The sequence below is a fragment of the Strix aluco genome, chromosome 2 (genome assembly GCF_031877795.1).
Source record: "Strix aluco isolate bStrAlu1 chromosome 2, bStrAlu1.hap1, whole genome shotgun sequence".
Classification (NCBI taxonomy): domain Eukaryota; kingdom Metazoa; phylum Chordata; class Aves; order Strigiformes; family Strigidae; genus Strix; species Strix aluco.
The window spans coordinates 61043366-61115454 of NC_133932.1; the positions used below are offsets into that span (position 1 = coordinate 61043366).

The window sequence follows — 72089 nt, forward strand, 5'->3', positions numbered from 1 at the left end:
AAGGTCAAAGTCTCAATGGGTAGTGAGGCAAATAGCAATGTAGTAATACCCTGATAACTGAAAATTAAGTGTACTGCTACATTTTATCCACAGATAAGTACCAGAACCCCATAAATTGGCAGTTTCTTGCTCACTACACAAGAACAGCCTGAAATATCAAGCCTTTGCTTTAATCTTTTCTTCCTAGGTGGCAGCAGCCAGTCTTTCCTCCTTCTCTCACACCACCAGCTCGTGAAGCCATAAATGGACAAATCCAGAGGAGATGGGAGCTGCTGAAATCAGTATTACAACAGCCATTCCCTCCAAACATCATCTTTAGGTTTGCCTGCTTTGTGGTGTATAGCTGTGCTCAAATTTCATGCAGCAATCTATGCCTGTTTAGACTGAAAAAAATCAGTAAGTTTGCTACTGGTCGCTTGGCAACCCTTGCACTGCCATCTCATTTAGTTATGGTCCTCTCATATCAGAAGGTGAGACAATGACACATGGCCCTGCAAAAGCGTCTAGTCCTAAAGGCTGTGATGACGGATGAGGAACACTTAACGCAAACACCCTTAAGTTTGCCAATACTAAGCCTTCTATTGCTGTGCATATTTTCAGTAGATTCTGTGTTACCAAATCTAGGTGTTGTTCTTCAAAAGCCATGCCTGTCCTTCACACAGATCGAGGTCTTCTCTGCACTTCGCATTGGTAAGCACCCTGTGAAAACAGCTCACAGATTTGTTGCTACTGGCCAAATTTCTCCTAAAATGATTAAAACATCTGTAAGAAGTAAACCTGAATTGCTGATGGAGCAGGAAGACAAAGTTTCCCTTTGAAGGCTGCTTCTCTGCTAGAGCACCAAAATTTTTGTATTTCTAGAGCTACTAAGAAGGAAAATACATAAACATTTTTATTTTTTTTAATTTATTTTTAGAAAAAAAATCACAATGTTGATAGGAGGTTTTAATAAGTAATTTTTAGGCTTGCAAAAGCTGAAGGATTCAAAAGTCTGGTTAGCTAAAATCTAGTTTGAGCTTCCCCCACGATTTTATCCCTCTAACAATCCATAACAATGGCTTATTTCTGTTTTCTCTACACTTGGCATTGATATGAGATACCTGTTTATTCATGCAGGTAAGCAGTACATTTCATTTCTTTGTATTTACATATATCAAATGTTTATATAAAAATCACTTTTCCACCCTGAAACACACTCAGAGGTTTTAGCATTTTTATACTAAGAACAGAAGTGGGACAAAAAGAGGTTTACAAATTAATTCCATAACAAAATACTAAAATCTGTGAAAAGCTTTGTTGCAAGCTAAGAAACATGTACAAGAAATTCTTAAATGAATTATCCTTGGTATACATTCATATCTGAATGCACAGTATATTTACATGTTTATCCAAATTCATAATGACTTCTAAGATGTTCCATGAAATGTCATCTTCCTGTAGAATTTTGTCAGGTGGCTGAAGCACATTACTAAGACACATACTGTAAAATTGCATGAAAATTGGAAACAATTAGAATGAAAGCCAACAGAACTGGTCAGACTATTCCTTCCAGACAGAACTAGTTATTATTCCAGACTTAGTCCTTTAACTGCTAAAGTTAAATGAGTTGCAGTTTTTCATGTTTCCACAGATCCTTGAAACCTTCCTGTGGCTTTCAAGAGCCACAGCAAAGCTCACAAGTGTTTTCAGTTGAGGATGCAATCATAGGTCCTCATCCCGGTGGCAATCCTTCACAAGTCCAAAAGCATTCTTCACACATATGCTATTTATACTGGTTCAATGGATGCTTGTGGTGTGAGGCTGGGTTGTTCCGGTCAATCTTGCTATTATGTACTTTTAAATTGTAGTGCTGTTTCTGTCTTAAGTGCGTATGATAAGCCTTCTGAATTCAACATTGTTTTCTATTAAGTTTTTGGTTATGGAAGCCTGAAGATGTTAATCCCCGCTCCCCAATACTTCATCCACAACCATTTAGATAACTGCCAAAAATCAATCTCACCAGATGTACAAAATCCAATTATGGGTCTGATGTGCAAACCAGGCTTTTCCACATCTGACCAGCTCAGTACTTGCTAAGTAGGAAGAGCCAGAAAAAATGAAGGGTCTGTGTGCATTAATTTGGGTGTTCTGAATCTGTACCAGACAGATCAAACGAAAAAAATGCAAAAAGAAAACTCTGAATTTTTGTCTCTTGGATGCTCAAGAACAAGTATCTCTTCCCTGGTGGCTGACCCAGGCAGCTACACAGATTGTATCGGCAGCGCCCACACCCAGATCCATTATCCACACGCAGTGAGCCATCTGCTTTCAGGTGCCCACAACATATATCAAGTTGTTTGGTTGGTACACTCACTGCGTACAGGATACTAAAAAAATGTTTGCACTGCCTGAAAGCAATGACATAACAAAACATTAATTGCTTATTGGTTTTGGAGAGGTAAGGAAAAGTTAAACATACTGAATGCACTTGAGATACACCCATTTGTCACAGGAGTAAAGGAAAGAATGTAAAGGCACAACATACTTCTACACTCCTGTCATTAAGGCCATATATTGGTGTGCAACAACGCTTCACAGGGCTAACCATACAGAAGTATGTACTCAGGTCTAAGTCACACTCCCAGAGGTGTTTCAAACAAGAATTGTTTTCTCATGCAACTTCAGACTCTGTTGTTTACATTACTTTTTGTTTCCTTTTTTTTTTTCTTCAGGCAGAATGCAGGCTCTCTATCCAGTTTCAATGATCTGTTCTTCATCATGTTTTCTTTAATTTAGTTCTCCAGAAGTGTGCGCTGAACTAAAGAGTGAAAAACTCAAGATTAGTACACTAAGTTAGTATACATTGCAAGTTATATCTTACTATGTAACCGTGTATGTGGACAACAGACTTTTTCAGTAGGCATTTGAAACTGTAGGATAAATTCAGGTAAGCAGAGGCTTGATTCTGCGAAGCCAGTACCGTGCATGCCCAGGGATATTACATCCCATATTTCTCACTCAAATCAATACATCCTACTAGATCCGTGTAGCTATCTACACTTGCAGTATAACCCAACATGCAGTTCCAGACTTGCAGTTTTGCAGATGCAGAAATGAAATGGAGTACAGTCTGCATTAACTGACAGAAAAAGTGGGTTATTGAAACAAAGTGCTAGCCTAGGTTATCTGAATTTTCAGGAAGTCAAAGATAAGTCTATATAAGATTTTAAAAATGCAAACCTGTTCTGCCATGCCACCTGACTTGGCTTAATGCAAGACTGCTTCTAACTAGAAGCTATGTAGGTACATTAACACTATATTACCAAAAGCAGAGCTAATGCCTGCTGACTCCCAGAACTTAGATCAGGAGTAACATCATGCTGACCATGGTTGCCCAGTTTCTTGGCTCAAAACATGCTTATGCTTGCCTGCAAAACTTAACAGAGGTATGAAATTAGGGAAGTAACATAACATCAGTATGTAGACAGGAGTAATCATTTATGATAACATCCCAAGTCTGACTTTATCAGTTAAAATAAAGTATGCATCATCTGACGCATTTCACATCTGAGTTCTGGTGAATCTTGGCTAAAACTTTAGCATATCCTGACTCCAACTGCCTTTGGTAGAGGTCTTTGAACAATACTGCTTGCTTCACTAACGCATAGCTGAATAGAGGACACCTGCCTATCTCCAGTCCTGACTTCAACAGCCAGTCACAAGAAAATGCTTTCTCCTTGAGAGTTTTATATATCTAACAGCTTAAAGGAAAAATGTTTATAAAGGGGATCATGAGCCAGATAAAAGTGTTTAGCAAACTGATGAAATACTTGAGAGAAATACAGTATAATTCTTTTTTTAAGTTATAAAAAACCATAACTAGTTCTGCGGGTTTTACTTAAGCCCACAGAAGAATATATTGCAAATTTATACTGCCTTGAGATTTTAATATTCAGTGTTTCAAAGACACTCAACAAACTTCAGCATGAGGTTGTACTGCTTCTTCCTTTGTTGACCAGTCACAAGGGCTAGAAGGCCAAGTTTTCCCCTATACTGTTTCCTCCAGATCTATCTATGGCTTTCCTACAGTTAATCACCTGTTCCATCCGCAAAGTATCCTAGACAACCACACCTGGAAGGATGAGGTTGTTAAGGTTTTTGTTGCTTTTTAAAGAGATCCTTCCACAGCTGTCATCATTGTAGAAAGATTTATTATTTGATGATTCTTTCATACAAGGATCATTCTCTGTTCACAACAGGGTTAGGGTTCTGTTCACAACAGAGAATGTTTTAGTTACAACAAAGTTCAGTGCTCCTTGTCTCCAGCATAGTTTCATTTCTACCCAAACACTATTAACATGTTTTAATATACACTCCTGCAGAGTTGTATATGGGTTTACAATCAAAAAAAGGTATCAGACTCCAATCAGACACAACATACACTAATAAAACACCTGTCAGCTAACTGCAGTTATGTATCACACTAAAGGAGCAGGCTTGTGTTTTCATAATTGTCTTCAATAATACTTTTGCAGAAAAAATTCAATTCTTTACTTTCTCTAAGCTCCTGTATTTCAAAGACGCCTCAAGGTAATAAACCAATCCATTCAAAGAATAAAACACTAGGGAAGAGTGGCCATATTATCAGAACTGAAACGACTCAGTTTTAAGTTAGTTGTCATGGTAGTTACAAACATTTTTTTTTAGAAACAAAACAACAGAAGTATTTTTCTCCACTATGTTAGATATCAATAAAGTGCATTTAATAGGATCCCCACCAAAAAGTTGATCTTCTATCTAGGTTCTTCTCTTACCAGGTGGCTCAGATTGTGCTCCCCGATGGCTTTCCATATTCACATTCTCTTCATCTGCTGGGAAACAGACAGACATTTAGCACTCAAATTTTCTTATCTTTGAAGCTGTTAATAGAGATAATTTGAGAGAAGAAACAGCACTGAAGAAACTGGGCTACTGAAAGTAGTTGAGTTGCCCCTGTGTTGCCCGCATGTTAATTTTAACATGCATGGTAGATGTTACTCAGTTTCCAAACTTCCCAAATTACAAAACAGCAGTGCCAGGCTGGATGGCTGCTCTATTATGTCTCTCCACCAACCAGTCATAAAGACTAGACAAAACCAAAGCTTCTGCCCCACCTATCACTCACAGTACTCCCAAAGTTCTCTATCTAAATAAGATATAACTCAGATCAGAAAGGAAGCAGATAGCAAGCAACAGATGACTGCAGAAGAAAGAATCATTTGGGGATGAACATCCAGGTAGTTATCAGAAAACTAATACGTAGGCAAGCATCTTGTGAAGGCACAAAGGCAAGATTTACAAAATTAGAAACAACAAAGTATTTTTCAGCATGAAAATAGTCTCTAATCCCCAACCTCCACTCAATTTTCCTTAAAGAAACATTTGCTTGCAGTGTCTCCTGCTTAGTCTTTAGCAGAAAGTGCTTTTATTTTAAGAAGTGCAAAGCCTTAAGTCTGTCTGCTTCTGAAAGTCTAAATTTTGGGCAAGGCATTCTTTGGACATCCTGTCTTAGATGACTAGTAAGAGCAATTGCTCCTTGTGAACACAAATTCACTGTGCTACTAAAACTATCTTATGCATAAGATCAATTTCTAGCCCCCATATAAAACAAGACTAATTTAGAATTCTTACCGCTTTGTTTGAAACAGAGTTTCTTCTTCTGGTAAGCAATAAAACTAGACACTGCTCCAATTACAGTAGCAACCACAGCACTTACAATTCCAGCTACTGCTCCCTGAGAAGCTGGGGGGGAGAAAAATAAAAAAGCTTGTGTACATTTTTCAGAATTAAAACTTGTATTGTCCCAAAGTAAACCCTGTGAACACTTCCAAAAACCAGTAATTTGAATTACATGAAACTGTGGTAATCAACTCTGTCATTGTGAATAATGAAAAGTGAATCCTCTAATTTTATAACCATTGATTTCTTAGCAATGCCTCTTGTTAAGCACACGTGTTTTAAGCTCCACTAATTAAAAAAGCTACTCTTTCATAGCCAAATCTAAGTTGTACGCACGCAATCACTACACCAGCATCTCTAAGACTTTAACACTTTTGAAAGATTTGCAACATAGCAATTGTAAAGAATTATGAAAGGTTTATCTGGGGTTTTTTGGCAGAGACAGAACACATTGCTTTTAAAATGGAAGGTATGCTCTTAAGTTTCAGATACCAGAACCACAGGTATTACACATTAGATCATGTTAACCAGCTTGTGGGCAAGGTTTTATCAAAAGCTCGGGTAGCCATAGGATCAATAGGAAGCACAACCTACTACCTTACCATTGCTGTCACTACCATCACCTCCTCCTTTTGGTAAACTGCCATCGTATAGATCTGAATCATCAAAGCTGCCTATAAAAAATGAAAATAATATTATCTTACATGTTTTAAGTTCAGTAAAAAGACACCTCAAGGCACATAATGACATGGAAGTTTTCTCTAGATTGTTCAGCTGAGTTCACGGTGGTTTTAGGCTCAGCATCATAGTCACAACATATTCACATTTCAAAAGCCACCCCAATCTCAAGTCCCTTTAGCTCAGCACTATACAGTTTGATGGCAGCACTGCTTCCTCTGGACTTCCTGAACAACTGAGAGAAGTCAGTGTCCAAGAGCAGGTAGTACTGCACAAGTCATAGGCTAAGCAAGCAAGAAGCCCTGTAAGCTACTTAACTGGAACAGCCCAAGTCTCACTATCCTGTTAAAGCAGAGAAAGGACATGGACAGGAAAGGTCTATTTCTTTTCAAAGCTGAAGCTGTGAATGTTTCTTCAGAGTTGGGTTTCTAAGTCACAACCAGTCTTTTGAAACTGTACAATACAGTAGTTAAAGGAAAAACAAGAGTTCAGCATGCCACAGTCCAGTAGCTGCAGTACTTGCATGACAATGGGAAGATAAAAATATAATTCCCTCCTCTGATTTATGGCAGGACATTGAACCAGTCCCTCTCCATTTCCATTGGACCCTACCTCATGGCACCTGAGTCCTCCTCCTTCCCTCTGCTGCCAAACGAATCTTTAGTTTATGCAATGCAAGTCTGTTTCAAGCAGCAAAACTAAAAGCATTGCATCAGGGGATGTTTTAGTTGGGAGGCAAAAGCACTGTACTCAGGCACGCAAGACCCGAATTCAAGTATCTGCTGCAAAGCAGGCAGGAAAATGAAAAAGAACCAGGGTTTGCATTCCAGGTAAGGACTCTTTACCACCACATTAATGGATAATGACATCACAGCTGCATCCATCTGAATCTGTTTTGTTCTGAGTCAGGCAAAGACAGAGAAGACCTCTAAAGCACAACAGGCAAGGAAGGACATGTATTTTAAGCCTACCTTTCAAACACAAAAGAGATGTATTTCTTTAAAAAAAAAGCAAAAATAAAAAAACCAACCCAACCTTTTAATTTTGAGCTTTACCTCTAGTTTAGATGCTTTAAGAATACCGATCACAAGTAGTTCCTACTTACTTTTTAGCATGACTAGCAGGGATGCAGTTTGTACGGATGAAAGGACTCAATCTAATACACAGGTGCTCCACCATAGGCAGCCAAGAACAGCATTGCCCCAAGCACACACTCTGTCCCATCCTTCCTCCTCCTCACATCATCCCACTTTTAAATGAAAGTGACTCAGCAGGTTTGATATGGAATTTCAAGACTGCTGCAAAGCTTATTTGTAAGACAATTTTTCCTCAATCCTCAGTGCTTATCCAGTGCAACATTTGACATACACAGCAGTCAGTTAACAAGGAGTAATTATTAGAAGTTTAACTGAGATCATAAAACCATGTCACAACTCAGGAGTTTGTGCTAGCCTTACCAGTGTCTTTAGGATGTGCAGGTGGACCTGGCTTGGGGTTATATACACACAAAAGAGATACAGGAAAAGAAAGGTTAAGATATAAGAAGCAGACTACAATACAGCAACATTGAAAGGGACTAGGAAAGATCAACAAATATTATTCTACTGTTCAGAAATTCCTGTTAGGTCAGTCTTACCAGTGTCTTTAGGATTTGTTGGCGGACCTGGCTTGCGGTCATCTGTAGACAGAGTTAGAATAAAATGAGCAAAGTTACTAGTGTGAAGAGACCAAAAGCAGAGTGACCTTGAAAGACTATCTAACCTAAAAAATGGTATCAAATCTTCCCCATGTCATTTTCCTTTCCTTTCATTAGCTAACACTGTATTTGTTCAGTTATTTTAGGTTAAACACTGTACTTTAATGCAATTAACAGTGTTTCTGCTACATTAGCCTGTATGTCAGACTCTTGCTATAACTGAACATATACAGAAGAACTCACTGTTATGGAACATTTTAGTTTGCACATCTGATTTCAAATGCTGAACTTCTTTAAATTTTCTGCCAGGCACAGATTACTTGGCTGTTTCCTCTTTTAAGACTACCAGATTTTAACCAATAATAAAGGTTGGTAATTCACTTTAGAAAAAAAAAAAATAAAAAGGACAAGATACACACAATAGAACTAGAAATATGGTCCCTACAATGACACTTCATTTAGCTTGCCACAAAACAGGAGAATAAGAGATCTTAGTAATTATCTCTGTACTGTCTGGTCACAGTCTTTGTTGCCCACATCAAATTAACACACCAGCAGTGGTTTTCTAAAACTGTGTTTTCACCAACAGCTGAACCAATCCAGCAGCCCATTTCTTCTGTATGCTACTTCTTGATGTTGCATGGTCTTGCCTCCTCCCAGATCTAGCACAAGTCAGATCAGGTTGTCTCAGGCTCTCTGCATATTCAGAGACAGGCACCTTCAGAGTACAGTTCTAAAATCCCAATTTAGGCTTGTCATCCAATAAAAGATCCTCTCTCTTCACCTACCTGAACCATCCAATTCAGTCAGCTAACTGTTTCTCAACTAGCCAACTGTTCTCAAAATTGTCAGCAGCTGGAAACAGACTGCTTTAAGAGAGACAAAACTTCAAAGGGCTAAATCGAACAGAGCAGCAAACAGTGCTACTGTCCTACAGCTGTATGCCCTGTGTTAAGAAAGCTGTCTGTACTGCAACAGATCTAGTGATGGTACTCGAAAAGCTATGGTGCACTATCTGCCTAAATGGACGCATCTTTTACTGGCTGAGTGAAAACAATACTGCAATTTCTACTGCTGCCCACATTGCACAAGCACGTTAGAAAGAGTACCTTCCTTCATATTATTTCAAACAGATTAATGTTTCCTTGTGCTACTAAAGTTACTTCCTGGATAGAAAGAGATTACTTCAGATTTAAAAACTACTTCCATAAGTAATAGTTTATGGAATTAGTGCCATCTAGTGAAGACACAGCAATGAAACAAGTAGAAATGAGTGAAATACATACAGTTTTTGTGATCCAGACCCTTAAAAATGAAGGTAAATAAACATACCTAGACTGCAATGATTTTTATCTGTAGTCTCTTAATCAACTCAATGCCCTTACTACATTTAGGTAATAAAGGATGGATAGACATTGCATTAAGTACCACTGAGCAGTATCTAGGAAAACATGATACACAAAATGCACCCCATAATGTTTTCACCAAGAATATAATGGCATGGTCACAGAAGAGCACCACAGAGTTACCAGGCATTATCTGCCAAACTACGTGCTGGTTTTGGTAATCATGGTACATGCCAAGGGCCAGATTGAGGTGAGCATGCTCAAAATACACAGACTGAAAGCCAACAGAAGGGTTCTCACAGGGTTTTTAAGCTTGTGAAATCACAAAGTAAATTTGTGAAAGTGCTATCAGAAGACTCCAAAATGCAGAAATCCTTTTGCTATTAGGGAACTGCTTTATTTTATGGAAATATCACAGCTCTTTGAATTGAAAAATTGAAAAATTCAGGCTCTTGAATTACTATGTATAACTATACTTGACTTCACAGTAAAAGACATTACAAGCCAGTTAGATCTCACCAAAATCTGATGGTTGTGGCTTCTTAGATGGAGGAGGCTTCTTTGTAGTTTCTGTCAGGGATGGTTAGAAAAAGAAGTTTAAGTACTATTTAATACACTGTTCAGAAGATACATGAAGGACAAAAGTAAGCCTATGTCTATACAGTGAAAAGCACAAGATCAAGTCTATACAGCAAGACATCTTCCCCTTTAGAGGAATCCCTGAGTGTTCCCAAAGACAAATTTCAGTTCTCTCCAGCCAACATTTAGACATACCCATAAATGAATTGTTCCACTGAGGTTTAAACAAGCTGTATGTGGGGAAGGAATCATACTTGGTCATGCAGTGAATACTCGGAAACAAAAAAGTCAGAAGAGCAGCCACTGTCTTCCCACCTACCTCCCAAAATTTGCAAGAGTGTAATAATTACCTAATGCATCTCCTAAGTCGAAGTCATCAATATTGCCTGTAAAAGATGAAAGCAACAGTAAGAACACTGTTTTTTCTTACTCAAAACCAACACTTATTACAGTCATAAACATCTCTTTGATCTATCCTGAGGTATATTTTTTGCTTCCTGCATCAGAGTAGAAGAGCATTTTGAGTCAGGGCTGAAGGCAGACATTCTTTTCTATTTCTCCAGACCACTGTCCACACATCTCTTTAGAAAAAAAAAGGAACAGCACTAAAAATTGTATCTATAGAAAGGATCCGGAGGGCCAGAACATATATTCCTACAGTCAATATAATGCACTTAACACTTTATTCTTGCCACTGCTATTGCATGCTTTTTTAGTGCCATCCACAGCATATTCTTTCCCAGCCTTCTTTCCACTGAACCACAAAATGAGCAGGGGCACAGCTGCAATTCATAGGAATCTACAAGATTCAAGTGTGAAGAAGAACCTTGGAACACAAAGACCAGTATGAAAGTTATATGACTGGGTAATGGATTTAATACTTTGGCATTAAAAATTAATTTCCATGATTTTTTAAGACTTATCTTTTCCCCCAACAAATATTAACAGTATGAAGGTGGTTAAGTTATTAGCACAGATGATCTTGAGCAGTCTCTTCAACTTCCTAAAAGACAGCTAAACGCAGCTGTCATCACTATGGGCTCTCCACTCCAGGTTTCATTTTCAGCCCTTAGGAAAAGAACATTCTCTCTTGGTGCATTAGGTCAGTTGCTAGAGCTACTACTGCTTACCCAGCCAACTGCAAACACACTAACTCAATATATTCATGATACAAACTAGTTTCACAGCATGAATATAGTAGTGTGATCTCAGCAGCAGAAGTTTGTAAGAGAAATGGACAGCGAAAACAACTGCTTGGGATATTTTTTTATAGTTCAGCATTCCTACTTTCACTGAAGCATGGAAAAAGAAAAAAAAGCATGAAAGTAGATACCAGCTATTCAACAAAAAGACATCCAAATATACTGCTCCAGCCCCAAAGAAGCTGGAAGACTTTTTCTACCTACTGAGTATTAAGCCAGCCAGAGCTACCTTAATTCAGAAGATAAACACATAAAGCATTAATGTGTCTGGCTTTTCCTCTAAGAATGTAGCTACAGAAGAGGAATCAGAATTGGCCAATGCCAAGTCTGAAGAGAGGAATGAAAAACAAACATCAAAAGTCAAACCACAAGCAGAATGTTCCTTCTGCTTACATGACAGGCCAATTTAAGACAAGGACAAGTCACAAGTCTACTACCAGGAATGGCAGATGCTCATACACTTGGTGACATCTTTCCATCTCAACTGAGGTCAAAACTGAAATCTCTTTTGCTTCTCAGATAACTGCACTAATAATGCCTTTTTTTTTTGAGGAAAAAATGCAACTAAGATACATTTTAACTTTTTTAATATGGAAGCAAAGAATGACAAGTGGAATAATAAAAAAAAATAATCAAAGGCATGCTTGCAGTTTCCTGAAACACCCTACAAGCTAGTCTTCAGTCTGGCCAACTGAACTGCTACAGGAGAAACTGAAATCTGAAGTCTAAGCAGTGATACCCATACCCTACATTTGAACTGAGTCCACCTTGCTCACAGCCAAGTCAGGAGGTAGCACTGCCTGGTGTGACAGGCCCTTTCATGGAAAAAGAGGCAATTCATGGCTTTATTGCGGTATGTGAATGACGTGCCTTTAGAATGGCCTGGATACAGTAGTTAGGTATAGATCCTGGATAGAAAGCACGAAGATATTTTACTTGGTGTTCTTCACTCCAGGTGGAGGCCATAATCTCTTTTAGATACTTAGCTCATGAAAAACTGTTTCACAGAATGGAAAATATTTGCAGGTTGTTTATCTGAAGCTTACATCATCTTGCAATACAATCTTAAAAACCTCAGTAAAATGAGCAGTTGCCAAGACCCAAACCTCAGTTACTTCTGAAGTTACCCCTTTGTTTAGACTACACCAAGAAACCTCCATGTTAAACAGGCAAAAAAGGTCAAAACACTCTAAATTTAAACACATATTTGCATAGTTGTTTCACAAACTTGAATTCTGGTTGGTTTGTTTTCTCAAGTACATACATCTCTCAGGCTACAGTCCTCCAGAGAGGAATGCCTGTGACAGGACCTGATCAGGTGTTTGCCAGTCTAACACTTAAGAAGGCAGGCAAAAGGACCTGCTGAAGATGCATGCTCCTCAAAACACCCTACCTACCACAGTAGCAACCAGAGGATGGACCACCACCATCTGTTAACACCATCTGTCTCAAGGTTAAAGATATATCACTAAGTCAACGAATGTTACATTGATGAGTATATTTCAAGAGCACTATTTCTTTTTAGGAGTGGCAGAGGGAAAAACAAGCACATATACTCAATATTATGCTTTGGTACAGCTGAAGTTTTACCTGGAGCAGAAAAGAGGCTATCTGAAGAGTCTCCCACTGCCACCATGAAACTTAAGTCTGAGGACTCTGAATGGTTCCAGCTGCAGGTTTTTTTTCCCTCAAGAGGAGGAAACCAGTGTAAAAGAGTGTGCATTCGGTAACAATGCTATTTTAAGGGATTTTCACACATGATCTTCATGAAGAAATTGTTTAGGATGAGAATGTTGACTGCCAATATCACATAAGACATGCTTTGAGAGACCAATAAACAAATCTGAGGGTTAAAGAAAAAAATCATTCTATACTGACGAATTATTCAATACTCTGCAACCACAATTCTGTTTTCCAAGCATGCAGCAAGATGTCAGGTTCTTCAAACACAGTACTTTACCACAATGAAGTAGGAGAAAATGTCAAAGCCTAGCTTATGAAACTCATTACAATAATCTGCGCTCTGAAGTGCTGGCAGTCTGCTTTCCCAGCAAAGACTGGGTGTTTTTCCACTGTTCATGACAAACCTTCATATGTCTTTAAAGCACTTGCTTTTACTCGCTTGGCTTTTAGTATGGGTGGGTCCAACTAGAGTTCAATTACTTAGCCTGAGAGAGGCTCAGTACCAGGGATTCAGCTGGTTCCAGGGAAGAAACAATCAGACAACAGAGATAAAGCTACAGAACTAGAATAAAGGTAGTAGCAGGATCCAAGAAGGATAAGTCAGCAAGAATATGCTGTACTCCCTACAGGTTGAAGGAGCACCCCGAGTAACTGAGCTTATGAGAATTTTCATAGTGTAAGCAAAGATAACTGCAAATAAAGCAGGTATTATATTATGTATAAAGCACAATACAACAGGTATTTCTAGCTCCTAGGGGCATGAGCAAATTCAAGAACATTTCAGAAGTATCTATACTATTTTCCTTCCATGTTCATAGCTCAAATACCAGGATCTCAAGAGACAGATCTTCAGCAGGCTGTCCCCAGTAACCTGCATAGTTTTGTCAGATGGGGGAAAAACACCAGGTAAAACAAAAAGCAAGCATGAAAAGCTGATGAGCTAGAGGGTATTCAAGAGAGCCAAGTAACTATGCAAATAGGAGTCCTCTGCAAAGACCCATCACCACTCTCAGATACTTACTGCTGCGGTATTAGATTAGTCATATTTACATTCCACTGCAGAAGGCAACACGAGCCTTGGAAAGTTCCCCCATTAGTCACATGTATGGCAACACACCAAGAAAGGAGACTTGCGATGAATCACCACAAACATTCTGACTTGAGCAACAGACTGCTTGAATTTTGTTTTTCTAAAAATGGTGGTGCTCTCCTCCTTCCCTAGTACCCTGCGCACCACAGGGTGCCACAGAGCCTGCATACTGCAGCTGGTCTTCCAGTTGTAAACCTACGGACCAGGTGACAGTGGTCAGCTTGGCCCCGTCCCACTGATGGATGTTACCTGCCGTTCTGTCAGCGGCCAACAAACATGAAGTCATAGAATCATAGAGTATCTTCAGTTGGAGAGGACCTATAAGGATCATCAAGTCCAACTCCCTGCTCCTCACAGGACTACCTAAAACTAAACCCTATGACTAGAAGTGTCATTCAGATTCTCCTTGAACTCTGACAGGCTTGGTGCCGTGACCACTTCCCTGGGGAGCCTGTTCCAGCAACTGACCACCCTCTCAGTAAAGACCCTTTTCCTAATGTTCAGCCTGAACTTCCCCTGACACACCTTCATTCCATCTCCTCGTGTCCTATCACTGGTCACCAGAGAGAGGAGATCAGCACCTCCCCCTCTGCTGCCTGCCTTGAGGAAGCTGTAGACTATGATGAGGTCACCCCTCAGCCTTCTCTTCTCCAAGCTGAACAAACCAAGTGACCTCACCTGCACCTTGTAAGTCTTGCCCTCGAGGCCTTTCACCATCTTGGTCACTCTCCTCTGGATACCCTCTAATAGTTTCATCATAGAATCATTTAGGGTGGAAAAGACCCTTAAGATCATTGAGTCCAACCATCTGATGTCCTTATATTGAGGTGCCCAAAACTGCACACAGTACTCAAGGTGGGGCCTCACCAGTGCAGTGTAGGGTAGGACAATCACCACCCTCAATGGGTTAGCTATGCTGAGCTTGATGCACCCCAGGACACGGTTGGCCTGTTTGGCTGCCAGGGCCCACTGTTGACTCATGCTCAACTTGCCATCAACCCACACCCCCACATCTCTTTCTGCAGGGCTGCTCTCCAGCCTCTTGTCACCCAATTTGTACACACAGCCAGGATTATTCCAACCCCAGTACAGAACCCAGCACCTGCTCTTGTTAAATTTCATACAGTTGGCAATTGCCCAACTTGGGTCTGTCCTGCTGCCTAACCGCTCATTTTCATGAAATCTGCAAAAATCTTGAGCTCAAAGAGGCTTCTCATCTCTGTAGAGTTTACACAAGGTTTGGCAGCCCTCTTGTGGGATGAGGATGCTGGTAGCCACAAGGGCATAAACTCTTGGGCAAGTAGTTGAAAAGCAGCTTCTCCAACTTCCAGCAAGGAAACTGGATTTTATATTCCTGTGCTCTTTCCCTTTGGGGGACTGAAAACACAAGGGGTAGAAATATTCAACACCTAACCGTAACAGAAGCTACAGAAAATGCAGGGAGGCCAACACACTGAAACTTGTTCATGAAACTTCAAGTAATAGCAAAGCCATCACATCCCTTATAACTGCTTTTTGAGCTTACCAGTGCTTGATTTCAATCCAGGTTTTGCCCCACCAGCATTAGTTATCTACAATAGAAGACTTCTACTGCTCAGCTCACATTCTGACAGTTATTTTCCAACACGTCCTAAACAGGCAAAACCAAGAGGAGCAATTTCATCACAAAAAAACTGGGAGAAAGATGACTTGGTTCTCCATACCTTACTGTAAGAACTGCCTTTCTAAGGTTTTAAATGGAAGGCCTGAAACATGAAAACCACTCGCTGCAAGTGGAAGAATGTACTTAAAACTGTACTCCTCCTCTCAGCCAGGGCAGAGGTTTGCAAGCAAGATCCCTCTGCATCAGGCAATGCAGATGGGATGTTTACTCCCACTGCCAAGCAGCAGTTTATAATTAGCGCTGCCTGGAGTCTCATGAAATTAAATCCCACACAGTTGGTTCCTCCTACAAGTACCCACCTATCGATGCTGCTTTTCAAGTTTAGTTTCTCTGCAGAGCAAGAGAAAACAAAAAGCTCTGTGTAACGTTCTGTTTAGAAGAACGAAGCCCCTTCCTACCTAAAATAAATATGGCTCAAACACAAATAACAACTGTAAATAAGCCAAAAAACAAAGATAATTTTTTACATCTGAGGAGTGTCTGCTTTCTGCACATCTGGAGTGTTCACTAATGCATCTGATGGGAATAAAATCAGCTAAGCCTCTGCTGCAACCAATAAAAAGATTTATTTCCACTTCAAAAAGATGCATGACTATCCTAATAACTATCATATTTAATTTTTGTACAGTGAGCCAAATGCTACTTCCCTGAAAAGTTACTTTATTTGCACCAATCTTGCAAATACAGTACAGGAAGTTAGGCAATTATGTGGCCTTATCTTTTTCTGATCTGCTAGAAAACAGTTTTTAGACTAATCTGTGATTTATTTAATATTTGAATTACTAACAACTCCTTCCACATAAAAATGGCAATTTAATATTTTAGAAAAGCCAACAAGGTCACATTTTGACTTAAAACTATTTGCTTAAATAACTGTAGTCATGGGAGGGTTTTTTAACAGAACATGGTAAAATAAGCCATTTACTGGGGAAGAAAAATCCGTATTTTGAAATACAGTTTGGGGGATTTTGCTTGTCGAAGTTTCCCATGCCCTGGGCAACTTTTGTTGCCCCTTTGAACTGTAGAAAGTAGAAAAATACAATGGGGCTCTAAACATTAGCTATAAGCAGAGTTTTCCGGGGAGGATTGGATACAGGAATAAGAGGACAGAATGAATAGCTCTAAATCAGCAGAAAGCATACAGAAGAACCAAGTCAACCACAAAGCTAGAGAATTAACATGATGGCAACAGTCCTGCCAAATGCTGAGCTGCTTATCCAGAAACAAGAAGGAGTAAAAGACAACTACACAATAGTTACAAAAGGTCTAAGAACTCCGGTGAGTCCCTTCAATCAAGTAGTGAAAATAAAAGCAAATATTTGGCATCTTAATCACAACTTGCCCAGTGATGGGTTGTCTGCCACAGTCTGGTTGTTTTCCTACAGTTTGTAATTCCACATGTCCATAACTGATGTGACCACTTTCCCTCCTAGCAACAGTTTGGATGCCTGGTGATTCTCTTCTGGTTACAACCCTCAGCGTCAAACCAACATCAAACATCCAATGGCAAAGCCACAGGTCCCAGACCTCCTCCTTAAGCTTAAAAGAGCTTTCAAAGCACTGTCACTAACAGCAGCTTGGAAGGAGGTAAAGTATTTTCCATGCTTTGTGGAAAGTTGATTCTTGCAGAGAGTACCTTCCCACATACTTAAAATTTTCAAACCTGGCTGACCAGAGTCCTGGGCAACCTGCAGCGGCTGACCCTGGGGTGGGACTGGAAGGTCCCCGAAGGTGCCCTCCAGCCTCAGCACCCTGTGGTTCTGTGACTTGGGCCAACTGTAGTCACTGGACTAAACTCCTTGTGCTACAAAACTCATATAACTACAAATAAAATAAATCCCCCTGTCCCTCTGCAATTGTTTTTACAGATGAGAACTGAAATACATTGCTCTGTCTCATGAAGTTTGTAAGCAGAAACCTAAGCTAGGCTAACAAAAGCTGTTAGAAGAACATTTGGGTGACAGAAGCACGGCACTTGCATCAAGAAATGACAAGATTAAATTTTGGGGGCACTGGGATAGGAAGTGGGAAGACAGGAAAAGGGTTTTGCAAAATATAATAAAGATGCTGAATCCAGATGGCAACAAATAAAGAGATAAAGGACATATTTATTTGATTTTGGCTCATTTCTTCTTACCTGTAACTTCAGGAGGGCCTGACCATGCTTCAAGTCTGCAAATGTCATATGCTATGCTTATTGCTATTTCACCCAAATACTTGGCCTTACTCAGCATAAATCCTTTGTTCAAATTAGTGAGTGTTTTAATAAAGTATTTTCTAGAAAGCAAATACCAAGTTTCTTTTCGTGTAAAGTCAGGGACTATGGCAAAATACGACTGACAGACAGAAGCACAGTCTTGTCTGCATTCAGGTACAGCACACCCTTGAGGAAAGTTGCAGGTGCTTGATTAAATGCTGCCTAGCCTTACGCTGTTTAAAGCCTGCATGTTGGTCCTTGTACCTGCAAGTGCTAGGCACACTGAAATTTTCAACCTTCTAGGTAACTGGTATTGATACTCTTCCTCGTAGCAGCCCTAAACCACAGAGACGTCACTCTGTGCATTAAGCATGAAGTTATTTGATGTCAGCAATGCCATCCCTGGGGCCACTGTTGTCCCTGCCTTCTCTGGCATCAACAGAGCACCTGCAGAAGACAGCCCTCTCCTTCTGCCCCTGGGGAAGGCAAGGAGTACCCCCTTCCCAGGTCTCAGGTGCTGGTGCAATCACCGTTCCCCCAGGGAGGCTCATGGAGCAGGCACAACAGGCCAAGACAGCTCTCTCTCCACCACTGCCTCTTCAGAAACCTGTGCCAGAGTTGGACTAGTAGCTCTGAAGCATTCTTAGGAGACCCTGTTCTCAAACCTCACCAAGACAAGCAGGCACTGTGTACTTACTTTGCATTCAGTCACTTCTGAAATTCTGTCTTGGCATAAGAAATGTCAGTAGTTAATTTTTTATAAGCCTAAGAAAGCAAAATCCTCTAAGTACATGTTGCTCACAGTCTACAGCTTCAAAGTTTAAGCTGCTCGATAGACAGGACTTTAAGCTTTCACAAAGCTGACAAGCCTTGCAGCTACAACTCACATAACCTAAATTTCCATAACCAGGTGCATTCTTATCCCAAAGCTATTTACTCTTGTTATAAAAGTTCCCTTCCCTAACTATTGTATCAATCAGTCTATAGTATGAAAGTGTATTAACTTTGCTAATATATAATAGTTCACATTATACATCGCAATGGAATGAGGTAGTGGACTTGTACTAGACACTTTGGTATTATTCATGCTTAAGTGAAAGAAACCAAAGGACAGCTTGGCCCTGTAAATAAGGCCTTTATTTTTTGGAAGCTTAGAGCTGTTCATGGAGAAAAGATATGCCTGGACAACCAAGATACTGCCAGCATGCTAGTCCCTCTAACACCTCTTTGAAACCCGCCCAGCACCAGCTGGCATCATAGATAAGTAGCTGTAGCGAGACTGACTCCAAGGATGTCTGGATCAATAGACAAGCAGCAAGAACGCTGCAGGGTTTTGAACGCTACAGGTGCTTTGCAAAGTTTTACTATGATTACTAATCAGTAGTGTGGTTGTTAGTGACTAGTCAAACCGTGTTGTACCTGAATGTTAGCTACAAGAAGCCTGTGTAAAAACACATTTGGGGTGCCCCAATTTGGCTAGGACACCTTAGGCACGTGAATAAATATTGTAATTCTCTATTTCGCATCCTAGCCTCTCTCCTCAGTCAGCAAGGGCCAGTTGTAAATTTTTGTAACACTCTCCAAAGGTCAAAGTCAGTATGTCAGCACCTCTCCGTCTCCCAGAGTCAAAGAATCTTGTTACCTCTTGAGGATTTCTGCATTCTACATCTAGTAACAGCTTCAGCAGTTCTTCGCAAGAACCTTTCCGCAGTTGACTGACATCCATGAAGCCTCTTTCTCTGAAGCATGTACTTCAAAACAGTGGGTATATCACAAGCAGTCGAGACTATAATTTTGAAACTGTGGAGCAATATACACACTGATGGCACTAAGATGGACACCAGAGGAGATGGTGGGGCTGGGAAGGGACGCGCATTCAAGGCCCTTTGAACACTCAGTGTTCTTGCCTTCATGAACAGATTCATGAACATTAAGCCTCACTAGGATAACAACCCAAATTGCAGCCAGCACCAAAAATTAACAGTTAAATACACTGGAAAGTCTACAATGCCAGTTAATCAAAAGATTACTCTTGATTAAGAAAACTGTTTTATCCAAGCAGATTGCAAACTCTTCAATATTGTGCAGTTTAATAAAATCATTGGTTCTCCTGAAAGTAACTACAACTTGCATCACATAACCTAATGCTATTTTATTGCCAGAAGTTTATCTGTACTTCTATTCAGATAATAACATTCTCCTCTCTTTGCACTGAAAACCTCTATATGCACCTGTACAGTTCAGTGCTCTGCCCAACCTGGTGTGAAGAAAGGGAGAAGTGTTTTCAGGGCAACTGTGTGATCTCTTGAGTCACGACTTCAAGAGTTGCACACTTCTGCTCATCCCAATTCAGTAAAACACAGCAACAGAGTGTGTAAGATGATAGACTGGAGGTTTCCCTCCCCACCAAATGGTCAGGAAACACCAGCATTTTGTTTGTCTGCATACTTATTTGCTCACACTCTGCACCTCTGGTAGCCTCTTGGATTGGGGCAGTGAGGGATGGAAGAAAGAGCAGTCTCAGAGGGGGCTCAGGAAAAGGATGCGCAGAAGTGAGTCTCAGCTGCAGAAAGGTTAGGGAGGTCTGCGCTGCATGAAAGATGGTAAAATTTTAGCACAAGGAACAAGGAAGTATTAAGAAACCAAGATTTGTGATCTGACAGCCAGAGAAGTAAAAGCCCCAAAACCGTAACAGTTAGAGTGGTAAGTAATCCTCACTCTGATCAAGGAAAAATAATATAAATTATAACTTATGATGAACAAGTAAATGCAACTTGGCCTTCCATTTTGAAATTGCTTCTTTAAAATAAAATATAGTTGAAATATACACTTGCAACACACAGAACTAGGTCAAGAATAGTCTTATTTTTACAGCAGTACACCAAATGATGGCTTGTAGTAAGCAGGACTGTTTTATGTCTGCAGATACTGTAAACTGACAATTCATTTCACAGCCTGTTTCTTTAACCTTCCTCACCAGAAGCCTTACCAGTTCAATGCAGTTTGTATACTAACAGCAAAATCCAAGCAAAATCTGTAATCTAGTCAGAAACATTAACTGAACAGTAAAATTGACTTTGCTTTTCTAGACTCTTCTTCATCGTCGCTTGCTCAGCTATGGCCAAAAAGATTATTCAGGCTTTTCAATCTGCATACTTAAAAATAGCTACCAGGGCTTTTGCTAAAAGAAAGAAGACGATGACTCTGGATTTTGCAATAAGGGTTTCCTGTGGGGAAGGTGGGGGTAGAGGAAACCAGACCCAGTACAGTGGTTTGCAGTGATACAACTCATATTTTAATCAACTGCTCTGAGATTGAATGAGTTCTGGCACTAGTCAACTCATTTTATAACAAAACCTATTGTTCCACTCAAATTTCAAACATTGTCATGTTCCAGTAGCACAGTGACACTTTTTTTCCCCTACAGGATTTACTATTAAGGGATTAATTGAGACAGAGTTGCATTAAGTGACAATTCAGTGATCCAGGATTTCACAGCTTTGTGCTCCATCCACCACAGCAGCATTGGTTTGGAAACATGCAGACTAGCTTCAGCCACAGGATGTGTGATGTGGCAGCAGCCTGCTTCTCCGGGCAATGCGGAACACTGCGGGAGAAGGCTCATTTTTCCTGCTTCAACTAATTTTGTAGCATGTAACCAAAATTAGTACCTAAAATAATATTTCTGAAGGACAGCCATGCACACAGAGATACTGCATGCACCCAGGTCAATGTGACCAGTTTTAGTAGCCCAAACCAGACAGATAAAAACTAAATAATTAGTTACAATGCAACTAAATTGCAGCCACAAATATACGGCAAGCCAGAAAAGTGGCATAGGCTTTGTCAGATGAGGGTTTATATTTTGTTTTTAATTTTTAAAAAGGTGAGGTTTTTTTTTTTTTACTTCCCATCCTTCATTATGGTTACTTGAGGAACAAGATAAATCCTCCCTTCTGTACCAAGGCTGTGTTCTCAGTTCCAGCGTGTTCATGTGCTCAACAAAGTATCTGGAACACGTTCACAGTGAAACCATAAGCATTTCTAGTTCAAGCACATCTTGTGAAAGTACTTCTATTCTGCTTTATTAAGACAAAAATTTTTAAGAAGTATTCTCCACGTCCACCCTGAGAAATAGTTTCACCACTCCACTCTGATTCTGTATCACCTTCTAACACAAACTGGATTTTATATTCCAGTGTTATCACTCGCAGGCAGTCATTACACATGCCAGACTTCAGTCTGCACTATAAATTTACTCATTTTCTAGAACACCACAGGAAAGCAATAGAAGCAGATGTAAAAATTGTCCTCAGGACAGGTAAAAATTGCAAGCTGAAGGGAGCTGTGCCTGGGTATAGGACTGGCAATGGAGACAGTGACAAAGATGCAATGACAACACCCAAGGGAAAGGAGTAGAAGCAGCAGTGGGCAGGGAAGAGGAAGAAAGAGACAAGAGTTGGAGAGTTCTGAATGCAGAGAAGTTGTCAGCTTGCTACCGTCATAAGCTTCAGAATCACAGCTCTTACCTGAAGTTTTGGAAAAAAGATCCACATCTCTGCTTAGTTAGCACAGTAAAGAGCTGGCCTTTACAGAAAGCCAAAATAGCAAAAAGGAAAGCTGAACGTTTTTGTGAGAAGGGGTGTGGGGGGAATGTCGTAAATCAGATTGCAAACTTGCTGGCTAAGTCAAGCAGGGACAGCTCTGATCTGAGGAAGTGATGTCCATATAACTCTTTGCAACATTTGGTAAGGGAGAAGGCAGGGAATAGTTGCTGAAGTAACTACTGCATTTGGGATTCAACTGCAAGATGCCTGGAATCCAGGATGTACTGAGAAACACAGAGGCAGGCATTCAAAGGGAGAATACAGTCAGGCATGGAGAGCTAGAGGTGAGGGAAGAAACAGCAGACTGAAAGATAAAGGTAGAAATACAGAAAAAGACAGCCTTATCCAAAAGCTTCCCACATAGGCTTCCCCAAACCCTTCCCCCAAACCTTATCCTTAAACTTCCTGTTTCTAAATTTAACAAGGAATTGTGTGACTCCAGGGTTGATTTGTCCAACAATAGCCTCTGCTCTAATAAAAACTGTATCCTACCCGACACATTCGCCTCACTTATTTTTAATTCACCACATCATGCTACTATTACTATCACCACTAGTCCATTCCCTCTTCACACAGGTTCAATATTTTCCTCCGAATCACAGGGAACAAACAAGTGGTGGTAAAATACAAGTCTAAACACCGCAACTCCATTTTTCCAGACAGAAAAGGTTTACAGTGTAGTATTTCTGTGACAGTAATAAAAGCAGTAATACTACCAATATTGCAAAGTATAACCAGACTTGCATAATTGGCTGTCCTGGAAATATAAAAGTTTAACGATTTTTTCACTGTATTTTTCCTTCCGAATATTGGACTTCTTCACAAACAGAAAAGATGCAAGCAGTATTTTCTGCAGTTAAGCAAAAAAGCATATAAAGACAGTTTTATAATTAAAATCTGATTTTTACCAATGAAATCAGTGTGTGTTTAATCAAAAAGAACTTCTATTTCATGGAAAGATTAACTTGTATACTGAGTCATAACATTTATCTGATGAAACAACTGCTATCCTAAAAACAAAGTTACCTAAATTAACGAATTTACCTAAATTAAAACTCTTTGCTCAAAGTGAAATGAGTTTTGTGGATACTTTACACACATCAAGAAATGAATTCCATTTCTTGTGAAAAATTTTGAAGAAACAAGAAATCCAACAGGAGTTTTACAGGACTCAAACTATGAGGAAAATAGAGTGGAATTAATGTCTGCAGTTGGCTAATAGTTGCCTGAGTCAAGAGGTCTTCCTTTTACAAGCAGTTAATGATGCCATTTCTTAGATGTTCATAGTATGTGGACTCTTCACAGGTGACTGAAATCTGTATAAAGGAAACCAACTGCATGTGTTATACAGCCAATGATGTTGTGTAATGAGACCTGACTTAAAATGTAAATGTTTTCTTTTAAAACAATTTTTTTCCCTAAACATGTTAGAAAGATTCCTGCATTTGACATATTAATATTTTAAAGGAACTGTTCTATATTTAGACAAACTATCATAAACAGGCCTTATGCTATGAAGAACTAAGTTCTTGGACTGTCACAGGAATTTGCATTATGACTTCCCAGAACACTTTGTAGAAAATCTTCTGGATCCTTTTCTTCTGGCCTCACCAGTCACATCAAATGCAGAGACTAAACCAGTTTAAAAGGAGCTTGTGATGAATATCACTGCAGTAATTTTTATTTTCAACGGGTAAAAAAATGTGCTTTCCTGCACCAAGCAGGGAAATCTTTCCCAGACTAGAATTTGCAAGCATATAAAGCAAAACTTTTTTTTTTTTTAAATGAAAAAGAAAAGTAAAAGTAGTTTTTATGATACCAAGCAATCTTCCAAACACTAGCTTTGCAGTATTGGTCCCAAGTCTGCAGAAAAGCTGAGTCAGCACTGTTGCTGCCACTATGTGCTTTTGCCAGGTGGCGCAGAGACCTCCTGCGGCAGCCAGGAAGATACAGACAGATCGGCAAAGGGCAAGACACACTGTTTCTCCGTATTGGGAATAACTTGCAGGGTTGAGGGGGCAGGGGCTGATAACGTGTGGTGGGACTCCTGTTCACCAAGGAACAACCTACTATGTACCATGCTGGAGGGAGCCTTCCGTAGGATTAAGAGTGAGGCCAGGGGTAATACCAAGATTCCGCCAATATGGTAAAGCTTGGGGAAAAATGCCTGGAAAGAATGGGAATGCTGTGTGCCCCTGTCACAGTTGCTGGGACTTACAAATGCTCCTGAATGGAAAAAGACAGGGTATGACCACATCAAACAGAAGGCCCTTCAGATGCAGCACTGACAGCTGAGGAGTCATAAGCACAGGGCAGAGTCGGGGCTTGGTTCAACCACTGCCTTCTCCAGCCCCAGCCTCCGGACCACATACTGTTCTGACAATCCATCTAAGTTCACTGCACTGCGGGGGACCTGCAGCTGGCCTGCATAATTTTAACCATAAAGTTGGTTATCTGCACAATGGCTCTCTGGGTAAGGTGACCAGACACCACTCGGCCCAGTCTGCATCATGCCCTAACAGAAACTGGTGCCCAATGCACCTTATTGCCCTTGTGAAGCAGTGATGAATGAGTAGTTATTCACACAGTAAGCAGGGAAGACACATGCCTACCTCTAGTAGAAGGGAAGCTCAATTTGAAATGACAAGATTGGTAGCCCCTACCTGTTGCTACCACCCCTACTGACCCTGCCCTCCTTGGGCTTGACTTTCTTGACCACTGTGGATGGACAGATGAGACAGGAAGGCACTGGGGTTTTGGTAGAGGCAGTCTGCTTTGTACAGGAGGGAACCAGCTCCAGGACTCTTACTAACCCCAGCAACGTTGCATGCACTCAGACAGACCCAGTTGTTCTTCCCTTAGCAACGCAAATAATTTGCCGAAAGAGGTACTGAACTGATTAACGGGCCACTGGTGAGATTTAAAAAGTAATTGGTAACTGACTCCCTAGAAAAACAAGGGGAGGGGGGCTCTCAAACACATTTAACTTACAACAGCGCTGTTCAGCCTGTCCAGAAACATACTGCAGAATGACAATTAACAACAGACGTCAGAGCTTTCAACGACATAGCTGCTGCATTAGCATCTGTAGTTCCAGGAGTGCTGCAGCTCTTGCATGAGCCAGAAGCTAAAACATATACCTGGTATGTTACAATTGATGTTGCAAATGCTTTCTTTTCAACCCCTCTGGCTGAAGAAGCAAGACTCCAATTGCCTTCCCCTGGAATGGTGTGCAGTGTGTCTGGAACTGGCCATTTCAAGGGGTGGAAACATAGCCCTACCATCTGCCACAGCATCATCCAAAAAACTCTGAAGCAATGTATCTCTAGAGATTTTTTCCACTGCACTGATGATTAATTGATTAGAGGAAAAACTCTCGAAGCAGTACTAAGTAATGGGCAACAGGTAATCTTTATGATTCCCAACTTGAACTGATTAGTCTGTGGCCAGCAAATCAACAACATGAGGAATACTGAACCCCTCTGGCTATAAAATGCCCCAGCATATGATGAGTTATATGCTGAAAATAACCAATGGAGCTTGTTTACTGATGGATCCTGCAAAACCACAGCAGGAAATGGGGCTCCAAGCAGCTTGGAGCCCCTCACAGGGGAGGCTGCACCTGCAAAGGGACAAGAGGCTGCTATCAGTTTGCAGAAGTAATGGCCTTTGGAATCGCCTTGGAACATGCTCAGGAGCATCAGCGGCCCCAAGTATACATATATGCAGACTTCTGAGCGATCACTGATGCAGTGCAGAAATGGTTCAAAGATTGGAATCGTGATAATCAGCAACAGTGAGGAAAACCACTTTTCAGCAGCAGAAGAATGGAAAGCAATACAACAGCTACTGGGAGAAACATCTACTTGAACACACAGTGTTAATGCGCATATCTGCAATTCAAAGGCAATTTGAGAAACATAATAAAGAGGCAGACCAGTTAGCTCAACTTACCAGCATAGATTTAGGGTATGAGCACAAATGAAAGCTATTTTTAGCCAGGTGGGTCCATGAAACTGTTGTTCATGTACTGGGGCAGGGAATGCAGCTTTGACCTGTCTCAGGAAGCCACAGTGCAAGATCTGTGGAATAATATGATACACATGGAAAGTATGAACGATGAACCAGTATGTGCGATGAGAGAAAGGGAAGTTTGAAGAAACCTGGCAAGTAGATCAGCCCCCTTCTCTCCAGCAACACTGTCAGGTGCTGTGTCCTTATAGTGCCAAAGCTAGAAATGGGTTGCTAGAAGCTTTTCTACTTGGAAACAAAATATAGGCAGCATCCTAGATGGAACAAACAAACGTCTTTGTCGGCATGATGGAATGCAGCCTTGGCTAGACTTAGATAGCAGTAGTCATTTTGAAACCACAGCTGTCCAAGAATGAAGGGAAGACTGTGGAGCAGAGCAGGTGTATCATATTCGCTCTAATCCCCAGGCAGCTGGAAAGGTGGAATGGTACAATGGCTTACTTGAAACTGCACTCTGGGGAAATGGAATCTCACCTCTACGAAGCTGGGGGGAAGCTAGTTGACATAAAAGTAGAAACCTGTCACAGCAGCCCTGCAGAAAACCATATACCCCAAATTCAGCTGGGTAACAAAGTACCAGCCAGCCCTGGGGACACCAGAATTGAGACACACATTTGTGTATATCCTCCTGCAGCAATTGAAATCCCTAAGGAAGGAGTCCTTATCACTTGAGGATCAGGAATTACCTACTAGTGGCCTTTGGAAAAGTGATAATGAAATTAAATATGGCCTGTTACATATAATAAATAATCTTATTTTATTTCATAAACTATGCCGTGTGTTTTGAAGACACAAGATGTATGTGTTTGCCAACAGGATGTATATCCAAGCAGTTCCTAGGTACATGTTGCTCAAGAATGTACGGGGCATGAACTGGTCAGGGTTTCAGCAGCAGAGGGCTGCAGGGTGCCCTGTCTGGGAAGAGGCCGTGAACTGCCCCGTGACACTTCGTCAGGTCCAGTTGGCACTGACAGCAGTGGTGCACACCAAACCTTCAACTGGTCAGAGGAACACAGAGCGTTCCTGCTTGAACACACGTAAGAAAGAGCAGCAGCCAGGAGGGACAGGAGACACATGAGGAGAAGGTCTGAGAGACTCCCAGAGGGAGAGACTCGAGAGGGGACATGTGGCTGGAGGTGTGCTCTGGGCAGGAGAGGTTCCGTGCCAACAGGGTACGTATGTGAGGGGCTGCAGCTGTGAGCCATTCACATCAGGGCAGGGACACCCCTGAGGGACTGCAGCTGTGGGCCACTCACACCAGAGCATCGACAGCCCTGAGGGATCATAAGCGACCCTCCCTGGGGCAGGGACACTGGGAAGCAAAGAGGAGCAGCAAAAAAAATCAGCAGGAGGCAAGAAGGAGCAGCAGAAAGAAACCATTTGGCATACAACCTTCCTGCTCTGCCTGTCACCTCACCGAAGGAGCAGGGGATGGACTGAGCGCAACCTGCACTGAAAACCAAGGAAACCGAGACGGGGTGGGTAGGGGTGTTTGGCTTAAGTTGAGCAAAGAGAAGGGGGAGGACCTTAGGGGTCTGACTGATCATTTTCTTTCTCTCAATTCCCAAATCCATGATTAGAAGTTTGTGTTCACTGACAGTAAGCTAATTTAAGTAAAAGTTCCCCAGGTGGAGACTGTTTTGCTCATAACATTCTCTCAAAATGCTTTTACTATACTCCAAAGAGTAGGTTCCTGTGCCAGAGCATGGAAAAGCAGTTTGGCTAAAAGAAAGATGCTTGCCCCTGGCAAGATGATCTTTACGCATGAAGATTACTATTATTACTGTATTTCATTAACACAGCTCTTACCTGATGAAATACAAGTTGATTGCAGTGAGAGGTTCAAGAGAGCAAGAGTTAAAGCAGAGCCCTTTCTCAAGCACAGACAACCCCACCACATGCACCAGAGTAACATCAAGAAAATACTGAAACTGGTCTTGGCTGGATGGCAGTAGTCTGAGTCATGCTTAACTTTTGCCAAGTTAAATCAGTGTAACTATGGAAAGCTTAAGGATTGTTGTAGTGATGTCATTTTGATGTAGCAGTGCAGTGGCCATTTTATATAAATAACAACATATTAAAAAGTCCTCTTATCTATTTCAAATTAGAGGAAATAGATGGAGAAATGTGCTGCACTTCTCAAAGTTTATGCTAACATGTATGCATACTACCGCTGTTACTAAAATTGTTCAACTGAAAGTTGTGTGGTGTTTGGTTTTGGTTTTTTTAATTAGATTTAAAAGACAAACAACTCCAGATTCCACAAAGCAGAGATCAGTCCAGGAGTCCCCACACCATGTCCCTGCCCCAGCTGAAAGCTCCACCTACTACTACATTACAGACAGGCTCGTTTCACTATCTTTCATCCAACTAGTCATTTTTCTCAGCACTGACTTGCCTCAGCAAGAAGTCAGGCTCACAAGTGTTTCCTTCCCTTTCCTTTCCTCATAGCCCTGTAATTACAGCGGTCTTACGAAGAAGGGATCTCCACCTGTAATTCACCTTAGGCTACTGATCTTACAACACAGATGCCTCAGCTTCCAGCATGTATTATGCTCACCTCCTGGTGTTCACTACCACAACTGTTTCTTGCAGCAACTGCGTTTCAATAGGAAGCTCTACTCAGTTCTTACAAACGATACTTAAAGCATGTATTTCTGAGCCCAAACTAGAAATCCTCAGTAAGCAGACAGTTTTTTATGCCTTGATCTTTCTACAGTAGATAAGGGAAATTTTTGAGCCTTGCGTCTGCATGCAGCAGTTTTCTGCTGCTCATCATGTATGGATTTTTTTTTTGTTTAATTATCCTTCTGCTGTGCTCTTCTTATCAATTGTACAGAAGATCTGCTGCCTAACATGTTTTTTAGTTCTATTTTGAAAACCAGATGCCTAAAATTAGATGCTGGGCTAACCTGGTGCTTTTACAGATGTAAGATGGCTGAGCCAGTCTCACACCTCAGAGTCAGCCAAAGCAAGAAGCCTCCTGTCCTCTCCTCCCCTGCACCCATATCATTTCCATTCTCTACTCCTTGCGTTGGCTCCAACACCCATCAAACAGTCCACAGAGCAAACTCAATGCATCAGATTAGTCATTTGATGACTTATCAAGCTGAATCATCTCAGTACAGGCCCTGATGGGCACCAGACCAAACACAGGAGGACAGAAATGGGAAGATCCCACTCCTCAGCGGGGACAAGCTGTCAGATAGCCTATAGAAACTTATGATACAAAACCTCACATTCAACCTTCCTCAGGATCTAAATTCCAGCTCTGCCTGACTTGCAGCGCTTATACTTGGCAAATGAGACAACACTTTGAATACCAGTTTTGAGGTTGAAACTGCAAGCTCTTTTGCTAAGCGAGCTCAAATAACAAAGTTCTCCCTAGTTTAATAATACATTCAAATTGTCATGGTAAGTTGAATATTGCTTTAACACTAACAGCTTTCACGTGCCTAAAATGGATGATCCCATAAGAAGTTCTCAGGCCAGAGGCACAGACTCGTCCGCCGGAATCGTGAAAGCAAGCAGTCCCAGTGAAGCCACTCACCGCCAAACTGTCGCACAACAGCTGAACTGCTTATAACGTAAGATCCTTAACTTTCTATAGCAGTTCTGCAAATTCAGACTACAGACAGCCTACGAACAGTAAAATGAAAATTTTCAGAGTATGTAATTCAGGTTTTGCCTTTAATTTAAGATCACACCACCACAAATCTTAAATTCCCCTGGAGGGCCCCACCCTCCCCAGGCTGACATTCTCAACAGTTCTCGAATTCTTACGCATTTTGTTTAAAGAAAAAGTGTCCAAACTAATTATGACCTATCTACTACTTGGTTCGCATTATCAGCACTAACCAGTACCCAGACAAATTAAGTAGCTCTTTAAGAGCAATCTGTTAAAAATGTAGCATCATTTTCTCCAGAATTCAAAACAAAACCCCTGAAGGCAGTTTTTGTGCACCTTCCCTCTGGTAAAGCAGAAACCAGGCAGACTCTTTTCACCTCCAAACTTCGGGGCAGAAAGTTTAGAAAGACTATTTTTTAGTGACTCCGAATACTTCCACAACTTAAGAGCACCACACCAAAGATCTTGCTGTTCATGACCATGAAGACTGCTTGCAGATAGAGAAGCAAATTTTCCACATAAGTAGTAAGATGATATCTAAATGTTAGCAGCCTGAATCATCTGTCAGTTTTCAAGTCAGTTACTGTAAAATAACTGTTCTTCCAAGAGCTCAGCTTTGCCATTCTAGCAGTTAAGACCACAATAAGGACACAGCAGAAGAACTGGATTCAAACAGGCCTGACACGAAACTGCTTTTCTGGCATCCTGCATGCAGTATCTACAGCTTCCAGTCAAAGCTAGGAACGTGTATTTTTCCTTTGCTCTTAGTGAGGACACAGGTATTGGGAACTTTGCTACTTTTCTCTCCCGCCCAAACTGTTACCTTATACCAAATACCAACGTGCTATTACATACACACCGTTTTGATCCGGGTTCAAGAAAATTGTCCCTGACACACACTGAAGCTGAGAGAAGCTTATCATAAAATACACTGGTGTGTTTTACCCCACAGTTCTGCCGTGATATGGTTTTTTTAGAAAGGCTATTATGTGACTGCAGACTTTCTGGTGAGCAACTATCTGATGGCCTGGAATTGCCGTAACTCTGCTTTCTTTCCTAAAATGGAAGCCGAGCTCCAGCAGAGTTCCCCGCTGCCCCGAACCCCCCTCCAAGCCTCCTTCAAGGACCCCACTACACCCAAGGGCTCTACTGGGGCGAGTACCAGGTATTCACCGAAATTAAAAACAAGACAGGGTTTCCAGTGCGGGAAGCGGGCAGAAAGCTCGGGAATAGTTTTCCAGTGAGTTAAAAGGAAAAAACCAACCAACCAAACAAACCAAAACACGAAAATAACCCCAAAAAAAGGAGCCGGAGGGAGACCGGGGTGTTTCCCTGCCCCGGACAGACACGGCAGCCAGCGCCCAGGGAGCCGCCCGGGCTCCTCTCGTCCCCGCGGCCGCTCCGCCGACCCCCCCACCCCGCCTCCCTGCAGAGCGCCGGCGCTCGGTCCCCGGCCCCGGGGACGGAGGGCAGGGGAGCGGGGTGTCTCCCCCCCACCAAGCCCGGCGGGGCAGCTGGGGTCCGCGGCAGGACCGCTCCCCGCCACCCGCCCCTCCTCACCTCTGACGGAGACCAGGACGGCGAGGAGCACCGCCAAGGGAAGGAGCCTCCAGCGCCGCATGGCTGCCCGCCCCACACACGCTGCCCGCTCCCTGACAGCTGCTCCCGGCACCCGCCGCAGCCGCTCCCGCCCGGCCGGAGAGCGGCACCGCCCGCCCGCCCGCCCCCCGCGGGCGCTGGGTGCGCCGCGCCGAACACGCCCAGGCCGGCGCGCTGCCAGGCCGGGCACGTCCTCCCGCCGCGGGGGGGAACGGAGGGCGAGGGCGGCCCGGCCAGACCCGGCCCACCTGGGCTGCTCCCGGCGGGGGGGAGCCGCCCCCTTTTGCTCGCCGCGGCGGCGGGACAGCGCCCGCCTGGGTGCGGGGCGCGGGCCTCTCCTCGGGCTGGCGGGGCGGCGGAGCCCCCGCGGCTCTCGCCAGGGCGCGGCGGTTGGGCGGCCGTTACCCGCCATTGCCGCGCCCCCGGGGAGGGTGAGCGGGCGGTGGCGGAGCTGCGTTCCCCGGCGGGCTGGAGGCGATGGGCTGAGGCCGGGAGCCGGGTTTCCCGTGTGGGCCGGGCTGGGGAAGGAGCAGGGCTTCGGGGCGTGCGGGCTGGTGCTGCTCAGCCCTGACCGCCACTGCTGCACTGCCCGCCTGCCAACAGAGGGGTCACCGGACCGAGGGGGGGCCGTTTTCTGGATGAAATGAGCTCTAGGGCTTAAACACCGCCCACAGGTTTTAATATCAGACATGCGTCCTCTTGTACTGCTGCCCTCTCTTCACCCAGGCACTTTCCTGCTTTTCCTCAGGAAGAGTTAGCCCACACTACACATTCCAGGACACTTAATAATCTAGCCCATAACAAGCTTGCTTTGTCTCTGATCAGGCAGAAGGTCAGTAAAATAGCTTAGAGTTTTGTATTTGCAATCGATGCTGCACTGGCCCCATGGCTGACGGGAACAAATGTAAACCCCTGTGCATTACAACACTGAGTTTTCTCTAATTAATTTTGCTGGTGTGGGAAGATGAATGCCCTTTTCTAATGGCCGTTTCCTGTCCTGTATTGGACTCTTTCGGTCGAGGGCCCGTCAGTCCCCCGCGTGCTGTTGTAGCAGCCTGAAGCGCTGCTGCGGGTTGGGTTGGGAACCGTGTTGATGTAGCTGTGCTGAGCTCTGCTCAGCGGCACGTATGACAAAAACACTTCTCCCAAATCCTGGTTTCCCCCTTGCTAAGTATGTGCTGATTATTGGCTGGATAATAAGTAGTTCAGTGACAGACACACAGTATGTACCTTAGAAGGTGTGCGGCTGACTTGGATTCACTGGTCGTAGGCCTATACCTTCCTCAGAGACACCATGCCAGCTGGGAAGGTGGAAACTCACGGAGTTAGTGAATCACTGTCACCAGTTCATAAATTGATGGTAATACTTTTTCCTCTTTGACAGTGCCTAGGCAAGTGATTTTTAGACTTAACCTGAGGCAATAAAGAGTTTAACTGTAGGAATAAACTTAAACATGCTTAATCTTAAAATTATACTGCATTTTAAATTAAGGGTAAGCTTTTCCATTAAAATATCCGAGTTTTGCAGGAGTAGTACTGGGGTCACCATTACATTGCTAGCAGCTTCCATCTCCCTGGACTCCAAGCCTAGAAGGTATGATTTAATACATGCACATACATTGTCTGATCCAGCAGTGTGGATCTAGTCATTAATGCTATGTGCATATGCACAGGAAAATATTAATGTTGCTCAAAGGATGTCCTTTAACAGACTGTTTGTTTATAGTGGTTGTTAAGCATCATATAGTAAGTTTCTCTCTTGACAAAAAGAACAAGAATTGATACTCCTGAGAGTACTGCGCACTTCTCTATTTAATCACATTGTACCAAGGCACCTTTTTTTTTTTTTTTTTTTTTTTTCCCCAGGATTGCAGAACTAACAGAGAAAGCCTAGCTATCTCACTGGAATTACCACATCAGATCAGGGCCCTGTAGCTTCCTGTTTCCAAAATTAGTCTTTGCCAAAGTTACTATCTTCAGTTGAGGTAAAAGCAACCTCCTGTTAGAACAGATGTGAGACAACTGCACTTTGCACTAGAGCTGGTGGTTTCCACTTGGTTTGATCCTTGAGGCAGGGATACAGTTTGCTGGCACTAGCCACTTTATGGCTAATACATTTTCCAGATCTATGAATATCAGGTAATATTTTTTAATCTTACTAATCTTTTGATCTGAAGATTTCACTGACATCTTCCGAAAATGAGTTTCATTGTTTGTGGATAACAGCTCTTCTATGTGTGGAACTTTGATTAGAAAAAAACCCAGGCTTTGTCATTTCACACATAAAGCCAACTCATCTGTAAAAATAAAAATAATTTAGTACTAGGGCTGGTTATCTGATTGTGTGGGTAATATGCATAATCCAAGACCCACTTCTTCCAGTAGCACCTATCTTTGGCCCACTCAACCTGCAATGGTTGTCCTTGCAGGTCTTTCATTCTGTGTCCTGCCTGTAGCCTCTACCAGGAAGCCTCTGCAAACAGCTCGGGCATTTGCCTGATCTGGAGATGCCTTGGAAGGAGAGGAGTTTACCTTAAGATGTATTTCTAAAGAATTTGATCTTTAAAAGAAATGCATGATCTCTGGTTTCACCCAAAGAAAAATATGACACCACAATGAAGGTTGGAAGCTATGAACTCACATGCAACTGTTCAAACTTCAGCAAACTCAATGATGTGAGCAGCTAAAGAGTTGGTTTTATAGCTGTCTGTAAACTGTGAAGATAAATATGCCTCCTTCTCAGTTTCCTCCAGTTCTTCTCCTGAAGTAAGATCCTTGTAGCTCTTTTCCTACCTCAGCATAATATTTTGCCCCTTTTACCTACGAGCTCTCAACCTTGCCAGAAATAGCATAGCTCTCCAGATGTTCAAAGAAGCAAAGGAAAGACAAATAGATTTTTATTTGCTAAAAGCAAAGTCTTCATGGAGTGGTTAAAAACTTACTGCTCTGTCCCCCAAAGATGCATTTTGGAAGAAAAGTGGCCACAGCCACTGCCAGTGGATGGTGAAGCAGGTGGGCAAAGACAGCACTAAGAAAAAAAAAAAAGAGGTGGGCAGTATTGGCAATGGTAAAAAGTTGTTCTTTGAAGCACACACGCATTTGTTTACTGTTACCAAGTTAGTATGAGTACGAAAATAATCCTGGAAATTATGTGGCCTTTTTTGCTTTTACTGTTCAGCAGAATCTGGCAATAACTCTGCTATGACTCTTTTTATTTCGGGTGCAATATTTCTGATTGCCAAGAACACTCATATGTAAGGAGTGTATTTGAGTGTGTTGGTGTTGTGGTTGTGGCTTCATCTAACAACATGTATTGGAAGGTGATTTGCCAGAAGCATCTCTTATTTTTTTTATCAATTTGAAATCAAACTGAAGGACAGGGTTTCAGGGCTGGTTTCTGTCAGGGCATCTGCTGAAGCATGGGTTCTGATCTTCATGTTTCTTCTTGCTGTGAGGACATAAAGGTTCACATTTGTCTTTATTTTTAAATAACAGTCAAAGATGTGAAACCTTATTTTTTCTCAATGTTTTCATACTTGAGCTTTGAGAAGAAGGGGCTAGTTCCACCAGCAAAGTTTCCTGTAAATAAGTGTAATAAGTAAATAAGTGCAGCATGTTGAAGTTTTAGGGCCACAAACAAACTGATCTGGTATAGTCAGTCAATACAATTGTGAAATTTTTTAAAAAGGATGAAATACAATGCATGTATTACAAACATAATTAACCCCCTTTTGATCTTTGGTTAAAGTTTATAAAAACTGCATCAGGTTTGTTTGGTTTGGTTTGTTTTTAAAGAAGCAGCAGTATTATTTCCAATTCTAATAGTATCATCAGAATAAGCCAGAGTCCAAAAAGGCTCCAGAATCTGCTATAGAACTTCTGCTTGCTCCCCTGTTGCGTGCTTTTTTCTGATGCTCTCTGCTTTGCAGGACAGAAGAGACATTAAGACACTGCAGCCTAAGGGTTTCTTCCTAAGAAAACAAATTAGATTACAACCAGCCTGTTCAATAACAAAGATTGTTTCAGAAAGGAGTTTCTGCAGGAGCTGTGTAGATCCTGAACCTCTGCAAAGGCCAATTACCTGGTCTTAGTCATGCTCAGCTTTTCCTGCGGAAAAGGCCCTCTTTCTGTTGGTACCACTTGTTCCCTGCTAGTAGCAGCAATTATTGCAGTATGCCTACATGACTTAAAACACTGGTTTGGATAGTAAGGCACCAAGGTCTATGACAACTGAAAGCCCAACTCCTTTAAAGCCAATCCCATTTCTACTACTGTAGAGATTTCTCCTACTATAAACTATCAGCTGGGTATTGTTTCCTTTTCAGATTCCTTCCACGCAGCTTTATACTTTGTTTTCTTGGTTTTTTATCTTCTAGTAACATCTGTACATACTTTGACTACACTTCCTGTAGACTATCCAAAGATCTTTCTATGTCCAAAGTCTATCATGGTTTTTCATAACACTTCATAAAGAGAAATACAATTTTATAGATCATTTTTTCTGCGTGTTAATCTACATTTGAAGAGACATCAGGCAAAAAGTTGTTTAAAAAGTAGCTGTATGTTATATGACATGGATGCCACTCAAAGTTTAGTTCCATAATAGAACATGCAACTTACTGATTAATGAAAGAACTTATTTCTCTTATATGAATTATTTTTTTTAGCATTACTGTATTTTATCAGAAACAGAGGGATATTTTGTTTCCTGCATAACCCCTTTCAAGCAAATACAGTCTGCAGCAATGACCCTTAACATGTCCTTCCTCGGTTATATGGAGGCTTAGCTATGCTTTTATGCGTACATCAGTAGAGCACAGGAACGCTGTCAACCAGATTTGTGGTAGTGATACACAGGCTATGTAAGTGCATTAATCTTAATATCTATAACTGTAGATATTCACTGCTAATTCTTTTCTGAGTATTGTTTCTTAACCAATACATAGCTCTTGAGGAACTAACTTTCCTACAGTTTTCTAATCAACTACTTCTTTACTACTTTTCTCCCCTTCTCTTAGGAGTTTTCTTATTTAATACGTGCAACTGCAACCCTTTTCCCTTAAAGCCAATTTTGTTTTCTTCTGGAATAACTCACACCAGTAGAACTGGAACAAGTAGCCTTTTGTTAGAATCAGGTGTTAAATAGCTAGCTGCCCATTGCCTAGGGTATTGAATTACTTACACATAAGCAGTGGTTTTCTTAAGATCTTTTAATAGTTCCTCTGAAAGATTTAGTGATGTCAGAGTAAGCAGGATATTAAGAGGTCTTCACTGTTGGAATTAATTCTGTGGTATTTTTAGGCTGAGCATACCAAATGTGGATTTTTAAAATTATTATTTGGTATTTTTATGGTTTCCTCTTCTGTTGGAACAGATGTTTTTACTGTAACTGCAGTGTGTTAAGATTTCTATTATTTATTATTAATTATTTATATTCACCTTCTTCAATTAATGATTTGTTTTGTTTAATTACTGTTTCAGTAGACTATGGTATCTTCACTGAATTCTAGTAAGTTGATTTTTTTTGCTGTCTAGAGAGCCATTTATAACAGTTTGTCTTCATAACAGTATGGGCTAGAAATATCTAGTCTAGTATCAACACTGCAAGCAGTCTGGTTGTAGCAGTATACGGTATAGACCTCTACATAGGCTTATCAATTACAGTGAAAAGCTTTTTTTTAAAGATAAAGCCTTGTAAGGTATGCTATGGTGTAGATGTATCCAATGAAAGTAAACTAGGTCTTCTGCTGATAGGAACTCTTGATTCCTCAAGTAATATTTCAGTTTTATACTAACTGTATAAATCTGTCTTTGTAATTTAACTGCTGAGATTTGGGTTTCATGGTTCACCTCACATCTTCTGAAACCTCTTTCTCCTATATCTGCATTTCACTATGAAACTTGGTTTTGAATATTTTAAGTCACTTCTATTTTAATGTAAATATTTGACTTACTGAAAAGGAAACCTGGAATACCTTTCCTCTGTTTCTGGCAAAGTGACATTTTCAGTATTGAAATATCTGTTGCTTTTGAAAAACCTGTGATGTCTGATTTTTTTTTCTTTTTATTCTAAGAACAAAATAATTCAATTTTGAGATTATAACTTAGTGCTGGTTTTGTATGTTATTTTCCCTGATGTTAAACTCTGTCTCTTCAGAGGAAGGAAGGAGAAAACTGACTGAAGCAGTTCTTAAACATGTAAGTGCTACTTACAGTTTATACTATTTGATTGAGCTGCCTCCTTCCAAGTATAAGAAAATGTGATTTTGGCACTCCTGACATGTATTAGAGGTGGTTTATTCTATAAAACAGGAACATGTGAGTATATGTTTTAGTTGTTCAGGTATTGTTGTCATTTGCCATATTATCTGAACATATCTTACTTAATACTTTTGTTGCTGTTTGTATTTTGTCCTCAAAGGAAAAATAGCTTACTTTCATAAGCTGTTATATTCACAAGGAGTAAATCAAAGTTGGAATGCCTTCATTTTCAGCCACAACATGATGTTTGTGATACTCCCAGTACTGACATTGTCTAGACAGTAAAAAAAGGCAGAAGGTTCTTCTGTTCTTGAAAATCTGCCTTTCAAGCTCAAGTCTGCATGTGTCATTGTTTCAGAATTGTTTCCAAAAAACATTTTCCTGTAAAAATTGGGGGAAGCAGCAGTACATGTCACTGCATGTGTTCCCCTTTCTTTCCTTGCCTTGGGAATGCAGCCCTGGGTAACCAGGGCTTGCTAGGGCTTGCTTTCTGTGTGCCCTCTGATCTATTATTCAGCCAAAGCCTCCTGCAGCGTGGGCCACAAGGCCACCTGCACCAGAGATGTGAGTTGGACTGGTTGCCTGGAAGGGCAGTTAGTTTGACACTGAACTGCATGAACCTTAAGATGACCAGGATTTAGGAATTTCAGTGGTTATTCAATGAGATAACCCCAGGTTATGTGCTGTGCTGAGGGCTCAGGTTAGAAACGATTGATCTAGAGCAGAGAAGAAAGCTAAGATTTAATGAGAGCTAATTATTCTTCCATGGTTTGTTGTCTTGTATATCTCCACCTCTGTTATGTAGCACGGGTTATGTGACTGCTCAGTTTCATAAACACGGTGAGGGTGTAGCTGGATTCTTGAAGGAGGCCAGCAGATCTGACAAATATGGCAAGAATTTATCAGACATTTGTGAAGGCATTTTGTTCATAATGATTTTTGTGTATGCATGCTAGATGCATCACATCAGGGCAAAATCTTTTGAGCTGCACTGATAAAACAAAAGACATCTCTGTATTTCTTGCTTAGATCTCCATATAAGAATCCTTTGGATGCTACAGCAAATGCTGTTGGCAGCTTCAGCCTTCTACAGTCTAAGACAAGCATAAGCTATTTTAGTCACATGTTGCAGAATAAAAGAAGCAGCTGCTCCAGTGTGTTATGAAGTGTACTGTTGTTGCACTTGGAATTAAAGGGGGCTGACAGGAAAGATGGGGAGGGACTCTATCAGGGAGTGCAGGGATAGGACAAAGGATAGTCTAGTGGAACCTAGTCTAGTGGGAGGTGTCCCTGCCCATGGCAGGGGGTGGGAACTAGATGATCTTTAAGGGTCCTTCCAACCCAATCCATTCTGTGATTCTGTGATTAAAGCTTTTAATCATAGGCTCAAGCATAGTTTGAAAGACAGTGGCCTCTGTCTTTGCATAGCCTGGCTATGGACTCAGTGACCCAAAGAAGCTCAAGTCACTAAGTCGTGTGTGTATGGAAAGATGCTCAATTTGGTGCCTGTGCACCAGGACAGGTAGACACTGTCTGTTCTCAAAAAGACAGAGCTATATAAATGAATGCAAAATCATGGCAGCAGAAAATTTGCAATGCTTTAAATATAGGAATAGCCAGAATCAATCTCCTTTCACACACAGGAGAACTAAAAGCACTGCTAGTCATGCATGGTCTTAGGCACAAATGAATCCCAATAGGCAAATACCTCCCTAATGGGTGGGTACTTAAAAAGCCGAGTAGGAAAACTTTAAAATTCTTCTTTAAAGGATAATTTCCAGCATTAGAGTGGATTTCTCGCTTTAGGATCTTTCTTGTGGTTTATCTTGTCATCTGCTTAGGAACAGATGACAGTCTGTGTCTTTGTGCTCAATGATGCCGGTTAGCCAGCTCACGAGGTTCCCTCCTCAGCCCATAGAGCTTTTTTTGGATCATGACACAGGAATGAGTGTCTGTCCTTGTGCACTTTGTTGGTGAACAAAGTTGATTTCCCAAGTTTTGTTCCCAAAAGATGACTGCTAGTATCCTTTCCCTTGCAGCTGTCTGTACAGCGGGGGCGGAGAGAAGGGTGGAGCAGTGGGGAAGCCTAGATTATTTGTCTGGGTGGAAAAAAGCAAAAGGTTGAGGAGCTGCTGATACTGATGTCCTGGTCCAGACAAGAAGAAACCCCAAAAGCAGTTCAAATAATTCCATGGTTCAATTTACACTGAGCGATAATATATTTCACAAATTTAATCAGTTGATTCATACTTGGACTTTCTTTTTTGAAACTAGTGATTTAAAGTCAGTCGAAGGGCAGGAGTAACATTGTAGGGGTTTTTTTACCATACTACAGAGGGAAACAGTTTTTCCTCCAATTCTCTATTAATTATTTGCTTCCTTTCCGCTTCTGCCTTTCTGCCTTCACAGAAAAAAAAGCACATATAACAGAAAGGCACTTAGTAAGCCTAAATAATTCAAGTTCTCTTTTATTATTTCCTTAAAGGACATCTTATGAATAAAAATTTACTTATTTATATGTGATTTTGTTGCTAATGCTGGGATCGGGAGGGGCAGATCTACACAATAAGTCCGAGCAAGAACATTCACAACATTGCATTATTCTAATATTTTTCTCTTATTATCTAAAGGAAAAAATAGAGAAGTGCAGCTTACTAAAGTAAACTTATAATGTTCTTGATTGTCTAATTGTTTTACTGCATTGCATAATTGAGAAAAAAAAAAGAAAATAAATGCAAGGTGAAATGGTATGTATGTGAAATACAAACCACACAGCTGGAACACCCCCTTTTCCTGTCTGTGTAGTTTAGGAAAAGTCGTTAAGTCAAACAATACAGCATTTTCCATTTGAGCACATAAAATTTGAGTTCATAAAACAAGCTAGCATAACTGTACCTGCCTTGGGAATACTAGCTGTGAATAACTTCTCCACAGAATTTAAGAAATGTGGAAAGCAAGCGTCACTTGAGAAAAATAGCTCATGTGTTTGTCATTCCCACATCCATTTTTCTGACTCATTTATTTTTATACTGCTCTTTTCCTAAGTGCCCAGAGTGCTATCAGAAAGCTTAAACAAATGAGAGCAAATCCTCCTGTCTTTTTTTGGTGGGGGTGGAGTGAGGAATTGGAATGAAGTCTCTCTGGTCCTGATAGGGCCATATTTTCACATATGGGGCTTGTTATTACCAGGTTCAAAATCTCAGAGCTATTACTGCTTGCATTTCCTATCATTGCTTCACCTTTTTTTCCCCATATACTGTTCCATTTTGTTGCCTTGTCATCTTCTTCTGTATCTGGGTAATTGGAAAAGTCATTTAAGCTTGCCCTTGCTGTCTGCTGAGAGCTCTAGACAGGAGCTAGCAAAGGAATTCACCATGGCCTTAGTTTCAAGCACCCCCAGCTATGTCTAGTATTGTGGAGTCAGAGAGGAGACCATGGTAAGATAAGACTCGTGTGGAGACAGTTCCCCCACACCCTTGTAATGTAAAATCTGAAGCTTTATGCTTGCCAGCATTTAAAATCAGTTAAACTACATACTGATATCAGATGTGGAGGAGGGATCAAAAGCATGAATGTGTGTATTGATGAGGTCTTGCACTGCTACTGACTACACTGTATCTCATTTCTTGTGCAAAACCAGGCCAAACCCTAATGATTAAGATTTTTTTTATGCTTCAGTCTGTACTGCGTTGAGTGCAGCAACAGACTTCAGTATTTTAAAACCAGCTAAGAAAGTGGAATATATCATGTTGATCATATCATATCTCAGAAGAGAGGTAAGGTTTATGGATCTGTCCAGGACATTTCTACCATAATTATGTACTTTACTATAGATGGCCTGCAGTTCTAGTTGATGTCTACTGATATATATGCCAGGGGAATCTTGTCAAATGTACAAAATACTACAGAAATCTGTAATTTCTTTCTTCCTGCTCATTAGTAAGGAGTAATTGTGTGTACATTTCTGTGCTTTGAGTGACAAATACACATTTGTCACCTCAGTCTCCTCTGTCCAGAGATGCATCCTGCTAGTATCGGTTCCTATAGGAGACTACTGTATAATGGGACAGCTGTGGCCTATGGTTTAGAGGAACTTTAGCCGAAAAGTAGAGAAAGATGCACTTAGCCTCTCTCTGTGAATATTCTGTGAGGGAGTGTGACTACGGGGAATTAACTTGTCCTTTTATAGTTAAAGTAGCCAAGAGCACCACTGCCTTTGTATTAGAGTACAGAATGCACAAAATGATTTTTGGTTTGTGTAAGGGTTCAGAAGAGGACTTTCCACATTTTGAGCAAAGGTAGTGATTGTTTAGTGATGCAACAGGGAGCTTAGTAGTTGAGATTTCTGTTTCTATTCCTGGTTTGTGATCTTGAAAACATCAGACTCTCTTCCACTTGTTTCTTTCCATAGCTCTACAAGTGGGCTGAAACCCTTAAAACTTTCAAAATTTAGCTCTAATTTTTTTAACAAACTAAAATGTTCTGGATGCAATCCTTGGATGCAGCCAGCGCGGATGCAGTGGATGACTTGAGCAGACCACAGTTGGCATAAAAGTAATTTCTGTCTTCCTAGATACAGAACCAGGAAGCCTACGTTTCAGCCTTCACAGCTGAAGTTAGCACAGCTGAAAAACTGACCAAAACTTTATTCCAACATCTTTGCAGAGGTTGTGCAGTTCTCAGGAGCGTGCAGCACGCCGAGCCTCAGCTGTGACTTGTTAAATTCCAGCGCTGGGGGGATTGGGCGGCACAAAACTGGCACCGCCAGAAAAACCAGATGTTTACAATGTGTTGTTTCTCTGACATAGCAACAACAACCCATTGGTTTCTAGAGGTTTAAATTTGTACAAAAGAGACATCAAGTCTCCTCCACCCTCTACCAGCAACTCTCTACAATAGCTTCGTAACCCACTTCCTCTTCTGCGCTGCTGCAGAGAGCACCGAGATAAAGCAGGTAGAAGAAACCCTTACTGTCTTAAGCACAGCTGAAAATGTTTTGAAACACCTTCAGATCCACAGTATTTTTCTCTGCTGCATGAACTCTACTCACCAGCCTCAGTGTTCACGTCCTAAAGCTGGCTAATGAGAAGGAAAATCGAACTTTGCTTATCTATTTGTCTTACGGTAATTAATTTTCTGCCTCAGAAGTAATGCTGGGCAGGAGAGGATGCATGAGGAGGGTGAAGCACCGGACAAACATGCATCAGACCTGACAAGTTCTGTTCTGGCCCAGTGATTTTGCAGTGAACTTTTTAAACTCGACACAATGGGATTTAAAGAAAACATCAGCTCAGCACACCAGTTCTACTGTTTTATTGTCCTCACTTGGCAACAGCTGAATGTCATGTTTGTGCTGTTCTTGCACATGCCTCTTTATTTACAAATAATAATTTATATAACTTCTTTTAACTTTTTATACAACTCTTGAAGATCATCACATGACTTGCAGCATTTATTTGTTTAGAAAATTAATGGCATTGTAACCTTTTGCCTCTTCATTTAGCATATTCCTAGTTCCTGTGAGTGTCCAGGTATGTTTAATTACCAGCATAATTCACAGTATACCATAAATTGTCGTCTTCCCTGCTATCAGCATTTCTTCATTGAGGCATTTGTATAATGATATAAAGGATTTTACAAGTATAAAAGGTGACACTGACACACACAACTAATGTGATATATATATAAAGTCAGTTATTTAGCTAATACCACTTAAGACCAGAAGACTAAAAGTTTAAGTTTATGTCCTTGTTCAAGTGTTCTAGTTTATCATACTGGAAGGTAAAAATCAACACTTGATCATTTGCTCAAATTCTCAGGCATCTGGCTTGCAGACCCTTCGTTTACTCAGCAGCATTAATTTTGGGTGGACCTATTTAAGAAGTCAGAAACTTTTCTTAGTAGAGAATGGAAGAGTGGAAGAAAATAATTATACATCCTCACAAGTATGTTCTTTCAGAAGCTGAAGTAGGACTTTTTTTTTTTTTGCAGGGAGAGGCAGATGCATTTTTGTGTGTCTATATGTGCATTACTGATTGTGTCTTCGAGTCTGTTTTCAATAAAAAAAAATAATTCATTTGTGTTGCCATCCTCATACACTATTAGGGGAATGTCTCAGAAAAGCCTGCTCTTGCTGGAGAATTCAAGAGGAGTAGCAGTGAACTGATATCTGATCCCCTCCAAACAGCATAGAAGAGGTTGCCATTACTCTTCAGTAGGAAGGTGCTTTCTGCTAACAAAAACCCAGCATAACTTATTTTCCAACTGCAATCACTGTACTGGTGCTCCAACAAGCAAACATTAGATGCTAGATTTAGTTACTTTCTTTGTTAAAATGGAAGTGTCTAGCCTGTATGTTAAAAACCAGGCAACCAAAGGCCTGCTCAGTTATTTCCATTTCTTTGCAAAGACTGAGAAAAGAGGAACAGGATCTGCAGCGGACACAGTATGTGAGCAATAGGATCTCTGGGAAGATGTAATCTAGACTGTCTATAGAGACTACCCAAGCACAACACTGTTGTTCACGTTAAGGGATTTCCTGCTTGAGATTTTCAGCTGATTTCAGCCGTAGCAATATGTGGTAAGGGAAAACAGTCTCTTGGGTAGGGCACATGCGCTGTGCCAGAGAGAACTTACACACAAGTTGAAACTTTATACAAAGCACATTCTCCACCCTCAGAAAAGAAACCGTCAGCAAAGCGTACAGAACAAAGATGCCTATGACTCATGAAACAGATTAATGGGGTTTTACTAGCATGCCTAGTTTGAGTTGAGTATAAAGGATAAAAGATGTCTCAGACCATCCCTGGTGAATTAAGCAAATGCTGGATTCAGCAGTGATTATGCTCGCTGCTCATATTTGGAAGCTGATTTCTGTTGGAATTTATTATATCTGTTGTTGTTCTTCATAAAATCTTTTTCAATGTAGCCAGTAACTGTGGGCAAAAAAGAAGGCATGCACACATACAAAAGCCGTGGGTTGTGTTTTAATAGGGATCCCTGCTGCTTATCATTGCTGGTTTATGTAATTGTCTGGAAAAGGTCAGCATAGTTTGTGCTGTGAACAACTGAAGCTGAAAATTTTGATATTTTTTTTTTTTGCACTGGACTTGTGATCTTTTGACTAAATGCAGTATGAAAAGAAACTGTAGAAAAAAATGAGGCAATTCCAGCCTCTGGCCATTGCACCTTTGTTCTTATACTAACAAAGCTAGTCCCAAATAACACTTGGTTACAAAATGTTTGGTTTAAAGACAAAAAAATGTTCAGATCTTCAGCTCTAAGGCCAGTTCCATAGTGCTTGGTTGGTTTGTTTCTGTATCTCTCTTATAAATTCTGTACTAGAATATGTACAATTTTGATTTTGCTTTCTCTAGCACATACGCAAATAGTCATCTTTGGCGTAACTTTGATTATACTTCTCTAATTACTTCTATAGGCTTAGCATAGAATTTAAAGTATTTGCTTTGCTTTTAACGTGCAGTTTTTCAAAGCAGCTGACTGGATGCTCAAATACATCTCAGAGGACGATAGGGCTGAGGAAGGGTTCCGGCTGTTGACTGAGTGAAGTTGGCCTCTGCTGTCATGAGGAAGATCAGGAAGAAAAATTCAATGCCAGCTTTTATTTGAATTAAAGAGCATGCTGGAAAAAGGCTCTGAAAGAGATCTGGGCATGGCACTTGGTCCTTGAGGAACTGGGGAAGGATGCCAGCCCTCATGTTGGATTGAGAAGACATGCTGACAGCTCACCTGCAAAGCTTTTGTTTTCTTCAGAAACAGGGACCCAGAATTGACCACTGGCAGCGGAGCTATGTTGTGGGGCTGCAATCTGAGGAAAAGCAGAGATGTACTGAGATACGCACAAAAGAAACATAGCTGAATTGTTATGAAAACATGCACTTCTTGATGAGCAATGGGAGCAGCTCCTTAAACCCACCTGTAGAAGTTCCTTCTCAAACAGATGAAAAAATTTCCGTCAACAGTCTCCCAAGTTGCATTTCTACCAGTGAAACTTGTGAGTGATTCCCACCCCTTAGCTTCAGATGTACCACTCTGCACCATCCCGATATCAAGTCAGGTAAAGATGTGGATACGCATCTCTTCTGGAAAGTTAGGCATGGGAGATGGTTGCAGGATTTTTCAGAAGGTCCCATAATCAAGGTGACTGGGAATCAAAACATGCTATGGTCCTGCTATGGAGTATGTCTGTCCTTTGAAGTAAATAAAGTCACAGATGCTCAAAAATTGAAGGCATGGTTATTACGTAAGGAGTCCATCTACACAAGGAAGGAGAAAATAGTATCTAGGAGATGCTTTGGAATTGCAGAGGAAGCCATAAAGAGTGCCTTTTGACGCACCTGATGTCACTTTCATAAAATATTCAAAGCATGTGAATAGTGAGCTGTAACCAAAGCAAGAAGTTTTATTTCTGAAAGTAGTACTCTGTTGGTGAAGGGAGATGCATGCCAGATTTACTCATAGCTGCAGAAGCTGTAATACAGCTGTCCCATCAGAATTAAACTAGAAGTGGTCTTTGTTTCAGTAGGATCTGTGTATTTGGGGTTTATTTCCCCTCTGTAGCCTTGTTTTGCCCCAAACTGGATACAATAAAATAGGTTAATTATTCATATTTGAATTGTGTTTCATAATGAGTATGGCTTCCTGGGAACAGGACACCTGTGTGTACATTTGTTTCACTTAGAGAATAACGAACCTATAAATAGGGCAGGCAATCGTGTTTTCCCTTTACCTCCTCTGAGGTTTGCATGTGTGTGGCTACAACAGCGCAAAGCCAGATAAAAGTCTGTAAACCACCTGCTGCACTTGTGAAGAGGAATATCCTTCAGCAGATGTTAGTCAGGACCGTTGTAAATAACACAGATTTGTAGAGATACTCACACACCTGACAGAGGTGCTGCTTCTCCTACCAAAGCCAGAACATGCAGAAAAACACAGAAAGCTGAAAATTCAATGTTGTCAGGAGAGCACAGTCCAGGGTTTGTCCTAGCAGGAAACTTTCCTTGGGAAAAGGGAGGAAAAGAGGCCACTTGACTGAGTGTGTAGCTATGGGAAGAAGATTGGCTCCTTCAGTGCCAGGGATGGTCAGGCAGTGAAATGCAAAGGGGCCCTGCAGGGTTGGTGCTATTGGTGCTATCTTTGTGTTGCCTCCTGACCTTGTCTGCTTGTTCTGAGTAGGTTTGTGTCCCAGCAGAAAAGCCAGAATGAAATACAGGCACAGAATTTAATTCTCTGTGTATAAGAGAACAAGGCTGGACTCTGCCTAAGAAGCAGGGAAGATTTGAAATTAGTCATGACACAAAGTGGCTTTTGTATGATATAACCAGCTCATCTGTGATTGCTAAAACAGCACTTCAGCTGTCCTAAAACTGCCTGCTGGAACCAAATGCTGACTTTTGTCAAAAGATCAAATGCTAAATAGGAAAAATCAACATGTCAGAAAAACTACCCTCTGGAAGTGAGTGAGGGTATGGCAAGATAAAATATCAGAAAAAGGCAGTCTCGTCTAAGTCAAACTGGAAGTAATGCAAGGGTGTGAGTGGCGAGTGTTAGTCATCAGTGTTTGCTGTGCTCCTGCTACACACCCTGGCAGATCCCGGCTGCCTGCTTAGGCCAGATGCAGCTGTGTGGGGCAGGGCTCTGGGCAGTGCACAGCTCCCAGCTGCAGCTGTGGTGGTGTCTGAACTTTCTGGCCAAACAAAGATTGAACTTTCTTCCCTTTCTTTGGAGAGCTTTGCTCAGCAGTAGAGCAACTTTGGAGTACATGTTCTCCCAATGGCATGGAGGACCTAACTTCTGGCAGGATTTCTGCTTGCTCTGAATTTGGTAGAAGACTTCAGAGCAAAATCTCAGAACCTCGGTCAAGAGTGAATATTCCTAGAGTCCTAGCTGGTACTGACTAAATGTCTGCTGAATGGCACAATGCCAAGCACTACAGCTGATGTTATTATTCCCCTGGAAGGAGATTTGCTCCTTTATACAACTATGAGACTTTAATTTTGTATCAGTGTAAGTCTTTGAGAGGCTTTTAACTAGCAGAAACCTGGAGTACTACACTGTTGGACCAGATTCTGACATTAGCAATGAGAATAGCTGCTAATCTTTTCCTGGGTTATGATTTATTTATTTGTAGAGGCTAAAAAATAACAGATAACTGGAATTCATGGACCATCCATTTGAGACTGCACACTCAGCGAAGTACAAATAAATAAGCCTAGCCCAGAAAGTCTTGCCAGGGTGAATGTACTCTTTCTTTCCCTGCTGCAGTATTTATCTATGGCAAAGCTGTAGTTCCTACAGTACCTATGGTTTATAAAGCATCTTGCCTGTTTAAGTCCCTAGACCTGCTCCAAGAGCCCCTCCCTGAGGAGTGCTGAAGACCAGTATAGCTACAGTGCAGAGGCTTTCTCTTTTTGTTCTTCCCAGACGTCACCCAGATAAAAAAATCAATTTATGACCATCTGATAGTGTGGAGAAATTACAGGTTTCTTTTTTTTTTTCTTTTCCTCCCTTAGATAACAGGTTTAGAAGAAAATCATAAACATCTGTGTCCGGATATGGACTTGCCACTGAAGGAAGGGGATCTGTTGCCTAATGGACTCTTGGTTGTATGATACAGCTTTCTTCTCTCAAACTGGTGCTGAGCTAGTTTTGTGTTTCCAGGAGGAGCATGCAGCACACTGGGCAGAATACAAAAATGCTCTTAGATAATAGGATATTAAGTAACAGTCTAGCTTCTTGGTAGCATTAGCAAGCTGAAAACTTCATGCTTGGGGCAGGATTAGGCAATAACAACCCCTTTATACTGCAGTGGAATTGGTCAGATCCTCTCAGTTCATGGAAAATCGTAATATTTAAACCTTATTTCTGGGCATCCAGCTCTTCCATGCATGCATAGTTTTCTGGTGAGTTGATATTGTTGAGGCTAGTGAAATAAAAAATATAAATTAAAAAATAAAAATAAAAATATATTTTGAAGCTACAATGACAGACAAGCTTTCAGCAGATTTTAGTACCAACAGCACTGACTCCAAGCTTTTCTAGTCCGCTCCTCAAGATAATATTCTTAAAATGTGAGTCAAGGAAATTGACTCCTTGAATCCTAAACATGGGTTTATATAAGTCTCTGTCTTTATCTGGTCTTAACCTTTGAACTCCTGAAATATTTCTCTGTTACAGTTGTACAAATCAGGGCAAATCAAACATCCTAGGACCTGTTGCTTTTTTCACCTCATGTCAATGTAATTACGGAAACAGCTAAGAGAATAGTTACACCAAATGAGAAGTTAAAAAAGTCGTGCCGAATAAGCATGCCCATCTGTCTTTCGTTAGCGTGCTATGACTCACACAGATGTCTGGAGATCATCCCGTTTCCTTCCTGCCCTGAAAAAGAGGTTTTCACAATTAGAATGTAGTCACCTTTTTTCAGACTTAGTTTTAATTTCTGTGCAGGAAATTCATTCTAGGGAAAATATGGATGCCAGCTGCTAACTAGTTAAGGAAGAAAGCAGAGTAATAAAGTATACTTGCTCTCTTATCTTTTATCTTTTTGTGCATGTTGATTCAGTGCTGCTTCCAAAATCATTCAGTACTACACTAGCATGATATGTCTGCTTTTCCTCATAATCTATGTCTTCACCACCTGGATGTAGGATGGATGAGAAGCACATTTCAAGGCTTTATAATGAAACTTCCCACAAAACAGCCATGGAAGTAAGAAGTAGAGGGGATTGAAAAGGGATACATCAGTGGGTTTAGACTTTTAGCCTGGAGGGGAGGTCAGGGGAGGTTTTCCTGCTTGGCCTGTTTCTGTGTTTTGTGTGAAGCAGTCACCAGGTAAAATGCAGAATGACTCTTGGGAATAGTGCTTATGCCTCTTCATGAAGCTGGCCTGTACTACAGTAGAAATCTGTGTATTCAGATGGTCAATAGACCAGAAATATAAACAAATCTATTGTAAAAGTGGAGGGAACAGCTAACTTACAGTCATTCTACAGCTGCATTTGCATAGAAAAATAAATGTTTGTAAAAAGAACTGGCAGTGATTATTAATAACAATTTATTAGTAATAAATATCAATAATTATCAATTATTATTGGTAAACAGAAAGAAGATTTCACTTCATACATAGATACATATATTGAAGAACTATTTAATAGTATGGTACTGTGTGTGGGAGAAACATTTGGCTTTTAGCTGTGTGTTAAGAATTACAGTGTGTTCCCAGGATGCAAGAGAAAGCATTCCATCAATATTTACTACAAATGCATTGGTAACACTTGATTAATATGAATGGACAAGAGACAAATGTTGGTTGTTCTGTTTAACGTTGTGATCCTTGTTCATTTATGCTACTTTCTTTTCCCAAGGAAAAAGGACACACAAAGAGAGTTTAAGCAGTTTAGAGCAACAAAGCTATCTTTGCAGCTAGAAGAACTGTTCTGTTCTTTCAGTAAAATGATAACATGTGAACACTCTCACTAGATGAGTGGCAAATTAGGAAGATGTCACTGTGTAAGACTTTCCATATGGACATATTGAATGTGTCAAGCAAAACAACCTACCATTTGACAGATGATGGTTTTCAAAAACATTACTGCATTCACATTGCTGGATTGCTATTGGAAGAGCCAGATGAAGTTGATGCAGTTCCAGATGCTGAATATGAAAAGTTTATTGGAAGGCTCAACAAATGTAGCACTTACAGCCACAGACTTGCTGCTGAGGTACCAGCTAATGGGTTTTGTATACTTTCGATGTTGAAGCACTGCAACGCACTGCGCAATACATGAGGGAAATGTTAGTCTTGATGTCTCAGATACACATTCATTTGAAAATATTCAGTCCATAAACTAAGGTCTGTTTCCTTTAGCCATAGGCATATTTTCTTTATGGCCAACTTCAGTGAGCATTTACATTTACATAGCAAGGAAATAAGTAATATTAATGCAAGCAGCTGTGTTAAACAGTTTGAGTAGCTTTTCAGAACTGCTAGTGAAAATGCTGAAAGATACAGACATTTGGTCTCAGGTTGTGACCTTTCCTTCTGTGAGTTATTTAGTGAAACCTGAGAATTTGAAATAGTGTCCTTGGTTTTGAATGGGTAAAATACATTCATTAAAGATGATCAGCAAGCACAAAATATTCCCCACAGCTTCTTGACTATTGCTCACCCCTCCCTGCAAGCCATTCATTCCTGAGGCTTGTGGTTCTGGCAGAGCAATTCTTCATTAGCGTGTCCTTGGTACTCAGCTGTTTTATGAATAGAAAGCACCTACCTACCAAACAAGTTTTGTGATAGCCTAGGATTTCTATAAAAATAGGGTGGAAACAAATTAATGTATTATATGCTCTCAAAATATTGTCTTGGCACTTGGTATTTAGTATGATACCTATGGATTCTGAACTCCGAGTTTTTTGTGATTGGACCTAGAGTTCTCTCTCCTGCAGGATTTCTTTGCTGGGTAGTCAGTATATTGAACATATTGTAACATCTTTTCATGAAATAAATTTTTTTTTTAAAAAATGTAGATAAATAAGATTTCCTTTCTACTGTCCTGTGTAAGTACATTACAATCTCAAGTGTGCTTCATAGAGGTATTTGCATTCAAAATAATTCTCCATGCTACTATCTTTAAAAAATATAATACTCTGGGTCTTTCTGGTAAAATAAGAGCAATATGACCAATAAAAGGCAAGTGAGATACGTTTCTTAGTCCTATAGTGCTCAGAGCAGAAAGAAAATGACAGAAAGTTGCCTTAAAACAAGTGGTACATGACAGATTACTGTTTACATTTTCATTAGAGCTCTGAAGCCAGTGGCTTCAGCAGCTTAATAGACACCATGAAGGAGATATTTTGAGAAATAGCAAGGTATAATTACTTACTTTAAATGGAAGTTGTACTGTATGATTTATCTTTTCCATTGAGTGCATAGTGCAATTGAATCAACTGATCTCTTACTGTGTTTCAGGTTCACAATGCTCAGGGTCTATAGGTGATCTACTCAAGACATGTCAACACATGGCTGCTTGGGAAAGTGATGAGTTAAAAGTGAATGACAGTGTCCTAAGAGTCTGCTGAAATACCGTGCTTCTCAGATCCACAGAGAGGCATGATCGCTGTGGAACTGGGAGACGGTGGGCTTGCATATGAAGGCTTATTTCTCAGGTCTCACTACGTCCTTGGTAGAAATGTGGCATATCAGAGGTGCATAACAAACTGCTTTTGAGAGAATTCTGAGACCAACACATTCATACTTTTCATGTTTGTCACTGACTTAACACAATTAATGAAATGCCATCTTCTTAGTGGCTCACATTATTATTCTGACATAAGTATTTAAAAGAAATTCCAGTTATGCTTTTTATTATACACAAGTCATTATTCATATAGATTAGATAAGAGCAAGGACCATCTCTCTGTGTGCTTGTATGTGAGGGACAGTGTGTGTGCGTGCACTCACAGGGGGAAGTGTTTGGGAAATAATCAGCACATAGTGACAAAAAACAATAGGTCTCTTTACTTTGTTTATAAGATGAACCCCTTTAAAATTATAATGAAGTGTTTGAAATTGCAGACACAGAATCACAGAATTGTTGAGGTTGGAAGGCATCTTATGAAATCATCTAGTCCAACCCCCCTGCTGAAGCAAGGTCAGCCAGAGCAGGCTGCTCAGGACAAGCCTCATGCTGATCATCAAATAAGTACTGGATTACCAAAGAAACTGTAGTAGTGGCTTAGAATCATAAGATCTTTCTAAGTGTGTTTTGTCTTACTGGATTCTGTACTTAGCATTCATGGTTCCTGTTTTCAACTGTTTCTCTGAAACCATGACAATGAAGAACTGTAATTAAGAAAAAACCTAGAGACTCTCCCTTAATCACATGATTCCAAGATCTGAAATTTAAGACAAAAAGTATATACTGAGATTCTGAATTATGCAAACAGTGTGTCACATCTACCCTAGACTCCACACAAAGTTGCATGGCCAGCCCTTGAGCAGAGCAGTCATTATAAATTAACTACCTAGACTTTGAAGATAATAAATCTGATAAGCAAGAATTTCCTCAGGCTTTGCTCAGGGATGAAAACTAGCAACTGTTTTAGGAAGAAGACACAGCTAATCTCAGCTACCATCATGACTTTTTAAGGAGAGGGTCACTTCACTTGTTCTTGATATGGTTTGATTGCTTCAAAAACAGTACAGGAGAGAGAAATGTTGATGAATTACTTTGAAATCTTAAGTTGATAATTATTCTTTGCTTCCATCTTTCGGAAGCTTCAAATTCTTTCTTATGACATCCACATTTCCACCACATAACTTCCAGTGATTCATACCCATTTCCTATTTGTCATTAATTGTAATTTTCCCCCCTCGTTTACATGTACCACGCCCTGAAGTTGCTTGCTTGTTGTTTAAAATAACATCTGTTCTTACTCATTTAACTACTCCAAGAGATCCTTGAGAGAGGAGACTTTTTCCTCCTCATATGAGTAATGTTGCAGGCATGATGCATCTATGTTTTCCAAAGGATCCAAAAGGGTTGGTCTCTTAGGATTAAACGAATGGGTAAAACCCCAAGATTGACTGTTTGTTTGTTTGTTTGTTTGTTTTTTTCTAAGATCCTCTGATGGGCTTGATTTTGACTGCAGGGGTCAGTAGGGATAATTAGTTTAGAGATTGGGTTCTCTAACTTTTCTACAAGCATACCTTGTAATTTCTGAGAAAGCCAACATGGTTTTAAAAGTTCCCACGTTTACTGTGAATTCCTTCATCTCATACCATATTGCCAACTGCCAGTAGGCATCAGAGAAGGCTCCTAGTAGGTCCTATTCAATGAGATGCTGTTGACTTTGAAAGAGACTTTTTATGTGTTATTAAAGTAAACCCGATCTGACTTTACAAAATTACCTAGAGGAGGTTTTTCACTAAGAATGGGTTTACTTCTGATAGTTTATTTCCTACTCTTATTTATTTGCAGATACAGGAAATCTTATCTTGGGCTTTGTTTAGAGGAATATCTCTTCTAGAAGTTTTCTCTGTTAAAATTTCTGAATTTCTGTGTGTTTTTTCTGACCTTGTTTAGCTTTTTTCAAACAGAACCCCTCCAGATTCATGTTGCTCTAATTCATAACTCCACAGTACTGAAAGATCTGCAAAGATTCTTGCTTTCTGTGTAGCTGTCTTACAGGACCAGTGCACCACTGAGTGTTCTGTTTGCACTGCTACTTGCAGCCCTCCCATCTGTGACTGCACTGTAGAGCTACATAACCTCAAGAGGCTTTCTAGGCTGAGTAAAAGCAGCAGGACACATGGGGCAGAGGTGTATATAGTCCAGACGAAAATGGGACTAATGGCCACCAAGTAATTAATATTTCATGGTGCCTGGGATGGCTGAGATGAATTTGGATTTGATTGTGGAGTGTTTGGTTTTGGTGTATAAATATTTGCTGAATGTTTACACTCTTTTTTCCCTGAAAATAACCATATTAAAACCAGTCTTGATAAAATCTGAACTTAATAAGTAAAAGTTGATTAGCTACTAGAAAGTGGATATTGACCGACACAGCTGTGTCAGTTGAATGAATGGGGAAAATCAAAAGTTATAATCGATAAACACTTGCTAACAAAAAGAAACCTTAAATTTTAATAGCCAAATTTTACAATAAAATTTGTAATCTGACAAGTGGAATTAAAAGATAACCTCCCAGTGTTTCTGAAGGTGCCAAGATACTTAAAATCACAAGAGTAGGGTAGTAGAAAAAAGTAGACTTTGGACTTCCTGGCTTTAAGGAAGAAAACACACCCATGTGTTGACTCATACTTTCACTCAGATTCTTTTCCGTTAGTTATTGACAGGAAGCTGGAGTATGTGACCTAATTCCTGGAGTGGGTCCTCCACTTTTCCTGTGAAGCATATCTAGTCCAATAGAGGTGAATATTGAGGAAGGTTCTTGAAGCCTCATGGAGAGGAGAAAGGAAGCTGAGCAAAGCTCCTTTTCTTCATCTCCCTGTGTCAGGGCACCTCCCATTGTGTCTCCTCTGGGCAATGCTCCTGCCCTGCTTCTCCATTCAACAGCAGTTGCGCCTTCCAAAGTTTCATCTTGTTTCAATCTGACTAGAAGAAATGATCAAACTAGAAGCAGGAGCCTGAGAGAAGGAAGTTTAGTGAGCTGCCTGTGGCCTTGTCTCTCATCAGATATCCCGTAGTTGGATGTAGTGGGTGCATTGAACCTGTCTTGCCCTTTACAGACCTAAAAACTGTAAGAGATCTTAACATAAAAATCCATGCTGCAAATTGCAGCTATTCTGGAGCTGACCCATGAGCAGTTCAGAACTCTGCTGTAGCAGAGGGAAGACAGTTGGCACAACACCCTGCCCCAAGCTAAGCCACCCTCCCATGAGAGCCGTCTGCATACAAGCCAGTCGCTGATCTCTCTGTTAGGTGAATGCAAGAGTGTGCTGGATCTCTGGTGGAGAAGGAAGGGGCCTCTGGTCACACGGTAGGGGCTGGCATTTGTGGAGCCACATGGTGTGGCTGAGCTAGAGGTGGAGCTGCAGATGGTGACTTGTGACGTAGTAGTGGGACGTAGCAAATCCGTGACATGAGGGGTGGCTTCAGTTTCCTCTCCAGTGCACCTCTTTTCAGAGAGTGGACAGTGGAGAGAGAGACTAGGAGAGTAACTCTTTCCCTCTCTCTCCTACACCTCTTCAGGAGAGATCTTGAAGGGCCCCTATATTTGTGGTCACACTGTGTACTTACGGCTGCCTCTGGACTCTAACTTGAAGAGATCACCATTAGCATTGCTGTAATTAAATGTGTATTAATAAAAGGTCCTGCAAAAATCATTATAGATATGAATTTTGCTAGTAAGCTGTGGCTATGTAAAATTCATATGTGACTTGTTCAGTGACCCTGAAGCATGCTAAGCCTATCAGGAAGCCATAGCTTGCGATGTTAGATTTCTAATCAGGAAACATCCTTAAGAATGTTGAAGATAACAGAGACATTCTGCTGGGGAAAAAAAAGCAACCAGCCATTGTACAGAGGTCACATAGCTTGACCATACAGAGTAGTTTGTAACAACGTCAACAGGCAGAGCCTGAGTATTTAAGACTGTGATGCAAACCACTAGTTGTGCATGCACTCGTGCTTCAGCACTGGGTATGCAGAAATGTTCATTTGTTACTTAGTATTACTATATACATAAGTGTTATGGAACAAATGCCCCATGCTTGTGTCTAACCTAGTATCCTCCCCCAGGCTTTGTTGTAATTCAGCTACAACTGCCTGTCCTATGTATAAAATGAAAAAAACCTCTATTTACAGCAGGGTAATTTTTCCGTGAGCTGAAGATGTAAACAGGCCTCAAAATTAGTTTATGACTTTATGGTCTTTGCATTTGTCACTATTGGCAATTGTAGGGCCTACATGATAAATAATTAATGATGGCTTGTATGAGGAGTGAGGATCCATTGAAAAATAATCATAATTAATTTGCTTTTTTTTTTTTTTTTACAGAAAGTTATTGCACTCCACAGCCCTGAAGCAAGGGAACAGCTGTTAACAAGTCTTTATACAAATCACTTAAGTGGCCTGTTAGGTAAGGCTTTGGAAGAGTGATGGAGGGAGGAAATAACAGAATTTTGTACAGCAAAATCTTGTTATGAGAGAACTCCAGGACAAGATAATGTCCTTGCATTGTTCTTTGTTCTTTGATTCATTGTTCTTTGATATTGTTCTTTGTTTCATAAGTATAAAAGTTATAACTTTCCTAGCGTGCATCACAAGGCCAGTGCTTAATAAGACATGCAGTCTCATCTCAGCTGCAGCATAGAACCTGTAATAAGGGACTAGCAGCCAAGCTAGCTGAGATGTCATGTTAACACTAATCCTAACTCCTTGGAGAACAAGTAAAGAGCAAAAGGACACACAGTCAGAGTTCTGTGAGAGCACTGTAATGAATGTATACTGCCAAGGGAAGCATTGTTGGGTTTTTTTTTTAATAAGAGCTTTTTTAATACTATCCAGCTGTAGCAGAGATGTAGCTAGACTGAGCTTAACGGAGGTGAATAGCTCTGTTGGTTGGGGAAACAAGAGATCTGCTCTACTAACGTTTGTTATGGGTGGACCCAATTTACAGATATACAAATTCTTCTGTATTCAGTTTTTGAATCTGGCATTATCATTTAATTCACTTTATAAGCAAAACTTGGTTCCAGGTAGCAGTTGATATTCAACAACCTCACAAGCTTTTTGATATCTAGACTGTAAGGAAATCACTGAAGCAACTGGTCTTGTTGACAATGATAAGGAGTGATCAACTGATCTCTTTGCGGAACTGCAGTTTCAAGGAATAGGTCTATGGAGAAAGGAAGGACAGCAAATGTCGTTTGCTGATAGCATTTCCCTTCCTATTCTTTCCCCCACCCCAGTTTTTGAAACAGCAGCATCATTAGCTTCCCATTATCATGTTGCTGAATCTTCCTTTTCATTAATTCTTGGCTCATCTTCTTCTGAATCATGCCAAAATTTAACCCAGTGTGAAAATTTATGATGAAGTTGCAAAGTAGAAACTTAGCAGGGGAAGCTGACATCAACATGCAAAAGAATATATACAGTCCTGTTCATCTCGTCAGGGACAGTTTTGAGTGGTAGCTGCCCTGATCCAGCTCTACACATTGGAGATTAAATGGAAAAAATAACAGCAGAAAAAACCACTTCCTCCATAATTCAGCCTCTGCTTTCCAAACTTTAACTGGCCTCATGCCAAAGACTCACAGTTCTTTCTTCCAAAATTAGCTTTCCCAGTCTTACAGACCCCACCTGCTTCCGACTGGAGTAATGGCAAATTTTAGAAAATGGTTCTAGTTCCAGTGGAAGAAAATGTAGCTAGATCACTGCAAACAATATAACTTGCTACTCTAAGTGTCGTTATAGCGAATTGTTTGCTAAGTCTATCAATCAGCAGTGTTTTCTTTCTCCCTCCCTTCTTTGTCTTTAGCTTTACACAGTGATACCTCAGTGACACAGTGTTTGTCTTTACACTGTCTTTACACAGTGGTACCTCCTTCCAACTGGCCTCACAGTTTATATTCCATATGTAAAATACCTCCCTTTTTCAGAGTATTCCTTTGGGCTATCAATCAGTTGGACAGACTGGCAAGTTTTTTTAATAACACTTTGAAATAAAATTTCCAGAAATACAGGCCTGCTAACTCTCTCAACTTCCTGTATCTTTGTTCTCTTCTTATTATTTTGCAGCTACTGATAGCTCAAGACAGTGATTTATACGGAGAAACTGAGGCATAGAAAACCTGCAGATGTTAGATGAAATTGGGAGAGATCCAGGAACTGAAGTAGAAGGACAGCCCTGGCCTTTCAGCATATGCCAGGAAAGCAAAGGAACTGTGAGCCAACAAAACGAAAAGAAAAATGCTTTCTGCCAGAAATGGAGCATTTGTCATACTAGCTTTTTAATATGCTGGAAACCTGAGAGGAAGAAACACTGGTGATCGATCCCTTCTCTGATTTTCCTTATGAGACAGTCTGAAGAAGACCAGTCAAAGGAAGCTGTACCAACATTTCTAACCTGCATTGCAAAACTGTCATCAGTATACAGGAGGGTATCTTTTCATGGTAACACTATCATTGCCATCTTTTGAAATTTGGTGGATTTTTTACTTCATATGGAACAATTCTCTGTCTTCAGAAAAGAGAGGCCACATGTCGCCTGCAGATGCAGTGTGCAGGCTTCTGCATCACTCTAGCTCTGGTTCTCCATCTTATCCAGTGAAATTTTAAATAGGCTTTATCAAAGCAGTTTGAGAGAACCTCACATGAGCATATCTCACTGGCCAGGATGTACTCCTGAGATATGAATGTTGTGAGGTGGACATTTGAACTTGAGCTCTCTGTAGATCAAGTAACTCCAGGAAGAAAGGGTGTTACCTTACACTCGCTCTTCTCCTTTGAAAGTCACCAAAAGCCTTTTTAGCTAAAGAAGAAAAAAAATATCTGTAGATTCCACGTAGAGTTAGGAACTTGTCTGCATCTCCCTGTAGGAAAAGCTTATTTTATGTTTGTGCTTTGAACATTGGCATCTGTGACCACAAAGTGGCTTATTCTCTCTGAAGCTCATTGGGAGAGCACAGGCAGCACTGAGCATTATGCTAAGTTCTCTGCATGAATATTTCCCTCCCTACAGCTCAATACTGCCATTTGTAAGAATATCTAATAAGGATACTCCTTTGCATGCCATTAATCAGCAAAAGCAATAAAAGAAATGGTGTGTTTTCTGTGCTTTTAATACTGAGTCCCATGTCAATGAAAACGAGATGGAGGTGGTTGGGTCAGGATCTCTAATGTCACAAATAATGAGATAGAGCTATACATAATAGACATCTGTTGTAGCACTGCTCACAGTTGCTGTTCTTCTCCTCTTCTTTGTAAAATGTAATTTCCATTGGTCCTTGATGCAAGATAGAAAAGGGACCCGTAGTCACTCACCACGGGAAAGCATATAGATAAGGGCTGGGAACTGGCTAAATAAATTTTCAGTGAGTTTTATCGCATTTCCTTTAGAAGTATCCAAAGTCTTCATCACTTATATTAATACTGACAGAGCAGCACAAGACAGCACACCTTTTTTTTCAGTGCAAAGCTGTGAGCATCTTTTTATCAGGGGGAAATGCTTATTTTTGGACTTGCAGGGTGAACACAGCTGAAAAGTTAAAGTTTGTTTTAATCAGCCTAATATTCCTTGTAGTTTAAGAAGACTGCAGGTTTTATTTTGTCTTGACTGTGTGAATAAGACAGAGGTTTTCAGCAATGTTAACCAAATTGTTAATGGTCCTTTGGTAAGGTTACAAAATACTGTCTCCAAAGTAAAGATATACTAGGGGTGCACACTTCTGCAGCTGTTAAACACTGGCTTGTGCCCTTTGTGAATCTGCAGCATGGTGTAAGCCTTAAAAAGATTGCTTTTTTCCCACTGGTCCTGGTGTATCACTCTGTGCCCAGTGGAGGCGGAGTTACTTCCTGAGCAGCTATTTCCTCTTTTGTCATCATGGTGTTCTGTGGGAGGCCTCTTGCCTTGCTTACTGGTCATTATCCCAGCTCAGCTCACATGATGTGTGTGTCCTCTGTTGACTCCTTCTGTGTTCCTTGATATAGGTGCTTCAGAAGACTGAATTAATTTACCGTCACATCATTCCTGTGGGAGAGGGAGATGGTGTCCTTCACATTTGACCAAGAAGCAACCGGGATACAGAGAAACTCAGGGAAAATCTTTTCACTGTTTTAGAAAGTCCAGCCTGAAACCTCTGCAGCCTGATTTTTTGAGATCACCTTACATTAGCAATTCAAAGAATAGCTCCTGGTTTTCAGCTGCAGTTTGCAAGAAGCAGGGTATTAATATTCACTTACAAATTTTGATGATAAAATAATTACAGGCATACACAATTTCAGATTCTGTGGAAATACTTTTAAAAACAACACTGTAGCAGTGCATTGATTCTTCAGTGACTCAGTTGGCTCCACTAGAGCATAAAACAGGTATTATATGAAGAACAAATTACACCCTTTCTAGCACATATTTATAGAAATTTTTCTTATGCTAGCACAGATAGAATGAGTCTCCAAACTAATAATCAGACTGTGATCATGAAGCTCCCCAACTCTTACATGCCATGCTGTCTCAGGCTCTATCACACTGATGATAGCTATTTATCTTAGACCTCAGCTTGCCTAGACACAATCTAAATTATTTGTCTCTCAACAGACATAGTTCAGACTTTCTGCAAGTGATAAAGAGGAAAAATATGCTGATCAAGTGCAATACACAAGCTGGAACATCCGTTATTTAAGTATATTTCAATTCTTTCAAACATATCACTGCACTAGTCTTTGCTTTCAGTGGCTTGATCTTGAGAGCCTGTTTACTGACTTGAACAGCTGAGGGCCAACCTTTATATCTGGGAGGGATTATAGAATTACAGTATTGTTCCTATGGGGTTTTTTTCATTTGTTTGATTTCAAGGGCCTTGCTTGTATAATTGTGTGTACCTTTAACCCTATTGTCTTTTGTTGTCCTCCCCCATTTTGACAAAAGCCTTTGATGATTCCTAGTGGTTCCCAGTGTCAGGAGCTGCTAGCGGAAAAGTGTTTAAAAGATACTTTGCAATTCCTTGAGAAATTAGAAAGACTTGTCCTCATCGGATGCAAACAACTATGAAAAATCCATCCCAGAATAGCCCACAGTAGCCTGCAGTCCTCTGGGCAATGTGGACTTCTGGTCAGAGGGCCAGGAGTGAGGCACCTCACCATCATGAACCCAGTTGCAGACACGTGGGTCAGCTCTCTGGAGTCCTAGAGATCCTGCCCAGGCCTTGAGACAGCATTTTTTTTCTGGTTTTGGTGAAACTCCCATGCTGTGAACTGAACTCCAAAAAAATCAATCTTGTGTCCACCTTGCACCCTTTCATAATGGGATTCTCCTTCTAACACCTTTTTTGCAAGATTATGGCAAACAACTGTCACAGTTGCTGCTTTCTGTTCTGTTGTGTTCCTTTCCAGCCCCCAGAATACCACTGGGTAAAGTTATTTGCAAATAAGGATTTGATTAGATTTTTCCTAGAAATGGTAGTCTTTGTCTCCTTCTGTTTCTTCTCAGTTCCTGTGTCTATATTGCATAAAAGACAGAGCAGCCATTGGACATAACTAGTTTTGTTTTTACAGAACCTGCTAATGAAAAGAAGCCTAGAAAGTCTAGACTTCAGGAGATCTTGCTGTTTACCCACCACGTCTATCTACATACCTTTAATCATGAGCGAGCTGCATTTTATGAGCTATGGAGGGATCCTGCAGACTACACTTTTCTGAGTGAGGGTTTTGGGGGCAGTAGTGAATGCACTGTGCCAGCACCACACCCCTGCCGCCCGCCTGTCCCACAACAGCTGGCGTACTCAGGGTATGTCCTTGGGCACCAGGAGGTGCAGCCAAGCGTGCATAAGGATGCACTTGCAGTCCCACACATAGTCCTTGAGTTTGTGCTCAAAATTCAGACTGAACAGAAAAATACACATCCTCTTTTAATCCTTTAGGCTGGATATATGCTGGTCTGGCATGTTGCATGAGATCTAGGCATTCAGAGGATGATAGAAAAAATGAAGGAGAGGGGATTCATAGAAATGTGACACCTTCACTTCAGGGAAAAAAAAAAACAAACTCCTGGGGCTAGTGAAGTGTCAGAAACAAGAAATCAAGCATCCTTCTCTACTAATATTATCTTTCCAAAGAAAAGAAGACATACAATAGTGGCAGGAAACTTTTGTTAGTGAGCTGCTTTCCTTCTAGCTTGTGGGACTGCAGCAACAAAAACATAGCTCAGCAATACATGTTGCGATTACACCAGTGGCAAGATACTATTCAGAAGGGATCATCTGTAAATAAGCAAAGAATAAAAACAGAAAGGAGTGATCAGTGATCATGTGATGATGAGCAAAGATTATTCATGACTGACCTTGGAAGCAGAACTTTCCAACCCAATTTGGTGTGCAAAGCCCTGGGAAAACTATTCCCCCTCCCCCCCCCCACCCCTTGTCTTTATCTCTTATTGCAGACAAAGAAGGAAAATGTAATTTCATCCTAATTTTACAACGAGTTTGGAGTAATTGGTTAGCAAAACGCACACAGCCGAGTTGGAGGAAGATTTACTGCAGTGTTTTTAGTGGTAACCTTAGAGAGTGCCATCTAGGGGTAACTCATTAAAACCTCGTCGAAGGTTGAAAGCTTCATCTCATTAAAAATCAAACCTGACAATGCTTCGCCTGTAAGATGCTCCAAAGTCTTGCTACAGATACTGAGCACACTGTTTGGAGTACATAGAGTAGCATTAAAACTATAGGAAAAGAGATTGGCAAGAGATTACTACAGGATACTAGGTTCAGAAAATCATCGCTTCCTCACCTCCACAGACTGCCTGGTGTTTACAGCCAAATCCTCCTGTGTCATCCAAGTGACTGCCGTTCATAATTCAACTTATTGTCCAGCTTGTGAGAAAAACTGTAAGCTTTAAAATCCTAACTTGTGAATGTGATGATTAAACTGATTAATGCAATTAGGGTTTTTTTTGTTTCTCTGAAGGACAAAAAGGAAATCTATAATTCTTACAAATGTGAGGACATTAGCAACCATATTTACCTGTACTTTTGTTTTATTTTGTTGGCCTGTTTTGATCCCATGTTCTAACTTTATATATTTTTAATCAATGTTTATTTAGAGTAATATGATCAAGTTCATAATTACACTTCTGTCTAACATTTCCTTTACTTGGCATCACTTCAGTTGGCTTAAGGAAGCTGTTTTTTCTCCTATCTTTCTGGAAATTATGGTAGGCAACCAAATAAATTCTGAGGGTCTCAAGGCAGCTAATTATGCTGAGATAACCTGATGATGCTTGAATTTCTACCATTCTTTAATTTCCTAAAAGAAATTGCTAAAGAAAAAATCCCTTTCTTTTCATTCTTTTAGACAGACTCCTGAAATTCTTTTAAGTTTGAAGAAACACTCAGAAGGGCCTGCGCCCTTAGGCCCAACTCTCCCCACTCTTCAGGCATGAAGCCATATGCAGCCAAGGACCCTTTTCTCTGCAAGAAGCAGCATTTGTTCCTTCCACCATCCCTCTCTTGCCTGTTCCTGTAATCTCTTTTTGGCCTAGCATTCTCAAAAACCTGTATCGTACAAATGCTTGTCTTACAAGGCTTTCTATAAGCAAGTCTATTTGAGCCTAATAGCTCTGCTGTATCCCCTCTAGCATATACATTTCCTAATTTTTTGGATAAGGAACAGTCTTCAACCTCCATATGGCTCCTAATCTACTCACAGTTTGGTCTATGGCTTGGGCTCCTAGGTGCTGTTAAAGATACATATCTAGAAAACTTCATTCTCCTTGTGTCTGTGATATCATCGTTACATCATTATATTTGGTTGTTTTCATGGGGAGAGCTCCAATAGACTCATGCTATGTTAAATCAGCCTCTGATAGAAGCAGCTGTTCTCATTTTTCCTTGAGCTGCATAGTGTTTTTCCTTTACAATATTTATTTAATAATTTATAAATATTTGATATTTACAAGTACTGATGGAAGTAAAAACTGTGTTGGCAAATGTATCAACGTCATTCTGTCATTCAGTTGTCCCTCTCATGTATTCCTAGCACCCCTTTTACAAGGAATCTCTACTCTCTAAATCACATAATTTCAACAAGAGAATAACAGTCAGTTCCTTATTTTTGTAACCATGACGTATAAAAGGGGGGGTTGGAAATAAATTATAATTATGGGTAACATGCTAAAAAAATGACAAAGACCTGTGATACCTGAAAGAAAGTGAGTTGGTAGAAATGGTGAAAATGGTTGACAAGCATTCAGTGTGTTCCTGTTCTGTCTAACACTCACTGGAAAACTCAGAGGTAATGATATCAGTGGGTGAATTCCTCCCACTTTCACCTCCTTCCAAGTCAGTGTCAATATGCATTGATTGTTATAGGTCTTAGGCGGTGGCATACTTCAGTTTTGTGCATACCTAAGTATACATAATACTTAAATAAGTATATATAATACTGAAGCCCAGTAAAGGTAACAGTAAAAGATTTTAGTTTTATTTAAAACTAAGTGGGTGAAATTGTGCTGTGATTTATTTTTTCCTTGGTAGCTAGCACTCTAATGCAAGCTTTCCTCCCTCCCATTTCCTGCTTTTAGTAGAGGTATGTTGTTATTTAGCAAGTCTCTTTGCTCTACTCCATGCTAAAATTCTACAAATGTAGAATTGTAAAAATAGCCAAAAATTGCAATGATAACACATCCATTTCCCACCTTTTTAAAGAACTGTACAAAAATGAATACATCATCATCAGAGTGTTCAAAGAAGGGCAACGAAGTTGGTGGAGGGTCTAGAGCACAAGTCTCATGAGGAGTGGCTGAGGGAACTGGGGTTGTTTGGTCTGGAGGAGAGGAGGCTGAGGGGAGACCTCATCGCCCTCTACAGCTACCTGAAAGGGGGTCATGGCAAGGTGGGTGTTGGTCTCTTCTCCCAAGTAACAAGGACAAGAGGAAATGGTCTCATGTTGGATATTGGGAAAAATTTCTTCACCAAAAGGGTTGTCAAGCACTGGAACAGGCTGCCCAGGGAAGTGGTTGAGTCGCCATCCCTGGGGCGTATTTAAAAATGAGTAGATGTGGTGCTTAGGGACATGGTTTAGTGGTGGATTTAGCAGTGCTAGGTTAACAGCTGGACTTCATGACCTTAAAGGTCTTTTCCAACTTAAATGATTTGATGATTCTGTCCATAATAGCATATGATTGTCTTTCACAGTATCTACATTATAAGAAAATTAAAAGCATAAAGAGCTTTAGATAGGTAACAATGAGTTTTGCAGCACTTTTTATTTTGTTGTTCAAAGTATATTATACTATCTAGAACAGAACTAATATCTACTAAAATTATATAAGAAAGAAGGGAAACTTAATTTTCCATACTGGATACAGCTGAAATAATTATTTAATATTGTTAATATTCTTTAATTGTTGCCTGGCCAAAAACCTTTTTTGCTTTGTGTTTCTTTTGTCTTGGAAGCATTCAAGCTCTGATGCATGTGTGTACAATTGCAGGACATTTCTCATTCACCTGGCACTAAATTGCAATAAAGCAGTGTTTTAATCTGAATAATCTATAATGGAAGAATACTGCATATTGGTAAGCCCTCCTCTTCCTGAAGTATTTTAAGTTTAATATAGGAAACTGTATTACCCAAACACCCTTCCACCTGCCAGTAGCTGCTTTGCATGAAAATCAAGCGATGCAAAGAACCTGAACTGGGGCAATTCCCATCCTGAGTGAGAGACTGGTACACAGGCATCCTGTTCTTTTCTAATTAGCTCTAGCAGTCACTCTGCCTGTGCTTCAATTAGTACTTTGTAATTGTAATTTCATTCTAACCCTATTTTTGATCTTACATAATGCCTCAAGCCAGCTAAACTTTTTTTCCTTCTGTCAGAAGGGGGTTACTAGCAGGGAGCTGGAACGGTCCCGTCAGACCTCCCCTGGCAGCCACTGTGCCTGCTGTGTGAAAATGTACATTTCACCCTTCAGCTAGATCTAATTTAGAAATCTTTGAACTCTTAATGATTTCCTATAGTTTGGCCTAATTGAATCTAAGTGCTTTTGCATTAAAATTAGAATGCCCAGCTGGGCTGAAGCTGGAAACCTGTGACCCTGAAATACAGTCCCAAAAACACAAGCCCTCCTCTGTGTTGACAGTTGCCATCTACTGCACCAAAGCCACAGCCCTCTTCTGCTTCAACCTAGTGCCTAGATTGTGAAAATAGTTTGGTTAAGACTAAAGGCTTCTACAGAACTGAACTACCACCAACATATGTGGCAGCTGCTCCATGCAGTGAAGCTGCTGCAGCCTGAGGGTCTCTCCTCTCCAAGAGGGGAGGCACTGCTGCAGGAGCTGCTCCCACCACATCATGACCCCAGCAAGGGAAAGGAGCTCTGCTGCTGCTGGGGAACATGCTGCCCGGGGCCAGGTCCAGAGCAGGGAGCTGGGCTTTGGAGTGCTCTCTTCACTCTGTGACTTGAGACACTGCATACAACTGATCAGCAGGCCAAAAGATCTGTCTCCAGCAGGTGCATCAAGCCATAGAGCAGGAAAGAAACCACTGCTGAGAGCTTCGTCTTTTGGGTTTGGGGAATGAGACTCAACCGGGTGAGTTCCCTGGTGAGGGAGAGATATGACAGCAAACTCAGCCAAAGCTGCCTGGGCTCCCCTGTCTGTGTCTTCCAGCGGTGTTTGCTGTTGGCTTTTCTCTAAACCTATCAAAGCCACTAGTGAAATCCCATTAGTTTCTCTCAGAAATTCTCACCTTGCAGGCTTCTATTGTTACAGAGGCTCTCAAATAAACAAGCAACCACCAAAAATTTAAAAATTTATTATTAACACAGTTAACTAGCTCTCTGTAAATTACAGGTTCAAATGTCTGTGAGAGGGAAACAGAACAACTCCTTAGGGTTTAGCGACAACCCGAAACACAGAACAAAGCCCCACTCTCTAGGGTTTAACGACAACCCAAAACGCTCTATCACTGACCTGAGAAGTGAGGGCTCTCAACCTCAAGAACCTGCTCAGGGCAGTGTCCCAAGCCAAGTCACCTCGAGGAGCTTCCATGGGCAGCGTCATGACCCGAGGGGAGAGTCCTGGACCACAGTGCGCTGCTCCAGGGGACGAGCTCAAAATGGCTCCCCCATGGGACTCCATTTATACCCAGGCCGAATCTGACCTGTAGTCGATAGCATCTCCCATTGGCCAAAGGCCCTAACTACCACGAGGCCCTGAGAACAAAGGCAGCCAGGAGCTGCTGCACTTCAGCAGCCACGAAGCTCTGTTTTCATTGGGCGGATGCACCTGCCACATCTATAGTAGAGGAATATATACCATCCAGGGTCTATCCACTCTCAGTCTTTTTTCCCCAAAAAATTCTGCTGTTCTCTCTAATGTTCAGGCAGGAATGAGAAATATTTGCATTATGTCTCTGTTCAGAAGGCTCTTCTAAGAACACCATACAACTACTGCACAGTGAAGCATCTGTTACTGATCTATTAATAATCGTAACAGTAACATTAGCAAGTAACTATCAAGCACAACTACAGAATATGAACCCATGATCTTATCCCCAAGCTAAGAATGATACGAATGACATTATGAATAATATCTAATTATCATGTAGCTACTAAAATTATATCCCTACAGAACTAGACAGACTTGTTTCTTTTATTTTAAAGACTAAGCCTAATTAAGAGCACTCCTGATACATCTAGGAGCTTGGAAGAGCTTAGGCAATTGCTGTCATACATTCAAAGTAAATCAGACTGTTTTAATATTTAATATTTACATTTCACAACTTCTGTCTTACTAAATTATACTCCCAAAGTAAATATCATTGCAGTATAGGAAATTGTTTACGAAAAAAAGAGCTAAGGAAAGCTATTCCATCATTTCTATTTTCATCAAGGTGAAAAACACAGTCCTGCAATCATCTTACTGGGCTCAATCCTATGCTACATTAGCACGAAAATTTTCCATTGAAGTCAGCATAGTTCTTGCTTTCATAAGAGAATTTTGTATTCTATAGCAACACCTCATCTTGCTATCGGTAAAGTCAGTGGGAGACATGCTTCTGAAGGTAATGGTAGTAAAATGAGGTCTTTAGTGGTGTTTCATAATGTGCTACGCTGGCAGAAAAAGAACCATTGATTTTGCGAGTCATGGAGGTTCAAATGAAAGAACAGATTTGTTTCTGGTAAAGAAATACATGGGAGTGGGCCTGAAATTTAAGAAACTTCAGAGTAACCTGCACTGCAGCATGAGAAGAATGTTAGACCTTATGCATTTTAATAATCCTCATGAGGACAAATCACCTGACTCATTCAACAACTTCAGTGTTCCAGTTAATGTCAATATGCATGCAATATAGCACCTTAAATTGCTGGTTTTGAATTTTACTTATATTTTTAATAAAAATCCCTTTGTCTTCCCCAGAAATGTCCCAGAAACTAATGAAACCTTTTGTTCTAAATGAAGGATGTTTCATTTGACCAGGCAGCAATATTCTTTTCAACTTATAATTTGCAGGAAGGAGAATCCTCAGTTTTACTCAAAATGATTTCATTTTGACTGTGATTTGTTTGCATGTTTCTCCTTTGAACTCTTCCATAGATGCTAAACAAAGCTCATAGGTGACCTTCTGAAATATATTGTAACTCCTATTTGTCAGTTAGAGACAACATATAGCTCCAAAACCAGCTCTTCAGTCCTCATGGGATAGTATGTAAGACTATCTTCCCCCTGCTATCACATACAAAAGCCCTTGGAGCTCTCCCTAGAGATGTTCACAATGTGCAATTAAAGAGGGGCGGTGCATAGATCTCATCAACTCTTCTGCATATTTCAAATTTACAATATTGTCTCTGGACTTAAGCCAGGGAAATAATTTAACTTCTCACAGCAGACAATTTTTGTCTTTGGCATAGTTGATACTCCCCAAATAATTAAAAAGATCAGCCTACAAAGCTATTGGCTTGAAAGAAATAAGAAATTAATTAACAGAAGTGCGTTGCAGTAATGTTACTTTTAATCAGTTTAATCACAAAATTATTCCAATTCTAACTTTATGCAAAAAGTAGATAATATTCATCTGAGCAGATACACAATTCCAAACGTCCACCTTTTCCATAAATAATTGGCAGAGAAATCTACCAGTTGTTCATAGTTTTATGCAGACATTCCCAAATGCTTATAAATTTTATTATAAAATTGGGTGATTTTATAAAATTGATCAATACAAAAGAAATGTTCATAATTGCTTCAGTTTAAAGTGTCACTTATTTGTAAAAGGTTCAACCTTCATAAATGTTGAATTCATGATAATTCATGAGCTGAATACCAAGATTAAGAATGTGACAATAACAATTGTTTTCAGGATTCAGCATAGTTCCTACACAGTTTTCTTTTCCCCATGATTGCTTACTGCCACGCACCCCTTTACTGCCTGACCCTGCAGTAAGGCGCTCAGCTGACAGTCACCCTGGGCTGGACGTTGAGGCCGTATCTGGGCTGTTGACATTAAACACACTTCAGGAATATTTCAAGGCATCACTTAAGTTGTTACTTTTTTAAAGTGCTTCATGGCACAGTTTTAGCCTGACCAAGTGCCCAAAGAATTTTCAGGCATGGTTCAGGGGTCAGCACTGGCCATGGGTCGGTCCAAATACGCCGGGTGCATGTAACCACCCTGTTGTCAGTGTCTGCAAGCTCAATGGGCACAGGCATTCAGTGCCAGCTAGCCTCTGCTAGGGAATAATCCTCTGCATATTTAACTTACTAGCATAGATGAAGCTTTAGGGGCAGCAGTACAGCTAAACTAACTTTCATGTCAATCAACAGTGGATGAACAATTTATGCAGAGATGAAAGAATGAGTCTAATCTTTACAGCTCAGTTGACTTCACACTTGTATTAGTTTCCTCTTTCCTAAGTAAAAGTTACAGCATTTACTGATTTTAGATCCTTGGTGGAACAAAAGCAGGTAAAAAGATCAGTGTACCTTAAACCATCTTTTCTTTGAGATCCATGAAAAACTGTGCCTTTGAATTGCTTCTGGTTCCCATTTTTCAGTTGCTGGCTTTCTCTTGCCCCAAAGGATTCTGCTACCACATAAATGATGCATAGACCAGGCAGTGATACAGTGCAGTGGAGAAAAACAAACACTGAAGGAAGGAAGCATTGGGGTAGGGAATAGGAGGGAATGCATGAAAAGCAAGGTGTACAACACAGCGCAAATCAGCTACGTTGAAGTATGAGCTATTACAGGAATTGCATGAAACGAGTTCTGCATCATCTGCCACTTCTAACATATGCCCTATGGGGCTTCAGCTGGAGCACTGAATCAGGATCTTACCACAGTCAACCACACTGCCTTTCCCACAAAAACTTTTCTCCACCTTCCACTTGAGGGGAAACCCCACAGGGGAGTCAGGATGAGATCTCTGCTGGGTCTTGGCGAACTTGTGGGCCAAGACAAAGGGGTCATCCTGATTACAGTCCCTCACGGACCAGGTGCCACTGACAGTAGGATTCATGGCGCTGGGAGGTGGAAAAACTGAGAAGTAAATCCCAGTAAATTATACTCATCATCCCTTCTCTCCAGACATCTCATGGCTTTTTCCCTCCCAAGCAGAGACTGCTTTATCCCTTGCCTTCTCAGTTATACTCAACTGGAAGTCTGCCACCTGACATTGCGTGGCAGATGCACCTGCCCAGTTGGGGCCTTTGGCCAATGGGAGCCGCTATTGACTACAGGTCAGATTCGGCCTGGATATAAATGGAGTCCCCTGGGGGAGCCATTTGGAGCTCATCCCCTGGAGCAGCACACTGTGGTCCAGGACTCTGCCCTTGGGTCAGGATGCTGCCCATGGAAACTCCTTGAGGTGACTTGGGTTGGGATGATGCCCTCAGAAGTTCCTCGAGGTTGAGAGCCCTCACTTGTTAGGTGAGTGATAGAGTGTTTTGGGTTGTTGTTAAACCCTAGAAGGTGGTGCTTTGTTCTGTGTCTTAGGTTGTCATTAAACCCTAAGGAGTGATGCTTTGTTCTGCATTTTGGGTTGTCATTAAACCCTAGGAAGTTGTTCTGTTCTCCTCTCATGGACATTCAAACCTGTAATTGAATAGTTGCAGAGGGCTAGTAAATTGTGTGGACAATAAACTTTTAAATTTTGGTGGTTGGTTGTTTATTTGAGAGCCTCTGTAACACATGGTCATGCTGTTCTTCCAAGTGTATATGACAGTCTAGTGTAGGCATCAGGAGCGTGATTCACCAGATGAGGGGCGGACATACACATCTGAACTAGCTGTCTAGACTCCATTTATCATTTACTGAACCAGATACTTCTACCAAGTGACTCAATCTCATGCTAAAGTTGCCCTCTGAAATGAGTAGTAGGCCAGAAAGTGCCTATTTCCCTCCGTTAATTGCAAAGGGAGTTCAGATGTGCTTCAGACATGGTCACAATACTACAGATACCTAAAGTTAATGAGGTGAAGCCCAGTTGCTCTATATAAGGAATAAAGTAATCCAGAAATAAAAATATCACAGTCCAAGATGTGTTGTAGCTGTCAAAGCTTTATTTAGAAAAGCACTGTATTTCCCATAGTGTGTTTCAGTTTTCACTTAATCTAGTAAATACTGTTGAATGAAATACTAGCATTTGTAGTATCTCTCTTCAGTATCCACTCGATAAATCAGGATGTACCACAACTGGAACATGAGATGTTACATAGACTTTATGTAATTATTTCGCAGTTTAACCATCAATTTCCTCAGGAAACACTGTCAGTCTGTTTAGGCCGATGACCATCCCTTTCAGATGCAATGTGCTGTACTTAAGTTACAAGACTGAACATTTATCTTTATTCAAAAATGTTTACTTGTTTAAGCTTTTAAAATACAGATCTCATTTAAATGCTAACATTTATAATCAGCTTTATGTTTGTGA

General features: G+C 40.8%; 1 protein-coding gene across 4 annotated transcripts; it reads right to left on the reverse strand.

The window, feature by feature from the left end:
* Positions 1-887: 887 nt before the first annotated feature.
* On the reverse strand, positions 888-31815 carry CD99 (CD99 molecule (Xg blood group)). 4 transcript variants are annotated; one of them, XM_074814911.1, is made up of 8 exons: positions 31659-31815; positions 10347-10382; positions 9937-9987; positions 8012-8053; positions 6300-6371; positions 5650-5760; positions 4794-4847; positions 888-2797 (listed from the first exon to the last, which is right to left on the reverse strand). In XM_074814911.1, exons 1-8 carry the CDS (start codon positions 31717-31719, stop codon positions 2772-2774), a joined length of 453 nt encoding a protein of 150 aa, XP_074671012.1. In that variant the 5' UTR covers positions 31720-31815; the 3' UTR covers positions 888-2771. The 4 variants fall into 4 exon arrangements, with proteins under 4 accessions (XP_074671012.1, XP_074671014.1, XP_074671011.1 ...); XM_074814913.1 differs by having other exon boundaries at positions 4758-4847; XM_074814910.1 differs by having other exon boundaries at positions 4794-4850.
* Between the last annotated feature and the right edge of the window lie 40274 nt (positions 31816-72089).

Excerpts from the sequence above, each read along its gene's own strand:
- CD99 (XM_074814910.1), bottom strand. The coding sequence starts at position 31,719 with ATGCGGCGCTGGAGGCTCCTTCCCTTGGCGGTGCTCCTCGCCGTCCTG. Across the intron at positions 10,383-31,658 it reads CGTCCTGGTCTCCGTCAGAG|GCAATATTGATGACTTCGAC; the intron begins GTGAGGAGGGGC and ends CATCTTTTACAG. Across the intron at positions 5,761-6,299 it reads TGATGGTAGTGACAGCAATG|CTTCTCAGGGAGCAGTAGCT; the intron begins GTAAGGTAGTAG and ends TCTCCCCCCCAG.